The sequence below is a fragment of the Neolamprologus multifasciatus genome, chromosome 6, assembly GCF_963576455.1.
Source record: "Neolamprologus multifasciatus chromosome 6, fNeoMul1.2, whole genome shotgun sequence".
In the NCBI taxonomy this organism is placed as follows: domain Eukaryota; kingdom Metazoa; phylum Chordata; class Actinopteri; order Cichliformes; family Cichlidae; genus Neolamprologus; species Neolamprologus multifasciatus.
The window spans coordinates 20,732,643-20,804,731 of NC_140444.1; positions in this window are offsets into that span (position 1 = coordinate 20,732,643).

The window sequence follows — 72,089 nt, forward strand, 5'->3', positions numbered from 1 at the left end:
TCTTATCAAATGGATGCAGTGGCTTTCTCATCTCTCCTGGCACGCAGGCTAATTCTTCTTAAATGGAAGGATTCAGGTCCGCCAGTGTTTGTTCAGTGGGTGAGAGAGGTGATGAGGTGTTTGCAGATAGAGCATTTGAGATACAGTTTGAGAGGGTCTCAAAGTAAATACTACAAAACCTGGTCATCCTTTGTTGAATATGTGGAGAAGTTGTCATTTACTGAAGTATGATGTAATACTGCTTTTATCTGTGTTTGGGGTTTTTTTCTCTTTCTTTCTTTAAAGCCAACTACTATCTGTAGCAAGCCAAAAAGAACTGCGCACAATGCAGACCCCCCCCCCCCCCCCCCCTTTTATTTATGTATTTATTTTATTCTATTTTTGTTTGTTTTGTTTTCTTTGGTGGGTTTTGTTTTTTGTTTTTTTTCTATTTGTTTGTTTGTTTGTTTTGGTTTTTTTGCCTTGTTCACATGATAGTACTTTTTTTGTATGTGCCCATAGATTACACATTTTTCTGCATTTTCTGCGTGGCGTAACCAGTTTCACAATGGCAGTGTTTGTAATCGCAATTTGAGTTATATTTTTCTGTACTTTTGTCATATTGGAAAATTATAAATAAAGTTGTCAAAAAAAAAGAAAATTCTCCCTCATCATTTTAGGTATAGAAGAGGAAATAAAAAACCCCAGATATCTAAATCCAGTTTATGTCCACTTATAGGGCACTATTGAGTGGGAAAGAGCTCTGGCCAGGGAGTTGAGGGGTTGCAACTCGCTTTTTTGATAATTGAGCTTATATCCTGACAGTGTACCATATTGGTCCAGTATGTTAAAAGAGAATAAAGTCAACCCCTAAGCCAAAACTATCCATCACCTCATAGAGGAAGCTCCACTCGACGCGGTCGAAGGCTTTCTCCGCGTCAAGCGATACCACAACCTCTGGAATTGAGTTGCACGATGTGTGGATAATATTCAAGAGGCCTCTTGAATTGTTATATGAGTGCCTGCCAGCCATTAACACCCTGTCAGATCAGAAGCGATAATTTGTTGCAGAACACGTTGTAGCCTAAGTGCGAGAATTTTAGATAGTATTTTAAAATCAATATTTAAAAGAGAAATTGGTCTGTAACTGCTGCAGAACAGAGGATCCTTGTCTTTTTTCAAGATTAAACAAATAGTAGCTTCGGACAATATCTTGGGTAATTGACATTTTGAAAAGGCTTCATTATACATATGTTTCAACAATGGTGCCATAAGATCAGAATTGGCTTTATAGTATTCTGCAGAATAACCGCCAGGGCCCGGCGATTTACCTGTGTTTAAAGATTTAATGGCTTCTTGTACCTCTACTACAGTAATTGGTCCCCCTAATCCCTTCGTCAGAACTCTATCTATTCTTGGAAAATGTATATTTTGGAGAGTTTCTTCTGATAGAGGGGGAGAACTTGAAGTGTACAGATTGGAATAGAAACGAACAAATACTTCATTAATTCCCTCTGGGTCCGATATTATGTCACCAGCGGCAGACTTGACCTTTGGAATTAGTTTGGAGGTTGCTTCGGCACGGGCTTGATAGGCCAGAAGTTTCCCTGCCTTATCACCGGATTCAAAAAAGCGTTGCTTTGTCTCAATTAATTGAACCATAGCTGTTGCGGTGGTGGTTAATTGAGACTGGCTTGAACTTTCACACCTTCTGTATAGAGGTTAGGATCTGGGTTTGATGCATATCTGCCATCTAGATCTTTGATCTTATTCAATAAACTGGTCGTGTAAGATAGCTCTTCCTTCTTTAAATTTGACACAAAGCCTATAAGCTGGCCTCTCATGTAGGCTTTCGACGTTTCCCATAGTACACCTCTTGACACTTCAGTAGAGTCATTCAATTCAAGGAAAAGTGAGAACTGTGATCCCAAAAATGTTGTGTAGTAGGGCTGGGTATCGTCACTGATTTCTAGAATCGATTCAATTCCGGTTCACAAGGTCCCGAATCGATTCGATCCACGATTCGATTTAATTCGATTCGATTCGATTCACTTTGATTTGAATCTGGGAAATTTTGACAGTCAGAAATATTATAATTCAGATCAGTACATTTACATATTTTTGTATCTATAAAAAGGAAGCTGACACACGCAAGACTTTATCAAAGGTGTGAGCATCACAGCAGATGCCTTTGTGTCAAAGTAGCTGAGGATAAAACACAGAAAAACATGAAGGCGATTTTCCTGGCCTGGGATTTTATAAAAATATTCTGCAGTACATCAAAAATGAAAGAAAACCATTAATCAACATATGAACATTACCTCTGAAGTTACAGCAGTAAGCGTTTTGCATTTTGCATAATTTTAAAAAAGTTTAAATTTGTTCAGTATTGAACGGCAGAAATTAGGTTTTCTTTTCGGAAGTATATAAAACGGAAAAAAAAAACGTCGGCCGACAGCGCTGTAAACAACGGTAGTCTTGTGCGTAACAAGCAACCTAATAATGCAGAAAACAGTACAGAGAGAGAGAGAGAGAGAGAGAGAGCCGTGGTCAAAGCAAAACAGTAAAAGTCAGAGTGAATACATGACGATGTTTATGTGAAGCGTAGTTTGGATCTTCTTTTGCTGCTGGTTCGGTCAATATTGTTTGGAGAGACATCAAACTAACAGCTTCAGAATCAGCGCATAAAGGGCGTGAACACAAAGCGCTGAACCGCCGACAGATCAGAATCAGTGAGCTGTCGGCTTTCAGCCCCGACCGTGAGAAAGGCGACATCTCACTGATTCTGATCCGCGGGTCGCGCTGTGTGTTTAAGTCTTTGTGCAGAATCCATGTTCCTGCTCTCATTTACTGTCTTAGCTGTTTGGTGGTTGTTGAAATTTTGTGAGATTTCACCAGAGATTCTGGCATTTCGGGCAAAATAAATTTATATTAAAAAATCGATTCAGGATTTTAATGAATCGATTTTACGTTATCCAAGCCAGAATCGATTTTAATCGATAAATCGATTATAAAAACCCACCCCTATTGTGTAGTCATCCCTTATCAACAGGCTAGAGTTAAATCTCCAATGTTTAATGGGTCGAGATGGGGTCGCTAATACCACATCAAAAGAAACTGGTGAGTGATCTGAAATGGCGATAGCATGATACTCACAATGGCTAATTTTACAGAAACCTAATATCGATAAGAAAAAAGTCTATACGTGTATATGTATGGTGGGGATGAGAGAAAAAGGAAAATGCCTTAGTAGTAGGATTCGCATGTCGCCATGGAGCCACAATCCACAGCTGAGTTTTGAAAAATTCTAGGGTTTTAGCAGATTTACTCAAGGAACAGGCCTTAGTTGACAATCTATCCAGCAGAGTGTCCTGAACCAAGTTAAAGTCACCTCCAATAATAAGATGATAGTTTTCCAAATTTGGAAGTGAAGAGAAAAGTTTAGCTATAAAAGAGTCATCGTCCCAGTTTGGCCCGTACACGCTAGCCAGTATCACAAGTGAGCCCTGCAAGTTTCCTGACACAAATGTGAAACGGCCATCTGGATCAGCAATAACTTTATGTTGCTCAAACAGAATATTATTACGAATAAGTATGGCTGTCCCTCTAGCCTTGGCGTTAAATTTGGAATGATATATATTGCCGGTCCAGTTTCTCTTGAGTCGCCTCACTTCTTTGTTGCAGAAATGCGTCTCTTAAAGAAAAAGCACATCTCTTTTAAGCTGCTGTAAATGCGCCATAACTTTGTTAATTTTGGTTGCATTCCTCACACCTCTCACATTCCAGGAGACAATTCTAAGACCATTGATTGTGTTCGACATACCTTACTGTATTCAGACAGGTCTTTGATTTGACAAGTTGACAGTGGCCAGGGGAAGACTGGTGTCTGTACTTGAGGTAATAGACTGTGAACAGGAAAGGGGAAAAAAAAAACAAAAACAGAAAAAACATAAAACAGGACAATACATACATACACGTCGAACAACATAAATTGGACCTGGAAACTCCTGAAAACAAAACTTGCAAGTGTCCATTGCACAGCAGGGTATAAACATTCCCCTGCGAAGACTTCGCCATCACAACTCTATCAAATGGCTTCCCTTTGGTGACAAGGTCTCACTATGAAAATATACCTTGTCTATATTCTGCTAGAAAAATTGAGGAACTAGGATGTATCTTACTATACAAAAACGGACAGAAGAAAAGCACAAAAAATGGCAGGTTGAGGTATTGTTGTCCTCCATTTGTACATGGCAGGAATCAAACTGTAGGAGAGGTAATAATAATAAAAGAATATGTGTTTATATAAAGTAAAACAGTATATACATATATGTGTACGTAGCAGACTAGTGAGCATGCCAACAGTGGCATTAGAACAATAGTATAAACAGGGGTATTGTAAACAAAAATGAGAGAAGAACAGTGAAAAACAATGAGGTTAGAATTACTCATACCATGCTGTCTTCTAGATACCAAACATCAAACTAAAATGTCATGAGCCCTTCTACGGAAGTGGCAGGATCCAACCATGACAATGTTTTCAGATCAGGTCTCCAGAATGTTAGAACTCAGGGGACGGTGTGAGGCGATGTAGCTCCGAGCGTCGCCTGGTGACGCCAGTCGCTTCCGGTTCCCTTCGTCAGTCATAATGAACAGTTTGGCCAGGTAGCAAAGCTGAGGCTTGAGTCCAAGATCATACAACTCCTTCATAACTCCGCGGTAAGCGGACCGTTGTTCCAGCACCTCAGGGCAATAGTCCTCAACAATATGGATGGGGGTGTCCTTATATTCTGGTCTTGCTACCAGCACCTGGTGGGCTCGATCCAACTCTGGGGCCGTTTTCAAAACGTCCACTCCAAATATGTCCACAAGCATCTGAGAAAAGAACACAGTTGGCCTGGGCCACTCAATATTTTCAGGGACCCCCAAGTTGTTGAATGTTGTTGCAGCAGCTTCTGCTTTCAACGTTGATTAGCCTAGCTCTCAGCTTATCGTTATCCTCTACCACTACCGCTAACTTAGCCAACACGTCCTGGAGCTCCGCATTTGTAGCTGTGGCCGTGGTTTCCGTTGGTCATGGCTGTTGAGAGTCGTTTGGATGCTGTCCAGCTTGTTTTCAAGTTGCTGAACGGATGTCTTGAATTCTGCCGAAAGCGAGGCTTTGTGCTCATCCAGCGTGGTCTTTAGCATAGCCATGATAGCCTCATTAGCCGCACCAAGCTCATCTCTTTTTTTGCTCCTGGTTCCTGGTGTTTCTACTGGTCATCTTGGCAGATTATGACACCAGACAAACAATACCACCAATATAAGTCCCCACTTTGTAGCGGGTAGTGAGAAAATTATTAAGTAGTTGTGATAAAAGTAGGAGCCCTGCGAAGAGCGACTATTCCGACATGCCGTCAACCGGAAGCCATCCTCTCATGATATTCTGACAACAATTTGAACCAAAAATGTTCAAATTTGGATTCTTCATTCCATCAGACCTGTTGCCACTTATTTTCAGTCCAGTTCTTGAGTAATTTGGAATAATCAGCCCTTTCTCACTGTTTCCCTTCCTTAAAAATGGCTTCTTGACAGCCACCCATTTCTGATGCAACTTCAGTGAGCAACACATGGATAAACTGAAGGGCTAGATGCAGCTCTCGGGTCCTGTATCGGAGCTTTCAGATACTGTTCATATCAAGCTTATGCGCAAGTTCAGTAAGGGAGCTCTGTAATCACTCATCTGCCTGCTTTCTTGAGTGCTAGTCTGCTTTTCTGTTCTCTACATCACTACCTCTTTCCCACGCTGTCAATCTCAATACTGTCAACATTACTCTAGTCCAGTCATCTTATTGCCTGCTTTCTTTGGGCCAATAAGCCTCCACATCATTCTCCCTTTCAGACTCCCCACCTCCTCTGCATCTCCACCTCAAAGACACCTCAGTCAGAGCTCCATCCAAACCTCAGTCTTCATCTTCACCACTACCAGTGTCTAGACTCAAGGGGGTCCTGCCCTAAATTCATTCACCTCTGGGATTCTGCCATCTAATCTCTAAATACATAAATTTGTCCACCTCAATAAATAATATTCAAATTCTTCCAAGTAATTTCTCCTCATTAAACTGCAGTAGAAAGCTTCCTTTCTCTTCCATTTTTCCAGTTTAATGCCATTTTTCTAAGCACATTCTGGACACCACACTAGTGTGTGCCAAGTTTTCAGAGCCTTGTTAATGAAAAAAAAAAACCTTTTTAGATTCAACTAAAGAACAAAGTGCCTAAAGATAAAACTGTTTATTTGCTGCGTTGTTTGTTATGTGTTGACACAACATTGGTTCATCCCTTGAGTTATCTGCCTTTTTTATGCTTGAATGATTCATAAATCAGTGGCTTTACAAACAAACACAAAAGTTTCCTCTGTAAATGCTCAAGTACAGTAGAAAGAGTGAAAAAGCAGCCAGTGCCCAAAGAAATCTCCAAAAATCCTGGAGAAGTATTGCTTAAGATCATTTTAAACATTTACAAGACTATCTGATAGCTCAGAAATAAAACATGACGCATGGCTCAAGACTTTTTGCAGTACTTTAGATTCAAATAATAAAAACAAAAATGGAGCACAAACCTATTGTTTCATTTATGATTACAATTAACCTCAATGCGAGCCATATTTTTCATCAGATAATTTCATTAAACTGCACAAACTTCCAAAACTAAGTCAAGAGTTCTGCTTCACTGACTTGAATTAGTTGAGGTGCCCAGATAACCACTGACCTAGTTCACCTGGCAACCACACACTGATGCAGATGTTAAGTCTTGAAATCTAAATAATTTAGATCTAAAAAGTTTAAACCTCTGTACAGTTGTTGCAAAGGAAACCATTTGCCACAGAGACCCAAACAAATTTTGTCCCGGCTTGATAAGCTGTTCATTTCTGCTCTGCATGGGGTTTCTGTGGGGACTTGGTCGCTTTTAGAGCCAGCCTCAAGTGGCCACTTGAGGAACTGCAGTTTTTGAAACTTGCTCATTAGCTCAATTTTTCAGCCCCAAGGATTTCCACTTGATTTAGCCAGATGCATGTTTGAATTTAGCCTTTTTAATGGTCTACATGATTACTGTAATCTTGCACGGTGGTCATGCAGTTCTCTTGGCAAAATCCATCCAGACAATGACAGATAGATACATTTGTGCCAAACTACTCAAAACTGCCTTTGCTGCAGTTCTAACTATAGTAGATTTGTGCAACACATTTTTCCACAGTGACACAGACAGACAGATTCACAAGGTAAAAACATTACCAGCTATGCAATCAGTGCTGGTTTCCACCAATTGCAGTCATGACTGCTCTTGTTCCACCCATTACCTCATCCCTTTTCCTATTCCTCTCACAAAAATTAGTGAGCTTTGGACTTATTTTTACCCTCTCATTTTATGTTAAAGTGACCCTCTGCAGGGTGTTTGACGATGCTGTTTTTTTTTTTTTTTTTTTATGGAGCTGTGATAGATAGATATAGAGTTCAGGGGATGAGTTTGACTAGAAGCTAGAGGCAAAGGAGACAGTAATACATGTTAATGACTCGCAAAAATGAGACCCCAGAGGTGCACAAAGAGTTTAGGCGACAGGAAAAAATGTCTAGAGCAGGCATGTTTCAAGGAAGGACAAAGAACAAAAGGGGATTATTTTTAAGCGTTTAGGCCTTAGCCAAGTTTGCTGGCTTGGCCTGCTTTGTCCTTCACGTGGGTCAAGAGGACAGGGATGCAGGGGGTGGGGTGAACAGATAGGATCTTTCTCCTCAAGGGATGAAGGGAGGCAGCAGGACTAGAGAGGTAAGGGCTGTGAGGAAATAGATGGAAGGATGTCTGATAGGAGTGAGAGAACAAGAACAGGTATAGACTGGAAGAGGCTAGGGTGGAGGGCAAATAGAATTAAGGAGGAGTGAATGGATGAAACAGGAAAGTAAAGACTTGTTTATCCAGCATTTCTCATTAGATTTACATTTAAATTTTCATCTAGATAGAAGTAATAAGTAACACACAAGGTGGATAAATATCTCCCAAATTTGTGATTCACCTGCTCCACTGTATGAATACCTGGGTTTATATGGTGGGCACAGATAAAAAGAGTTAAGGCTGTAAAGAGATTAGCCAGAATCTATTACTGAAAGCAAGGGCTTTGAGTAACATAAGGTACAATGGAAGAATCTGGAATCGGTACAGGGTTGAAAGTGTGTGTTTGTGTGTGTGCGTGTGGAGAAAGCGCGTGAAGAAAGAGAGTGTATGCACGTCTCAAAATGATGAGGTTGAGTCCCAAGCCACCAGCTAATGGTTTCCATAGATTTATTGGCAGCGCTGGGGGTACTTTGTTTTAGACTCATGAGACAAGTTGCAATATATCACTTACTCAACCAGGCTACAGACATCAGACTTAACACCACATCTCTCTGAGTGGTTGTCAGGATGTACATGGGAATGCGTACATAAAGGGAATAAAAATGAAACAGACACATCAATAAAAGACTAAAAAAAGTGCTCGCTAATGTTAGCGACAAAGAGACATTAACCACTAGTTCAGCGGAGGCACAATTGGTGCTTAGTGGTCAATTCCACCCGTGGATATAGGATATGCCTTGCTATGTCCACCTGTGAAATCACAGCACAGAGCATCTGAAGCCTTTAGGCAAAGTACTTGTCTCTCCAACAATAGTGTTTTCATAACCAGCCAACTGGGAGGAGATCTAAAGAGAGAGGCAGGAGCACTAATCAATAGGAGAAGGCGGACCGGTGTCAAACGGCAAATAAACAAACAAGCCATTATCCTGTCGCATATACACAACACATACACATTGGAGTATGTCCAAAGGAATAGCTAGAGACAGACAGAGGTGCATTTTTTTGTTTGCTTTTTGATAAACGTGTATAAAAAAAATGGATGTTAAGGGAAACATAAAACAAAATGACTCATTTTCATAGTGGCTCCCTCCACTGCCTCCGGATGTGAAGCATTCATGTGCAAATGGGCCAACTAAGCATGTGTGAGCCTTAGACATGTATGATAAATGTTTATGTGTGTGTGTTTAGGATGGGGAAAAGATGGGGAAACAAAAAAGAAACCAGAAGATAGTGTGTGGCGGGTTTAAACACTATTATTATTAATATTATCTGGTGGCAGTTGGCTGGCCCACAGGCATGACTGTGTGTGAGCATGTTAATGTGATCTGTGCATCATCTGCAGTGTACGCATGTGTGTGTGTGCCTTATCTGTGTCTGTCAACAATTTGCAAGTATATGCGTGTTGAAGTTTGTTCTGGGCAGCTCTGGTGACAGAGAGCGAGAGAGAAGCAGAAGAGCTATCGATTTTTAGCCGAGGCATAGCTACAGAAAAGATCTGTTTGGGTGGAACTGTGATTACCTCCCTTTTCTCACCCCCTTCCTCTGTCCCCCTGTCCCCCATTTGCTTAGAATATACACGGTATCTGTCTATCCATCTATCTATCCTTCCACTGCCTCACCCGTCTCAATCGTTAGGCCTAAACAAAGCGTGTGATGTGCTCTCGCTGTCATCTATTTCTGGATGCCAGCACATCTCGGAAGAATACGTTTCAAAGTTTGTGCGGCTCAGAAAACGTGTGTTTATATTCTAAGTGTACCGCACACTTTGTATGTGTGTGTGTGTGTCAGTGTGCATCCACACGTGTGTGTGTGTGTTTGTGTGTGTGCACTTTCTAAAACAACGACAATGGTGTCTGAGGTTTTAAAAGATTTAGAAGTGAATCAGTTGCCTGGTTACCAGAGTCTGTTTGTTTGTCAGGTTGCAGTTTTCTTGGTTACAGTTGCAGACACACCCATACATGTAAGGATGTACATGTGTTTTGTTTTTTTTAATTAAAAAAAAACACATAATGTAAAATGCGCCCCTTGTCCTCAACCAAACTTAATCCTGTATGACTGGACTCACTGATTGGTGCGCTTCCATCTTTCTGCACATCTGTCTGTCTCTCTGCTCGCCAGCCTGTCAGTGCTGCTCTCGGCCTGTTAGAACGAACAGACGGCTACACAAAGCAATCTGTGTTTCTCAGTGTGCGTAGTCAGATAAACAGATAAATGATTAGATGCAACAGAGGAGAGGGAGTCTCGGTATCGTCGTTATGCGGGAAAAAGGGATCGGGATTAAAAGAGCAGCATTGTGTCTAACAGATTATTGACTCTGCGCGTGCGTGTGTATGCCTGCTGCATGTGTGGTTGGCTGGTTTTCTCATTACAGGATTAAAGAGCATCTGGTTCAATGTTCCTACTCAACCCTGCCATTCAAAATCATGAGGGAAATGATACGCTGATGTCTCATGTAGGTGCGCTTGTCCCTGCGCATCCATCTGTGTCCTTGAGCGCGTGTGCGAACACATGCCACATATAGGAAAGCACATGCAAGTCAACTGGGGGAACAAATGTGGATTAAATGGAACTGGACATGAGCAGAAAGGAAATTGCTGTTTCTTGAGGCTGTGTCACAGTGAGTGGAGAAGCTCGGTTTGTGGGCTCTCTGAGTGAAAAACTCTTGACTCAAATCTATTTCTGGTTATATAATGAAAGGTGGACTGAGACAGGCTTAGCTGGATCTGCTGTTGAGTATATGGGCAAGAAAGAGATGGGGAAAGTCGAGAGAAGAAAGATAGAAAGATAGATAGATAGATAGATAGATAGATAGATAGATAGATAGATAGATAGATAGATAGATAGATAGAAAGATAGAAAGATAGAAAGATAGATAGATAGATAGATAGATAGATAGATAGATCACTGATAATGCCAATCGAATAATACCAAATTATTTGTACTACAGTTTGATAAAAATCCCCACTTTTCAGTGCTTTTCCTTTAGGTTAGCAAGTATTGTATCAGTCACAGCACATGGCCTGCTTATGTCAACATAACTCATAACCTGATGTAGAATATTTGTAATTATTTATAAGTGACTTTTTTTTAAATGCACGCACTGTACACAACGGTGTCCCAGATGGAAAAATCTGAATAGGTAAGCGTGTAACAGATGACCTGATTTCCAAAAGGCAAAATGTTAAAGATGACACATTGCTTTAATATTTTAAGCAAGACTCCTTTTTTTAAAAAAATGCACATCTTTTACAGTTTCAAAATAATAATAAAAAAAAGACAGAAAAGTGCTCTCAGCAAAAAAAAAGTCAGCGCTGCATTTGACAGCTATCACAGCTTGTAAACATTTTTTGTAGCCATCTAAGAGTCTTTGAGTTCTCGTTTGGGTGATTTTCACCAATTTTTCCACCTGCAGAAGGTTTCTAGTTCTCTGAGATTCTCGGGCTGTCTTGCATGCGCTGCTCTTTTGAAGTCTATCCACAGATTTTCAATGAAGTTTAGGTCAGAAGACAGTTACGGCTACGGGCAAGCCTTTTAGCTCCCACCTATTGAAGTAGTCCATTGTTGATTTTGAGGCGTGTTTTGGATCTTTATCCTGCTGAAGAAGCCTCTCCGCTTCTTCTTCTTTTATTTTATTTTTATCTTTGACATGATGTTTGCTTGAAAAATCTGGTGCTATTTAACTGAATTAAATATTTCCTCCACCACTGCGATGTTCTCTGAGCCGTTGGCTGCAAAGCAAGTCCGAGCCACGGTCGATCCACCCCCATGCTTAACAGATGGACAAGTGTTCTTTTATTAAAATGTGCACCCTTTTTTTTAAACTCCAAACCTACTGTGCCTTTGCTAAATGTGACCAAAAAACCAAAAGTTTGTTTTTCTTTTACTTTAGTTTTCTTTTAATCCATTCACAGAGCTTGTTTCTGTGTTGCATTGGGTGATTTTAGATGTTCATTTGCTCTAAGGCTGAATTTTGTGTTGAGGACACAGGGAAGTTTTCTTCTAATGATTCTCCCCTGAAGGTTATGCTTGTGCAAGTGCTGCAGCACAGAAGAACAGCACGCCGTCTCTTCAGAGTCTGATATATCTTCCTGAAGGTCTTTTGCAGTCAATCAGGGGTTTTGAGTTTCTTTTCAAGCAATCCTGTGGGTTGTAAACAACCTTAAAATTGCTGTCTCATACAGTTCCATCACATAGTGTTACACACCTGGTCATTCATTTACTTTTATTTACTTATTTGTTATAAAAAAAAAGGGCTCATGATAGTATATCGACTGCAACAGTAAGACACGAGCTCAATAAAAGTAAAAAATGTTTAAAAAAAATCACAAAAAGCATCTACATGCCACTTATAAATTGTATTTATTTAATGCTCCAGGAAAGATGAATGTAATTATTAAAGAAATTAAAAAATGAATAAAATGCCTTAAAAAATTACAGTAAATTCACTTTTCTTCTCACTCAACCAAAACGCGACTGCAGGGATAAAAAGGTAGTAATGATAATAATGAGCGCATACCTATATTGTACACACAGTATTTTAGTTTGTCACAGAACAATAATACATCATCGTGATTGTAATGTTGATGGCATCGCTGAGCTAATAAGACTTTATGTCAGTATTTCCAAGTGTTTGTTTGTGTGTGCGTTTATAGACTGTGGCCCTATTAATCAGAACCTATCACTTGTGGCTAATGGAGATAGATTAACAAGCGGAGGGACGTGACTGTCCCTAGAGAAAGCCTGCTTCCTCTGTGTGTGTGTGTGCGCGCACGTAACTATGACACCCCAGTAACGGCGTGATTTTCTGCTTGACTACTAGAGCCACCATCATTTGTGTTGCCTACCCTCGACGAGGAGGCTGAGGATGTGTTCCCAGAGATGCAGAGGTTAAGCACACTCATTTATTATTTTCTTTACGCGTACACACTCGTATGCGTTTGTGTAAACTGTGTGAATACAATTAGATAAAACCACGCTTTCGAGCATTCGCCACGTTTATTCCCCAAACGCACAAGACGTTGCCGGCACCTGCACAGTCGTCTTCCTCTCGCCCTGAGGTAGAAAAGAGTTTGCCACCAGCTGTAGCAGAAGGTTCTAATCCCTCAGAGATACCTACATTATCCTCGCCGCTCAGGGTGAAATATCAGCTACATACTAATAATATTTCTGTGCTGCTTCCTTGAGATGCGTCCTTGAGAGACTCCCCAGGATACCTCTTTGCCTTTTTGTATCTTGGAAGCATTAAAGGTGTGTTCAGCCCAGCAAAATTACCACATCAAAACACTACAAACTGCAAACCCCATTAATTCGACGGGAACATACACTGTTTAGGGTTTAGTGACAGCAGCTGATCCCCGCATGTACATAATCCCATACAGAGACACTTTCATGGGAAAACACACACTTGTGTAAACCCATTTTACTTCCATTAAGTATCACTCAGAATGGATGAGAGCTCTCATTTCACGGAGCGCTGCCAGACTTGATATGAATGCCTCTTTAACATGGAGAGTAGCACACACGTGCACAAACACTCAGGGTATTTCTCAGGCTGACAGTAGCGTCGGTGGAGAGAGATACATCTTCTTCAGGACAAATAGATTTAAATGTTCTTCAGAAGTCAGCACAGCTGCAGGACTCGGGATAAAATCTTAGATCAGACGACGGGAAGCGGGAGATAATGCCAAATGCAATTTTTACAAGATTTTGACTTTATCGGGGGGGGGGGGGGGGGGGGGGGGTGCAAAACTGTAGAAACCAAAGCAAAAAATGATGATTCCCGTGCTGATAGTTTATACTTTTAATGTCATTGTGACAATCCTTTCATGCTTGCACCAAAAGATGAAAAAAAGTGTAATGAAATGTCCTCCAATCCAATTTTACTTGTACTGTCGATGCCATTTGAAGGTCAGCTGAAACCACCAAGTTTTCTCGTCTCTAAGGGAACAAAATACTCCAAAAAAGGGGAAAAAAATTCAAATAACAGCCTTCTTGCTTATTGCTTCATTGTCTTTTTTTCTTTTATTGATTGTCAGCTGTCTTCTGGGTAGTCAGACTTGCTGATGACCTTTAAAATCTGTGTTTGTGTGTACCTGCGCCTGTTTGTGTGTCCATGTAAGTGTTTGTGTGTGTGTGTGTGTGTGTGTGTGTGTGTGTGTGTGTGTGTGTGTGTGTATTTCATTACCTCTGTGTCCAGCCTCAGTATGTGCTCTCTTTGTGTTCTGTCATGTTATCATATTTTCTCCTGTTCTCCTCATCGATTTCCTGTCATCGGCCTGAAAAGTGGACTTTTGTTTCACCAAGTTAGCAAATAGCGTGTGCTAGCTCTCTCTCCCTCTGCCTCCCATCCCTCTGTCTTTCATTTGCTCTCCCTATTTTGCTTAGTTAACCGATTTCAAAAATACAAGACTCTGCTGTCATGCCAATCTTCGCTGGGCGTGTCTTTATCTTTTTTGACTTTTACACTTTACTTTGTGAAATATTCAACAGTTGTGGTTCCTCTTTGCCTCCCTTCAGCCGTGATGTTGTCAGACAAGGCTGTGTAACTTATTAAATACATTCATGTATCTGTTTCTTTTTTCAGTGCCATATAGTGCTTCATGTCCAAGAGAGAGAAATCAAGTCAGACCCGTCGTCGCGCATCTGTCATGCTTGGCTACCTTTGTTTCCTGTGTGTCTTTTATGCATATGCCAGTGCGCTTCCACAGTGTGCATGTGTGTTCACCTTGCCTGTGTGTTTGTAATGTTGCTGATATGCATGGCTGAGCTTGGCATGAGTTTTCTTGCTGGGATGCTAAAAAGCAGAAGAAGCTAAGGTTAAGTGCGAAGGTCGACAGAGTGGAGCTGGGGGAGATATCCATCACAAAACCAATGCATTTACGTGGACATGGTGGCTATTTATTTTTATTTCTATGGAAAAGAAGACAGTTTCTGCAGGTAAGCTGGCAGCCTGCCCGGGGCTTTCTTGACACATCCTCTGCAGACATTTTGCAAGAGAACAGAAAGCCCAAAGTAAACAAACTGACTAGGCAAATCAGCTTGAAAAGTTGTCTGCTGGGTTTGGGGATGAAGTTTTTTCATTTAAAAAAATTGGGTTAAAACTTAAAGCTCTGTGGCAATAAATTCACTGTTTTTTAAAAAATCTAAATCATTAAAAAAAATACTACTAGCTTTACTAGCTACCAAGCATGCATGCCATTTTTTTCTTTCTTGCATTTAAAAGAAACCTTGAAAGAAGATGTGTTAGGTTATGTTCTACATGCCCAGGTGTTCCTTCATTTTGACTTAGGTGCGTGGCAGCGGTAACATAACTTAGGATTAGGGCACCCATGCTAGTTTTAGCTAACTCCAGTCTTAATTAGCAGAACATATCTATAAACTGCCACCAAACCAGAACATCTGAATCCAGCACTGGTCTGAAGCATCAGCAGCTACACTGTCTGTCTATCTCTGTAGATTATAGTGGGCAGCTAATTTTCCCTGGGGGCCACAAGCTTATAAAGAGGAAAAATTAATATAGAGCAGAATTGAGTTCAACTTACTGCTGCGGTCCTCCACAACAGTCCCAGTTTCTCATGTGGCCCCGTTGGGAAAATGAATTACCCACCCCTGCTCTAGATAGATGGGTCCATAGATTCAGTCCAATCTCTGCAGGTACTCCGCTATCATTATAAATGAGAAACAAACCAACAAATAAATATAAACCCTTTCCAAATATGCATGCATGTGCATGATCTGTTTATTAATTTATTTTATTTTAAGTACCAATTATCTATCACTTTTCAAGCCGTACAAAAATATATTATATACCATAATTCTCTCCTGCTCAGTGCTGTCTGTTCTTCAGTTCATTTTCCCGCTCAGAGCCAAACGAGTTCTTCTCCGAGTTTCTTGACTTTATCTTTTAACGTGTTCCTCCCACATGCTCTGTCACAACCCTTATGCGTTTTTTATACCTCTCCTGTATTCGCCTCTCTTCTACACCTGCCGTCTCTTCCAGCTCTAACACCTCTTATCATTAATAATAACCGCCGCTATGACAAGCCATGGCTTGATCTATTTCTATCCCCTCGTGAACATGTGTTACATATACACCAGTTGAACATGTGTGTGGAAAAAAAAAAGATATTTGTGCAGATGTGCTCAACAGCTGGTTAGTCTAAACTTGACCAACAGTGTTCAAATTAACATAGCCCAACATTTCACATTACACTGTTAAGTGGCTTGAGCTGACTGTTAGGAATTGCTAGTTTCTATAAAATTTACTGAAATTTTAGATTTCGTTTAATTTTAGATTTTTGATACGAAGATGAAGCCACAAGATAAAAACAATGCATACAACTGACACATCTGACACCATCAGATGTCAATTAGGAAAAAACCCTACTTAATAACTATTTAAGATTATTTAAGACTATGATTATATAACCCATCGATACTCAGAAGGCTTGTGTTTTTTCCCTAGAGTTTAGCTCCAGAGTAGCCCATCGTGTTTATCCATACTGGCCTTCAGTGTGGGCAAGAGAGGGGTCAGCAATTGCAGCTCCTCTCCAATATTCATGAGTCCTGCAGATAAAGTTCCTCAGGTATTTTTGCGACCTGTTGTTAATGAGAACTATACTTAGTTGGAGGAAGACTGACCTATGGCTTTAACAAGTATCCATCTGAGCTGCTGGAAGCGCATCGTGTCTGCATGTATTCCCCAGCCTGCTACTTTTGTTTTCTTACCAGCGAGTCTGTAAGTATATTTTATTATAGCAAAAGCAACCATTACTCTCTTATTATCAAATGAGCAATTTCCAAGACTTATATTATACAGCCCCGCTGCTTTAGAGATGCTTTAATCTTTATTGTAATGTACCAAGTGACTGTGTTCAGTATATTGTAAAAGGTTATCGTGAAAAAACGAAAATTATCACAGAAGTTTGTATTTTTTTTTTTTTAATTGTTATTTAAGACTGATTGCTCTTACATCCGATGTTCCCTATTACCAGTATGTTTCATGTTTGGTATATAGAACTGAAATTAGAATATATTGTTTTCCATGAGTAAATATTATACAGATAAATGTTTTTGTGGACTGAAATCTGCATGTCCATTAACCCTGTATAATTTTTCAGATCAAGCATTTTTTTTGTTTGTTTTTGTTTAGATCAGATCGACCAATCATACTGCTGCATTTATCTACCAGTGTGGTCGTAGCTCAAAACATTCACCGGCTCCAGGTCAATCAACTGTCTGAAAATGTTTCTCTGCCTCCTCAGATGTTTTGCCAAGAGGAACTCATACTGCTCCACTGACCTCCTGAAATATGTATGAAAGTAGTCATGATACAGCTTCAAGTCCTGGATCAAACCATGAAATTCTCTCTGCTGCTGCTTTTTCTCTGTTTGTTCCTTTTCTTGTTTAGAAACATCAGCACTAGCTCATTGTCACTTGATGCCAACTTGAGTGCTTTCACTGTGTGTTTCTTGAGGACGAAGCAACGCGCTTGGTGTGTAAAGGCCTTTAGTCTAACGGTCACACACTGATGGATGCAACTCAGTGTTCTTAGCCAAGGATACTTTAACATGCAGGTTGGAGGAGCCAGGGATGGAATCAGACATCTTCTAATTAATAGATGACCTACTCTCTCTCTCTCTTTGTCTTGCTCTCTCTATAGGTATTTGTATGCTAATGTTGCCAAATAATTTTAGGACCAAATGTTCTACATATTGCACTTTCCCTCTGAGGACGTTTGATCACATTATCACACTGTAAGAGAGTTAATTCGCTAATTGCCAACTCTAACGATGTTAGATCCAATTTCAGTAACACCAGCAAACAGCAGCTAACACCTTAGTTCAGGATATTCTCAACAACTCACCTGAAGTGAGCTTCACTGACTCATAGGGATGGGTATTGATAAGATTTTCACGATTCCGATTCCATTTTCGATTCTGTTTAACGATTCGATTCTTTATCGATTCTCTTATCGATTCTTTTTAAAAAAGGAGAACACTAAGGTCTAATAGCTTAGAACTTTGTTTTATATCTTCTCTTTGAACAAGATAGAAATTTAGGAGTAACATGGCCTTACAAACCCAACAGTCAGATCTTAAGAGATCCACAGCCTACGGCTCTTCAATGGGGTGTCACAGGGTCCCCAGGAAAAAAAAATTGTAAATGTAAAATAATAAAATAAATATTCTTCTGTAGCAATAACAAAGTATAACATCAATTATTCTGTAGCAATTACACAAGAATATCCAGTAATGTCCCTGCCTACAATTAAACACATTTACTTACCGAAAATCATCTGCTGTGGCAAATGGGTGCAAACCTTTGACCACAAACTGCTCTGCTGCTCGGTGACATTCGTCTATCCTGGCCTGAAAGGAGACGCTAACGGTAGACTGCAGTGAGAACTGCCAGCATCTGAGCCAGACTCTGTCTGTCTCTCTCATCATGGTCATCTAAATGCACAGTAATGGCGGGTTTTGTAATAAGGCAGATCGCGCTAACATAATATGCACTGTTAGTTGATTATTTACCTGCCGCATTAACGGGAGAGGATGTGCAAACTTTACCGCTGCTGCTGGGTTGAGATTCACGAGTCCGGAGCGGAATTAAAAACACGACATTCATTTAAGGTCATCGTGTGTTTTGTGAGCAAATGCTTTTGTATATTTGTAGTGTTTCCTCCCTTAAATTAAATATCTACTTTGCAAGTATTGCAAGTTGCCCTGTTGTCATCCATTCTCGTAAAGCAAAACCAAACTTTTGAGCGTTTGAGCCGCTTAGGCGCCGTGTTTCCTGCCAGGTAAACGACGCTCCGCAACGTGGTGACGTCATTCGGGGCGACTGGAATCGATAAGGGAATCGTTTGCAAAAATGGCAAACAATTCCAAGGAATTGAAACACTGGGAACCGGTTCTCAACAAGAACCGGTTTTCGATACCCATCCCTACTGACTCATCAAGCCACATTGAACTCCTTTCACACAACAGCTGAGGTAAAAAAGGCAAAATATCTTAAAATATTTAATTGACACGTCCTTATTCGTCATTTCTTGCCACGTGTTGATATGATTCAAATTCATCAAAATATAGGGATGTTTTGTTTTTTTCATTAACAATAGTAGAAACTTCCCAGTCGTCCACGGCAATTACGTGTCAATTATGCATAATTAATGCTACTTTGGTTGTGTCTGTGTGCAGAGGCCTATGGGGAGGCATTTTCAACCACTGCAAACATGCTCCCAGGCAGTCCTCCAAAATCCCAACTGCATAGGGCTGAACATCAATGATACCATCAGTCAAATGATGATTGGTTGCCAAGTGTGCCGGAACAGGAAAGAAAGCAACAGCGGAGTTCACCAGGAATGGGTGAGGAAAAAAAGCTCAATCAAACATCAGAACTACAGCATGAGAAGCACAACAATAGTACCAGCAAGAGTAGCCAACAGGCCGGATGCAGCACATATTTTTGACACTGCCCCCATCTGACAACAGATGATCTCTGCAGAAAGATGAGTGGTCCAAAGCTGCCCATGGACTGCCTACACACTACCCCTGCTTAACTATAATTTCCCATTTAAACTGTCCACTAGTGACAGTGAGAAAAATTTTGTCCACAGAATTTACATTACAATGCATCAACTGGGAAATCTCTCCAGAGTTCAAGATGAGTTTAAAGAAGTAAAACAGGTTGTCAGATCTTAGGTGTCGTTGTCCATGTCCACAATGACGTATATAGTCAAGGCATTGTGGGGAAATCCAGAGCATCCAGCCACAGCTGTTATGGATGTGAACAGGGTTACATGAAGGATTAAACTAAAACATGATAACAAAATGTCAGAAGAAAAGATGGCGCCGGTGAGGTCGGCTGCCGTCACGACTGCTCCGACCACCTTTTCTTTGTTTTTGCTTTTTAAGTTAGTTTTCAGCGTTTCTAAATCGGCAAAATCATCACCATTGGGTACATTAGGTATGACAGTGACACTCTTGTTTCTATTGGTATACAATGTACTCACAATTCGAAGTTTTTAACTCCGGATCCGAGCTGGCCGAGTGAGATCTTGAGGGGGAACAAAGGACGCGAAGCGGCGGCCTCGAGGGAAACGAGCCGGCGTCAGGAACAGGCTGAGAGCTCGTGCACACCGCCCACCTCTGCCTAGCATCCTGCTCGCCAACGTCCAGTCACTGGAGAACAAGCTTGATGACCTCAGGGCCAGGATAAAGTTCCAGAGAGACATTCGGGACTGCAATCTCCTCTGCTTCACCGAGACATGGCTGGACCCAGCGGTGCCGGACCACGCCATCCAGCCGGCCGAGTTCTTCTCGGTTCACCGCATGGACAGGACACGGGACTCGGGGAAGTCAAGGGGAGGCGGTGTGTGTTTAATGGTGAGCAACAATTGGTGCAACAGTGCGAACGTTGTTCCTCTCACACGCTCCTGCACACCAAATCTGGAACTACTGTCCATCATGTATCGTCCTTTTTATCTACCTCGAGAGTTTACATCGGTCATTATAAGTGCCGTTTATATTCCACCACAAGCGGACACGGTCACCGCCTTATGCGAGCTGCATGAGGCACTCACACAGCACCAGACACAACACCGGGACGCTGCGCTTATTGTAACGGGGGACTTTAATAGTGCCAACCTCAAACGCGTAGCGCCGAACTTTTATCAACATATCACCTGCCCCACCAGAGGTGAAAGAACACTGGACCACTGCTACACTACGGTCAAGGACGGCTACAAGGCACAATCCCGCCCTCCGTTTGGCAAATCCGATCACGCCGCGATCTTCCTCATGCCAAAAATACAAACAAAGGCTGAAACAGGAAGCTCCGGTTCAGAGGAAGTTCGCGCCCTGGACGGATCAATCGGTGGCCGCGTTACAGGACGCACTCGACGACGCAGACTGGGACATGTTCAGAAACAGCTCCGACGATGATGTCAACGTGTTTACGGAAGCGGTTGTGGGATTCATCGGGAAACTAGCGGATGATACCGTGGAGACAAAGACTATCACAACGTTTCCCAACCAGAAGACGTGGGTGGATAAAACCATCCGCGACGCTCTGAGATCCCGCACCGCTGCCTACAACACGGGACTCACGACGGGGGACATGGACCCGTACAAAGCCGCGTCATATAACGTGCGGAAGGTGGTGAAAGAGGCGAAGCAGCGCTACGGGAGGAAACTAGAGTCACAACTCCAACAGAGTGACTCTAGGAGCCTGTGGCGGGGACTAAGGACAATAACGGATTATAAAGCACCAACAACCGGTATGACGAACACGGCCGTGACTCTGGCAGACGAGCTGAACACTTTCTATGCTCGCTTCGAGGCTGCAGCTAAGGACTCCAACGATGCTAGTGCTAGCGGCGCTAACGGCTGCAGACAGGAAGATACTGCCAGCACCGGAAACGTGCTCGTCATCTCCGAGCATGAAGTAAGGAGAGCCTTCAAGAGAGTGAACACCAGGAAAGCAGCAGGACCAGACGGCATCCCAGGTCGTATCCTCAGAGACTGCGCATACCAGCTAGCTCCTGTGTTCACTGAGATATTCAACATCTCTTTATCTCAGTCGGTGATCCCCACATGCTTCAAAGAGTCCATCATTGTTCCTGTCCCAAAGAAACTCCACCCTGCTTCTCTCAATGACTATCGCCCTGTAGCCCTCACCTCAGTAGTGATGAAGTGCTTTGAACGCCTGGTCAGAGACTTCATCATTTCTTCACTACCAGACACACTGGACCCACTACAGTTCGCTTACCGTCCAAATCGTTCCACAGACGATGCCATCTCTCATCTCCTCCACACATCACTCACTCACTTGGACACTAGAAGGGGGAATTATGTTAAAATGCTCTTCATAGACTACAGCTCTGCATTTAATACCATAATTCCCTCCACACTCACCACCAAGCTGGAGCATCTGGGACTCAGCTCATCTATGTGTCAGTGGATCTCCAACTTCCTAACTGGCAGACCACAGGCAGTAAGGATGGGCGGACATGTCTCAGCCTCCACCACTCTCAGCACTGGAGCCCCCCAGGGGTGTGTTCTGAGCCCTCTGCTGTACTCCTTGTACACATATGACTGTGTGGCCACTACCAGCTCCACCACCATCATCAAGTTTGCTGACGACACCGTCGTAGTGGGTCTGATCTCTGACAACAACGAGACGCCCTACCTGAAGGAGATTACAAATCTGGAGAACTGGTGCCAGAGGAACAACCTCCTTCTAAACGTCAGTAAGACAAAGGAGATGATAGTGGACTTCAGCACTAAGCAGGAGAGGAACTACCAGACCCCTGTCATCAACGAGTGCCCAGTGGAGAGAGTGGACAGCTTCAAATACCTCGGAGTTCACATCACGCAGGACCTGTCATGGTCCTGTCACATCAACACCGTGGTGAAAAAGGCCCGTCAGCGTCTCTACCACCTCAGACGCTTGAGAGACTTCCGACTGCCCCCCAAGGTGCTCAGGAACTTTTACTCCTGCACCATAGAGAGCATCCTGACGGGAAACATCTTAACCTGGTTCGGGAACAGCACCATGCAGGACAGACGAGCTCTACAGAGGGTTGTGCGATCAGCTGAGCGCACCATCCGCTCAGAGCTCCCTGACCTGCACTCAATCTACAGCAGGCGGTGCTGGACCAAGGCCAGGAAGATCGTGAAGGACCTCAGCCATCCCAACAACGGACTGTTCTCTCTGCTGAGGTCAGGAAAGCGATTCCGCTCCCTGAAGACCAACACAGAGAGACTGAGGAGGAGCTTCTTCCCGCAGGCGATACAGTCTCTCAATCACACCACCAAACAGTACTGACCCACACATATAGTTCTTACACACACACTGGACATTCTGGACATTGTTTTCACTTCATCACTTAAACCACTTTAAGCATATTTGCACTGCACAAGACACTAAATAATGTGGATTGCACAACACTGGACATTATATTCCTCATTTCCAGTTAATTCTTGTACAGCTGCTGTTATTGTGTGTATATATATATTTATATTTATATTTCTTCATACATTCTTATATATTTCTATACTGTGTATTTTGTTGTACAGTTATTTTATTTTCAACTTTAATTTATATATTTTATCTTATTCTTTCCCAGTTAAATTTACCCTTCATTCTAATTTGTGTTGTACAGTTATCTCATTCTTAACTTAATTTTTATATTTTATTTTATTCCTTCCTGGTTAAATTTACCCTTTTTAATTTTCATATTTATTTCCTATCTTATTCATAGCCTTTTCTTTTTTTTCTTTAGGTCAAGAGCAGTTGTCTAAGCATTTCACTGCATATCGTACTGTGTATGACTGTATGTGACAAATAAAAAAAATTTGAATTTGAATTTGAATTTGAAAATGTACACGTCTGGCCATTTATGTGATCCCCAATTCCTAACATGACCATAAAGCTAACTTTAACACCACTGTTGCTGCTTCTGAGAGAAAAAAAAAGCAAAATCCTAGAAAGTGTAAGTGACCAAAATAAAACCAAACAAAAAAACATATACTGGGTCGCAGGTCCTGTATCTTTCTTTAGTGTCTCTGATACAGAACGGTGCTCAGTGATCTTCATAAGTCCTGGCTAGTTACTTTTTTCTGGTAGCATGTTGAGGTCAACAGGTTTGGTGTGTCTGTGGAGGGCTACTCTTATGTCTTTCCAATACTCTCTTTGGGGTCACCAAATGTCACAGTAATCTTCCTGGACATTTGAAGTGTTTAATGTGTGTGTAAGAAAGTGTGTGCATTAATGCAGAGCCCCTGTGTGGCCTAGCCAAAAGATAACATGCCTCCTTTTTGACCTCTCTTGTACCCTTGCCTCAGGGCTAACGATCCAATCAGAGGATAAGCCTATTTCCAGACCCTCCCCCTGGGAGCAAGAAAGATCCAATTGGATAAAGGTTCATCTTAGATTAGAATCAACAGGGGTGTGGATAAGGGACTGTGCTCACAGCCAACCATCAAAAGCAAGATGGAGAAGAAATAGACAAAAAAACAAGAACACAAAAAATGTGTGCACAAGGACTGCGACAAAAACCAAACAAAAAACAAAGCTGATGTTGCTTGTCGTATGGTAAGTAAATAATTCGTTTGACTTTTTCTAAAATACACTCAACGTGAGGGGGCTTACCCTGTGTATGACATTTCAGATAAGGACAAAATGAGCCCTCGTGTGTGTGCATCTGACTAAGCAGTCCCCCCTCTGTGATAATTCTCTACAAGTGGGACAGCAAACCCACCAAAATGCCTGAAATGAGAAATGCTCACCCCGATAAAAACAAACAAGAATGAAATGAACCAGTTTTTGCTGGAACAGGCCAAAGCCGAGATGAGGGTAAATATTTTGGGACTGGTGTTTTAATACTCCCACTGCTTTTGATATCTATTTCTTTGCATGCTCTTGAGTGGCATTTAACATTTACCTTTCCTTTAATACTCAGTCCCACATTTCCTTTGCGTTTTAGACATTTCCTCCCCGCCTATGAAAAACTCTTATTACATGCGCCAGGTTACACGTACAGTTTTTGTGTGGGCTGTGAGATAGTGTATTTGTGTGCCCCGTGGTGCAATTGTCACCAATGTCACTTTCATCTGGGCGTGCAGCTTTTCATGCCGCCTAATGCTTTGAAGCTACAGACTTTAATTCCTTCTTTTTGCTCACAGTGACACCCAAATATGTACACAAATGTCGTCCCAATGCCGGAAAGCTTCATTTGCATCCATTTTTGAGCCCTACAGGAAAAACTGTGATCTATGAAGCGTTTCCTTCTGTCTAATCGTTGCGTTGGCTCGAGGATGTAATAATGCATGCTACAACATGCCTAAGTGGTTATCTTTGTGCATGTAAATATTTGTGGGGATGGGTGTATTTGTACTGTGTATTTGCCCGTCTAAGAAGAGAGAAACGCTATTGTAGTCCACAAAGTCAAGTCTGAGAAAAAAATGTTGCTTTTGGGGGGGTTTTACTTCATTGTCCAAACTGTAGCTGCTGCCTGTCATGGAGCTATGTGTCCACTGAAATTATATACCACGGAGACGTGGGCGAGGTAGAAACTGTCTTTTTGTTACTATTCACATATTTTTGTATTACTCTACTTTTTCTAAAAACTGGCTGCCATAAATTTAGCCATGAATGTGTATTTGCATGTCTGTGTGTGTTTTTTCTGCATTGCTAAGGGCAACAAATGTCCTTTATCGCTGTCAAAATGCCAAATAAGTTATCAACACCTCCCCGCCTGCTGCTGTGACATCGGTGCCCACACATATACAGACACACATACACAAACAAAAAAAGTCAGCAGGCACACTGCATTACTCACACTAAACCAGCTTAAGTAACACTGTGTACATTTTACTAAGGTGAAAGCAAGAATTTGCCGGTCAAATTTAATGCATCATTTTAATATAAAACGTGTTTTGTTGTGTGCGCGCTTAAACTTGCTCTCTGTTTATACGTGTGTACTGTCAGCGTTAATGCTTTTGGCATTTCTTCACCATCACTTAAAAACTGTTCTCTGGTATAAATGTAGATTTTCACCTCGGTGACACACAAACACTCGCTCAGCTGTATTGACTGGTGTCTTACTTGGAAAGCCTGAGGCAGTTGAGTGGGTTGTATTTCAGGAAATTCTCTCTGGCAATTTATAATGTCTACTTTGGACAGTGATACGATGAATTAATTAACAGTGGCAAATGAAAGGGAACTGTCCTGAGATTAGACAGAAAAAAAAAGAAAGAAAAAAAACAGGAAAAAAAGTGTTCTCGAAGACAAGGAGAACCACCACAGGCATACGAAACGATATGAATACAACAGGCTGAAGTGATAGCATTCACTTTACAGTTGAGCTTTTAATACAGAACCACTGCAGCACAAAAACATTTGCGACCTCTAATACACTTGGGAATAAAGGCGCATAAACTTTCAAATAAACTGTCATACTGTATTTGTGACTATCCAAGTAACAGGCAGGCATCTGAATGAAACCTGTGCCTTTGCAGTGGTCTAATTAGTCTTAGACTACACTAGCACGGAGTCTTAAAAGGTGTGGCATGCATGAGGATATCCAGGAAAGCAAAGAGGGTTTTTTTGTCCTCACACATCAAATACCTTTAGGCACTCTACACAAAACAGAGTGTGTATTTTTTTTTTTTTGGCTTATTTAATACAAGAATCAAGTGCAAAAAATATAAGCAGGTATATTTCTTTATACCACCCTCACACATGAACATGCACAAACTGCAAACGTCTAGTGTAATGCATAATAGAGGGTCTTCACTGCAGGGGATAGTAAGAATAATGAAATATTTAACCCCTCCCATCTTGCTCTCAAAAGCACATTTTCTTCCCCTTTCTTTAAAAAGCACCCACTAAACATCTAAGTCCGCTCTAAGCCACTTTTCTGTTTTAATGTAATAAGCTGCACAGCTATTACTTCATAAATTCCACTGGTCCCAGTTGTGAGCTCATTAAAGTGAAGAAAATGCAATAATCCAAGTAATTTTGTAACGGAATATCAAAGTGATACCTCACCTTTATACACACACACACACACACACATACATATATACATATATATATATATATATATATATACATATACATATATATATATATATATATATATATATATATATACATATACATACATACATACATATATATATATATATATATATATATATATATATATATACACACACACATAATTTACTTTAATTTTTATATATTTTTAAGACATAACACACTGAGAAATAAATACTGACAATAGGATCACCATCCCAGCATGAGCTGCCAGACAGCAACAAAAAAAGACGAAAAGAAGAGAGCATTTGCATGTCGATTAAATGTCGTTGTGCTTCCACTCAGACATGCTATGACCACATTATAAGCTAAATTGCATCATAAGCTCTGTTACCTTTACATTTCCAAGAGTAAAGCCGGTGAAGGCATTCCTATAAAGTAATACATCTATACACTACATATTCACTCTTTAACAACATACTGTACTTTAAAACATCGTAATTTGCATAATTACAACCACACACCCAAAGTATGTTCACCAAAAAATGTATCCACACTTATAAAGGTGTAAAAATATGTGTCTTAGATTGTGGCGTGTACAAAGCATTAGAGACAAGTGGATCGACAAACTCGCCACACTAGGACAGTGGGGTCATTGACTGTTAGTGAAGAATATCTTCAACACATTTCCATTCGTGCACCAGCTCACGAATGACACAAGGGGTATTTCCTAAAGTCTACCTTGCATAAGCTCAAGTATTCCAAAATCAGTGTCCTTCTCAGTCGTGCTTGTTACTGTGATTGCTGCTATGCACGAAGCTGCCGGTAACTGAATAGTTAACTTGGACCTCCAAGGGCGTCGCGAACTGACAAGTATCAGTTGATCTAAAACTAAAAAGAGATGTGATGTCATGCAGAGTGGCATCCCTCATCAACTGATCTGAGTATGTTAACCCTGTCTGTGTCATGTATGACACATTAATTTATGGGACTTGTACATCATCGCTGTGATCTTCCCTGAAAGAATGTAGGCACAGAAAATAATAGATGCAGTCAGAAGGGCCCTTTAAGTGTCAGATGTAGCATATTTGATATAAATTAAAAGACACATATATCTAATATATTTATTTTTAATTTGTAAGAAGGTTCAATAAACACTATATTTAAAAAAATATTATTTTTCATGTTCCAGGCTTTACAGGGTTAAACCTTTTCAGTATTTTATCTTCATTTCATCTTTTTTGTGCTACTTTAGTCATAGCATTGCAAATTGTTTTCAGATGCCAGCTAGCTAGGTTACTAATCGTCTTTGACTTCGGTGCCTGGATGCTGCACTTCATTGTAACCTTACAATGAAGTAACATTAACCATGCTCTGGTTTGCATACTTGTTTTCCCCCCCAAGAACTTAAGGAGGATTTGGCTTATAATGTCAAACTTAATTAGGTGACACTCCATTGATCTATCGTCTGATGACTTAGCCTCTAGGGTCAGTGACCAAAGTTTTAAGGCTTTCATTTCACTACACAAGAATACTGGGTTTCCTGACACTGTACAGGGCTAACAATGCAATGGTTACCTGCAACAAGAACTCGGTCCAGCAATGGGAAACGACACTGGAAGCCAATTTCAAGGTCTCCACACTAGTTACCATCAAGTGCAGCAAATGCCAAGGTGATGGACTGTGCCACTACTTTTCTGCACAGGCCATCTGAAAGTTGTTCAGACTTGATAAGTCTGGCCGTATGTTGACATAGATCGTAAGACAGGTGCTGAGAAGCCAGAGGTAGGAATAAGTACTAAACCATCAAAATGGTTAACCTGACAGTGCTCATACTGGTGGTTTAGGAGTAGATAGATGGCATTAAAGGTTTGACCCAAAGTCTAGCATCCTGTAACTCTATGAGCAACAGAAACATCCAGGAAACAAGGAGGATCCATGAATACATCAGTGAAATGGACACCAGGGATCAACTGTTTTGTGCCTTAGGCCGTTTTAAACAGATGGTGTAGAGAAGGAAGTATTGTGGAAGACCAAGCCCCTCTATAGGATGTGTCATCAGCTGGCAGAGGAGATATCAAGTATTCCTCCCCCTGAAGAACAGCACAGAGGTTCTGATCATGGTGGCACAAAGCAGCTAAGATTCATAAAGTCAGAAGTCTACCACAGAAGACAGGATCCAAGGTACAGGCTGTACAAAGGTGCCCCTGAGACAGTCCACTGCATGGTACATAGATATAAGAAGTTGGGGCGCTATACACTGAAAGGAATACAGGAACTGTACTATGTATGGATTAGAAGTCCTGATGGTAGATCACTGAAAATTGTTGAGAACAAACAGGATAGAACACTGTGGGACTTGAAGATGCGCACAGACAGACGGCTTCTGGCTAACCTATCAGACACAATGCTGGTTGACAAGGAGCAGAAGATGACAGTTGCAATAGACGTGGCAATCAGAGCTGACAGTGAAATCAGACAGAAGGAGCAAAAGAAGACTGACAAATACCAGCAGCTGGCAACCAGAACAGATGTGGACTGGGTATTAATAGAAGCTAATCCAAGACCTCTCTCCAGATGAGTGCAGTCCTGGGACCAGCTAAGATACCGCTCACAAGCCTCTGCAGAGAAGCCAAGCTTAAAGAAGGTATCTGTACCAACCAACCAATGAGACTTTTTTTTTTTTTAAAGAAAAGTAAAAAGCAAAAAAGAAACAGCCTAAACAAATTTATTTAAACAGCTGTCAGAAAACCAAGAAACAGAAATATTAAAATGAAAACTGAATTCTGCGACTAAAACTATTTCTTCGGTTCAGAAATGCAAGTCAGTGACTACTACTCACAAAATAATAAGGTGCTTTACTGTTTTTTCTACTTCTTGTAAAACAGTACAATGCATGGATAATAACAATAATTATATATAGTGTATGTATGTGAGAGTGAATAAATAGTGGTATTGTAAAGCGCTTTGAGGGGTCCTGAAAAGTGCTATATAAATGCAATCCATTATTATAAGCATTAAAATTATACTTGAAATGAAACAACTTGCATACTGGTGTGTTAACCATTACAGAAACATTAAAAAAAGATTTTGGTAATTACCAGTATTGTTAATTTAGGGCAGCTGTCGCATAAACTTTGCACTGGGTAGCAGTCTAATAAATATGTTACAAGTACGTACTGCATGTAAATAAAAAATAGATAAAATACATAATCAGTAGACCATATGAGCTCACCAAGCCTGATAAGACAACATAAACTGACTTCTGCAGATCAAATGCATGTCCAACTTTAAGATATCAAATGTCCACAAGGCATATCTTATTACATCAGAAATGGGCCAACAAGCTATTTCAGTTTCACCTCATTAATCCCTGTTGACTACGCTTACACGGCCACATTTTGTGTTCTTTTTCCCTGTGACTTTACTCCCTTCCATAATCCTCTTTAAGAATCAGGCAGAGTGTTCCTCCTCTGCTTCTACAAAAACAAGGCAAGGAGCCAGGAATGAATTTTGCATGGTTATTGATTAATAAATTAAGTTCTTCTGACATTTTGTAGAGGGCCCTTCTGACTTTAAAACTATTGCTTCATTATGCCATTGTATTATTGAAACATTTCCATCACGTTTTTAATACATTTTTTCACCATAAATCTGTGTGTTTGATGTAGCTTAATTAATTAGAATTTACTTCTATATTCAAGTGATGCAAAATCAATGTAATACTAGTCTGAATATTGAGCAGGAATGTGAGCTGTGAAGATTTAAAAACCGCCCTCTCAAATACCCATTTTCCATTTCCCTCTCTCCTACACTCACAGTTGCTGTCAGGGTCTCCATACATAACTTTAAGGACACAGAGGTCGCTGCGATTGAATCTGGTCTTCGCAGTTGTGTACATTTTTAGAATGCAAACTTAAACTGTAACAAGTCTAGCACATCAAGGATTATATTTTTAGTTTTTTAAATTCCCTGGAAAGTGTTCTTAGTTAGCTGCTGAACAAATGGGGGGGAAAAAACTATTTGTCCCATGCAGGGGTGTAAAAGCAAAACAAGACAGATTCATTAAAATGGCTGATAGTAGAAGTACATCAATGATTTAAATATATAGGTCAGATCGGGGCTCATTAGTGGTTCATTCCAAGTGCCTTAACTCTGCAGGGAATAGTAATAATAGAGTGCATGTTTATGGATGAGGTTTTCTGCATGTGCTGTATGCTCTGTGTAGCTGCAGCATGGCATGGACTGGTGTCCAGCTGCTCACATAAATATGACTCTGGTAAATTAATGACAAAGTGATGGAGCTGGGGTGGCAGTGGTAAATAAATTAGGCCTTATGAGCAAGCTTCCTTAGAGATTTCTCACTTCAGAAGGAAGGGAAGAATAAAGGGACCGAAGAGGGAGGCGTGAGGGCGGCGAGGAGTGGAATACACTGAGACTGATGAGCAGAAAGACTTGCGCGATTTTTCCTCCTCGCTCTTCATATTTCGGTCTTCATTTCATTTCATTTTCACTTCCACCCCCCTCTAGTTGTTTCCCTACATTCCATCTTAACTTCTTTGACTCGTCCACCATAACGCTAAATGCTTTACCGTCTGCTCTAGCTCGTCTGTTGAGTCTGTTTTTGGGGAAACCAAAAGGTGAAAAGGGGGGAAGGAGACAAAGAGGGAAGAGATGGAAGATGATGGCTTTCAGAATGTAGATACAATTTCAATATTAAGATGAGATATGATTTCAATAATACAGCTCAACCCCAGCTTGCTTCTTCTCTTCCTTCCTCTCGGGGAGCCGTGCTGTCAGGTTGTGTTTTCGTCGGGATGGGCTAAACTGGGGGCTAATCCATCTTACTCCTCTGAGGACACACACAAACAACATAATCTGCCATTGTGTAGCTTCTAAAACACTTGGAAATTCAGATGAAGACAACTTTGAAAACTCTATAAAAGCTGTTGCTTATCTTTGTCCACTTGCGTTCAAGGTGACTTACACCACCTAAAACAGGCTAAACACATGGTGAACTCGCTCCATCGCTGTATGACATAGCGCTTCTTTTCATGCATGTTTCAACCCTGTTTCCAGTTCTGTTCAGTAGTCTCTATTTTCCATGGGCCAGATGTGTTACACAACTCATCTGCAGGGACACCCTGACACTAATATAACAGAAAGCTGAGACCACTTTAAAGTGTGTAGTTGAGAAAGTGACAAACCAAAATAGATGGCACATCGGCTTAAAACTTGAAAAACCAAGTACAGCTTTACTGCTTCCATAGGAATTGAGCACCAGCCAGCCAATGATAGTCGAATGCACTTTATTAATTAATCACGAGTAAGTGTAAACACCTCTGTAAAAGCAGAGGTTTTGGCAGATTGTTGGTCTGGAGCATTCAGGTGTGTCTTAACAGAATGCCAAAGTTTTCCCAGGAGTGTACGTCCCGGTAAATTCATGCTAAGGTCAGAGCGTGCAATGCTCAGAGAAACTGCAAAAAACACAAGAGCTGCATCTCACACTCCACAAGCTGCAGTTAGTATATTAAATGTTAAAGTTCATGATAATATAATTAGAAAAAAGAACAAACACATCTGGCTTGTTTGGAAGGGTTTCCAGGAAAAAGCCTCTTCTCTCTACAAGGAATATGACAGCACAGCTTAAGTTTCAGCTACAGCCTCTGATGCAACAGAATAATGATCCCAAGCAGCAAGGTGCTGCAGTGGCCCAGACCTCAACCTGATTGAAAGAAGAGTGGGACAAAATTGTTTAACACTGATAGAGAATATTTTGATATATAGAGGAGACCATAGCCAACTTAATGACACCCAATAATGACAGTTACCTCAAGTTATTTCTGCTAAACGGGACTCCACATCGTGGAGTGGTTTGGGGGTTTTTTTTGCATGAAGGTAACTGTGGCGTGGGTGTGGTCTTTGGCCAGCTGCAGAGGAGGGGTGACGCAGTGAGCTCCCGGGGCGTCGCAGGGGCGGGGTGAACAGGTGTGCTGGGATCTGACAGTGATTGTGTCTCTTTATATGTTGGCAGTGACAGTCGGAGGGGGAGCAGACGTGACAGCAGAGGGAGAGCGGGAGTGTCTGTGTCCCAGTCAAGAAACCACAGTATTAAATAAACGTTCTGCTGTCAACATATTCGCCCCAGCGTATGTTTCTTGGGTCCAACGCTACAGTAACTTCAGGTCTTTTTTCAGTTAAATTAGTTAATAATTTTTGACATCCTATTCATGGTTAAGGAAATAACTATGCATGTATTTATCACACACAGGCAAATAAAATCCAACTGTCCAAACATTTGTAGCATGAGCCTTCTTATCCATCAGGTTTAAATTTGAAGTTGAACTTGAAGACGGATTGTCAGTGGATACGGTGACAGCTGATTATACGTTTTAATCAGGATTTTGTAATGTGATGTATACCGAACAACCAAGACTGCCAATGTTTGCATGTTTGTGTCTTTAGAATACGCGGTCAATATAAAAATAAATATAGCATATTTTGCTGGTAAATAACCTCAGCGAGGAGGATATGCTTTCTCAGCCAGTCCAGGGTAACTCACCAGTTCAACATGAAATGCTCTTTCGTTGCTTTTGCCATATGTATATTAATGTTTTGCTGAATGGGGAAATATTGATTGTTTCTTTTATCAGTGAAATTATCAGTAAATGCCACTGCTCAGTCTTTAGTCGTTTCGTCATAACAGAACTGTTATTTTGACAAATGTGGTGGTATGTGGTTTGTTTTCTCCCCACTCTATCATTTTGATAGAAGTTGACTGTTTTCATCACGCCTAGAATTTTGTTCCATAAGTTTCAGTATGCCCCATAATTCGGTCGCTTGTAGAACCATTTTTGTCGGCGATAACGTGAAGTAACTGTTTGCTGTACAACTTTATCAGTCTGTCAAAACATTGTGGAGGAATTTTAGCCTGCTGTTCTTTACAAAGGTACTTCAGTTCATGGTTCATGCACAGCACTCTCTTAAGTCCTGCCACAACACTTCAAACAGGCTGAATTCTGGACTGAGCCATTGCAGCACCTTCCTTCTTTCTTTTTTCAGCTATTCTGTTATAGATTCGCTTCTGTGCTTGAGATCATTGTTCAGCTGAATGACCCGTTTTTTGATCATAGTTTGACAGCTGGTGTGGCGTGTTTATGGTGAAGTTTTGTGTTTCATTTCCCTGTTTTCTCATCTGTCAAGTCCTGAAGTCTTTCTGAAGTCTTGTGGTTTGTTTCGATGCAACAGTGCAAACTTAAGACAAGCTGCGATGGTTTTTTTTAGAGAGGAGAGGCCTGTAGATTCTGAGATATAGCTTTTGTGGGGTCTGATCTTTGGGTGAATTTACTAGCATGTTCATTCCTGGGCAGATTGTAACATCGTTTTAACACACACCTGCTTTATAGAGGTGCTCAAACTTGCTGATGATCAGTTAATCAGGTTCATTTGATGAGCAGAACCTGGATGCTACATACCATCATAATTCCTATAGAAGCAGTAACAGTGTCCTTAACTTTTCAGTCATGACTGTATCCTGATGTAATCTTGACTGCAGGTTTTCTCCATCTACTCATATTTTATATTGCATTTATATCTTGAATAGTTATTTTTTCAAATGACTTTTTTGGTCCTTTGGATTTGTTTACTTTGCACTAACAGTTTTATATTCGCCCTTAAGTTCTTTCACTACTGATGTAAAAATACTAAATCGGACAGCTGATACTTTCATCAAGCACTTTGAGTCTTAAAAGCAGATTAAATGCCTGTTATTCGTTATCACGCCAACATTTGAGCCAATCAAACAGATTCTACCTACTATTTGGATCCATTTAAATCTTTGGTAGCTAGATACTACATTTTTACAGGTTGTCTCTTGCTTTAATTGGAAGTGAAATGTCCAATGGTGCATGTAATAGATTCGCTGGTCCACTAGGATACCTAGTCAGATCATGCAAAAATTGGCACTACGTCTGAAAAAATTTAAACCTGAGCAATGACTGGTTCTTATACCTAACCAAAAAATAACTAAAAAAAAAAAAAATCTCAAATTTAAGTGGCTGGTCCCTGAGAGGAGATGAAACCAGGTCTCCCTGGGTTAAAGACAGAACAGCCAATGACTACTGACACCACTACCCACACCACGTCCATATCTGGATTTTAATATAAGATATGGCAACAGGCTACCAAACCTAAATGGAGGTGAAGGATAGCACCTGCTTGCCATATGTAATCAATTTCATGGGCAGTTCACTTTGAAAGCAGGTGAAATCTCCTATTGTGATTGAAAATGAATGTTTTAAAACAGTCTGAACACCAAAAAATGTACAATGTTATAAATTACTGCTGTTCTGTAATGTATGTACATTTGGTCCTCGTTTAAAATGACTCAATCAGCTGGAGGCACATTCTGCTGTGAGTCATGTCTGACTGGCCTGAATAGCTAAAGAAGGAAGATTGAGGGAGAACAGGTTAATTAAAAGAAGGTAAATACTGTACTTGCTGCTTTACACCAAAATTGAAATTTTGGAAAATATATAAATAATTTAAACTTCAAACATTCTTTTTGTAGATTTGTTTGATATGGACAAGAAACTTTTTCTGCTTTTTTGAGACAATCTGGAGGCAGGAGCCGCTGTTGAAATTTATTTAGACTTTCTTTTAAATAAACTTGACCTTGACCTTTTCGCAGCAAATTATTTTACCCACCCCACCCCCACCCACAGCATTTAGCTTTGGGCCACCCATTTAAATTCCCACAGTGTTACCAGTTGTTTCACAATATTAAAAACAATTCACTTATTTTCAGTTGTTTTACTGTTTTTTTTTTTAAAAAAATCTCCTATTTACACCATTAAGCTATCATCTTGTCCTCTTTCGTCCTTTCATCCCACTTGTCCATTGACTCCCAAAGCAGGAGCAAAAAATTTGCCTTTAACTGGAGCAGAAAATTCTGACTGTCTGCCTTATAGCCCTCATCCCCCTGCAACCTCACACTCTCAAACCTGAACACACTCGTCTTTTGCCCTTGCCCTTTAAGCTGAAAATAGTGTGGGAAAATATATATATGTATGAGTGTGTGTGTGCATACGGTGTGTGATATGAGTATGTATTTGAAAGTGAAAGTGTGTGTGTGCGTGCTTGAGTGTGTGTGTGTAGAAAGCCTCGGAAAATTGGGACATATGGCTGTGTATTCCCTGAGATCCCACCTAAAACACTGCAGTATTCAAGGCATAAATCACCCAGATTGCTGAAACACACAGGATATCTCTGCACTTGTGTTTATGCATCCATGAGTGCGTTTGCATGCACATGCACCTCCGCACATACACTCACATACACACACACGCACACACTTTTGCACGAGTTTGTATTTTCCTACTAGCACATTTTGGCCACTATGAGGATCACACACGTTCATTTGCATTCACATGCCCGCACAGTTTATGCAGCCTGTGTGTTCACATGCACTCCTGTGTGTGTGTGTCTCCTTGTTGTGTGATTTGCATACTAGTGTACCATAATGGGGCTACTCTACAAATCCTCGCCTCAAGCTCTGGTCCACCCTGCCCCCTCTTTCTCCCTCACTCTCTCCTTTTCAGGTTCAATGCAGGTTCTCTAATGCTATCACTCTTACCATATGGTGGGAGCATCAGTTAAATTGCTGCTGTTTCAGCACTGCATGGCCTGCGTACAGATCAAACACTCTCACACACACACACACACACACACACATGCATTCACACGTGCATTTTCTGGCTGCCTGTGTACAGATCCAAACAAAGCCATATGGGCCTCCTCTTTCTTCATTTACTCCATGTAACCCTGGTGCAGATGAGAGACCAGAGGAACCAGCAACACCTATCTCTGCAGGCTGTGAAACTGAAGAACAGAGAGGTGCTGACAGAGCCACCTTTGCTCTACCACTGACTGTAGAAATAGACACGATTAAATTATGAGATGAAATAAAATTTTGAATCTTATCAGTGCTACACTGAGCTGCAGATGCATTTTTTAATAGACTCATCCTGTCCGGCATCCTTTTTCCAATGTAAAAAAGGTCATAGCTGTGGCCTCAAAGGCCTGAGTTTATCCAACAGAGGACAGGACAACAACATTTCTAACTGCCTTATCAAATGCCTGAGTAAGTGTGTGTGTATGCTTGTGTACGTGAATCCATATGTGTCTGTTTTGTGGGTACATGACTGGGAATGTTTCCTCTCCTCCTAGCCATTAGAAGGGGCTCATATAACCAGCCTCTGGGCTTCAGAGAGACACACTCTCTATAAATACACACCACTTAAGGGCCTGTGGGGGACTCGGTACACACATACAGTTCTCGGGCACACACAAAGACGGGCACCCCACAAGCAGCAGTTTCACATCTCTCTATTAAGCCTTCAGTGGATGTTTATGCTTTTGCTTAACAGGAACAGACTTCAAAATTCTGCAGAATTGAAAAAAAACAAACAAAAGTTTGTGCTGAGCAGAAATACATTTCACCTTCCTAACACGTTTCATATTTCTTACCTTAACTACTTCATACTGTATTCATGTGAGACTCTGATTAACAAAATGAGTGAAATCTGTCATTCAAAGTAGGCTTTGGGGAGTGGGGTGTGACATTTTTTTCGAGTTCAACATTATTTTGCAATGATTTCACTGTCTTCATGCATCACTGTCTGCTTTTATAACATTCTCTGCTAGAAAGGAGATAGAACCGTTGACCAGATGTCCCGGTTGTCCTTCTGTCCTGTGTGTGTGTGTGTGCGTGCCTGCACGCATAAGCATTTGTGTGCTTGCTGTGTTTGTGCCGTGCGAGTGGAGTGTGTGCGAGTTTACGAACCCTTTGCCATTTGTATCTTTAGTCTTTTAGCACCTTGTTTTGGCAGCATGTTCGCTACTTTTATCTAGTACCTCAGTAATGGCCAGGGCGGGGTATTAAATACACACATTCACAAACGCACACACACACATCTGCATACACGCTTTAAAGCTGAGTCCTTCCTCATGTTGATGGTCTACAGAGATACAGCGTCCTCTCTTTGCCTGGCCGCAGACATCCCAGCCCCATTTCTGTATCAGAATGTCAAGCCTGTTCATTTTTTTGTCCGTCCATTTATTGCGTCCCAGTAGAGTTCCTGTCTGTTGGTATGTCCGTCCGCTAGTCTGATAGCCTGTTTGTCCATCTCATCAAAGCCCGCTTTTCCTAATAGAATCACCATCTGTCTGTCTGTTCAAACTGTCTGTCCATCTGTCTGTCTGCCCATGCCAGTCTCTCTTTGTCCTCTTTCCTGTTCGTTTTCCTGTCTTTCTCTTCCTAGCCATAAATCTTCCTTTTAATTTACCAGATAGTCCATCCGCCTGATTGTCTGCCATCAATCTGTTCATCTGCTTGTGTGTCTGTGGGCACGAGCGGTACCGAAATGTGTTTTTTGCAACCCCGTATAAGAAAGCATCATAATTTGCAGAACGTCAATAAAGCATTTTTACTTTGTCAGTAGTTGCTGTGCAGAAAGCAGGTCATTACTTGCTGAATGCCTAATATGGTTGGATGTATGGGTGCCTAAAAAATCTATAAAATATTATATTCGTTTTATTTATCTAAAAATTAGATGAAACAGGACAACTCAGGAATTTTAGTTTTTTGCATTCACAGAATATGGACACGTTATATATTCTTAATAAAAAGATATATATTGACAACAAACAGCCGAGTGTACATAAATGCAGTTTGTAGTTCGTTTGTGGTTCAAGATGTAAGAGCAGCATTTTTAAAACATGCATCACTGGCTCTCTGTTAGATTTTTTAAGTAGATGCCCTGTTGTGATTCATTAACAGTTAACATCATGAAACAGAAAGAAGCGCTTTATTGAAAGTATCGAGATTCATGTTACTAAACTGTTAACATTATATAAAGATATGCAATTTAGACAAAATGTATTAGTAATGTAAATTTGTGTCCCTGACATTGCTGATTACAAAGTTGATTTAAACAACAGAGTGGCTAAAAGCTTAAAAAGCAGAGGAAAATCCAGGTTTGGGAGTTCTGCTTTAGCCAGCGAGTGGTACACCGAGTGACCGCGAAAAGTAAACATATTTTCCACATACAGCCACGGGTACTGTGCAATCTCTTACCAGTCTCCGTCTGGCTGCTATCCGGTTGATTGTTGTTGCTGTTCTCTCCCACTCAGCAAACGCAGCTGTCAGCCTGCAGCCACAGTGGGGGGAAACGGATTCACCAGCCTGTAGAAGTAACTCTACTCAAGGAAGTTTAGCTGATGTCTTTCCAAAAGTCAACAAGTTTAACATTTGCAAAATAAAGTTGCTGAAGTGACTAACTCCAACACCGCAGCTGCTAAGTTGGTGACATTTCTGATGTATTGTGAAAGATGCCCTTCATGTTCATCATGAAATAGTTGGACATTTTAAAAATGCATCACCTTTCATAACTGTTATGTTCCTCTTAAAGGCCAGTGGGGGGTGTAATGAAGTAACAAAAAGTGTCTGGGTTGGAAAAAAATGTGACAAGGAGACAAAACTGTCAGTAAAGAAAAGGGTTGTGTTAATAATTAAAACTGAAAGAGACTGACAAGGAAACACAACAAAACCCAGAAGCTGGTCGCTAAACAAGAGAGTAACCTGGAAAGGTTAAATCACCACCAACACCGTTCTGCCCACAAAGCAGGAGTAAGCAGCCACAATGCACACACACACACACACACACACACACACACACACACACACACACACACACAAAGACTATAACACTGGACCTCTCCACTCTGGACTTAAGCACTCTGATCTTATAGCTGACTACAGGTAGCTGTACAGAAGGGAGTTTCCTAAGGCTGGAGAGAGTGCTAGACACACCTGCACCAACATTTATCACACATTTCTGTACTCTTCATGACAGAAAAAAAATATTCCATTATTTTTATGTACTTGATTCATCACAAAATATTAATTTATGTATTTATTTCCACCCATGGCTTTAAAAAAAAAAACACTGGTTGATTTAAGCTGTATACAAGAAGATGAGCAGACTGTGTGTCCTAAGCGGGCTGAGAGCCTTCAATCAACATGTGCAGCAAAATGATGGAGATTTTATAGCTCAGTTGTGACAAGCTCCGTGTCCTTTGTCTGCTGGGGAAGCATTGGAGCTGGTGACACCAACAGATTGAATAAACTGATTAGGAAGGCTAGCTCTGTGATTGGCTGCAAACTGGACACTTTTGAAATTGGGGTGGAGAGGAGGTCACCGAACAAACTGTTATCCATCATGGATGACCACGCTGACCACCAGGGAATCTATCCCAGCTGTCACAGGGCGAGAAGCAGGGTACACCCTGAACAGGTTTCAAATCTACTAGTGTAGGACTAACATTTAGAGACAGACAACTATTCACACTCACAGTAAATTTTACAGTCACTGATTAAACTAACTCCATGCTCATCTTTTGACTGTTGGAAAAGTTCCACTCAGACATGAGGAGAAGATGCAAACTCCACACAGAAACACTCTCATGCCCTAACAGCCCCTCATAGCTAACTACTGTACCACCATGATAAGGCACTCCTATCCTAAATTAGAAAATGTGGAAACTGACAGTTTATTAAATTCCAAAGTTGAATTGAAAATAAGATGCAAAACCTGTACAGAGTCATGCAGCCTGCAGACGAACAAATAGATTTAAGTGCACACACATAGAATTCACTTTTATATATAGCACCAATTTACACAACAGTTGTCCAAAGACACTTGCTGTTGTAAAGACCATACAATACTAAAATAGTCCCCTGACCTCCTACGAGCAAACACTTGGCAACAGTGGAGAGAAAGAACTCTGCAGGTGGTTTTATCCTGTTAAAAGGACGTTTTTCCTTTCCGCTGTCCAAGTGCGTACTCATAGGGTGTTGTTTTGATTGTTTGTTTGTTTTTCTGTATAATCGTGTGCATTGAGGTCGGCTGCTGTTGAGATTTGACAATATGTAAATAAAACTGAGTTGAATTTAACTGAAAGTCCAGTTAGTGAGTGTGTGTGAGCATACAGTGGCTTTGTTGAGGGAAAGACCACTGGTTTGTTTTTCCACAGGTGAGGAGGTGAGCAGGCAGGTGGGTAGGCTAGGTGAATGTTCAGGCGAAGCACACAAGCTTGACGGAGTCAGGTAAACGGTTTGGGTAAGCACTTCATGCTTCGGGACTGTTACACTTCCCAATTTCCTTGATAGCAATATTAAGGAACCCGATTAGAGAAAAAAAGACCAACAAGCTCCAGTATTCACTGAGAGAAACTGAGCTTACATTTAAATGTGGAAACAAAAAATATGTCCCGAGCTCATGGTGTTGTTTGTAAAGTTACATGTTATGTATGTGGGTCAAAAATATTTGAGTACTGCAGCACAGCACAGAAACAATAATAACTCAGAGCAGCTCATTGAGAAGGTGCAGTATCAAAATAAGGGAGAATTAATTCATTTTTCATACCCACTTACTCATTATCAGGGTCACTGGGGTGTTTGAGCTGCTCTAAGGAAGTCAGGAAAACATCTTGGACAGGTTGCTTGTGCTCTGCAGGCTAATGCATAAACATAACAAAAATAAATAAAGAAGTACTCATATTCAAACCTAAGGCCAATTTTGTATCTTCAGTTCACAAACACAAGAAGAAGGTGAAACCTCATTAAAGAAAGCAAGACTAAGATTCAAACCTTGTTCACAGCCAATTAACCATGAAGACATTGTGCCAGGGTACACATAATCCCTTCTTTAAAGACAACTTATATTACATCAGCACAGCAAGAGGCTACATGTCTGCACTGACTGGTACTCTTCAGGGTGTACATCGGGTGTCTGACACCATTGTTCAAGGTGCTCTCAGACTAATTTAGATAAATAAACATATCTTAAGAAAACATAAATTGTGAAACACCTTCAAGACAGTTAACCCAGTAAAGCTTTACCTATACAATAATCCTGTTTTAAGATGAACCAGGAGGCTGAACCCTGTAGAGCAACCACTAAGACAACAATGCAAAGAACTAAAAATCCTATAATCTGGATGACTCCTCAAGCAGAACTCAGCCTATAGGTAAGGACAGCTCTGCTTGAGGCTAGCCAACAACAACATAGACGTCAAACAGAACACAGCTCCAACTGAAATAACTTTTAACACACAGTTTATGCACTCGCATGCACCAGCGAGCACTCATGGGTGCATGTGTTAGTGTATTTAATTCTCTAGCTTATCCATCCAATTCAACAGATGCTGGAATATGAAATCCAGCCTGCAATCATTAGGAGTAATTTGCCTCATAAGTGCAACGTGATTACTCACAAACACTCCTGTGAGCAGAGTTTGAGAGGCACAAATGAGTCCAGGCCTGTAGGCTGGAGACTGAATATGTGTGTTGTTGTTTTTTTTTAAATTAATTAACCCTTTCTAATTTTGCTGTGTGCAAGAATATATCTGTGTGTGCGTAACACGTGTACTTTAACATATGTGTGAATGCACATGCAATATTTTTCTTCCTAGTGGTGATCCATTACTCTGTCAGCTCTTTCCCATGATGCTTAACAGCCACTGGAACATTGTCTCGGGAGAAAAATGCTTCATCCGGAAGACAACTCTAGCTCATTCCTTTAACTCTGTCACACTGCCTCTCTCTCCTTTGATCTCTTACTCTTATCGGCTGTATAGATCACCTGTATCTCCATCAGTGCCTGCCTCCGTACCTTCCTGGATCACTTTTGCTCTTTTCTGTCTGTGATTTATTTTTTTCTTCTCATGCACTTGTTCTTTACCCTTTGCCTGTCACACAGTCTGCTTTAAAGACTTATGCTTTTTTGTCTCACATGATCCTGAGCTTTGTCTCATGGATGAGGGCAGATTGAGCGATCTTCCTGGTTTTATTTAGCTGTAAGGATGCAATACACACAATGATGCACATGCTACCATTTATACTAAAAGCTTATTCTTAGTAATGTTATACATGGTGTTACTGTGAGTTGTTGTCTTTCTGGATAACCCTCTGTATGCAAGATGTCCGTAAGCTTCAGATGCCCGTGAATTGCAGATTTGTTTGATTTCAATCCAGTTAAGCTTTACAAATCATTACAGTTGCCTCAAGGTGCTTTAAATTGGAAGGTAACAACTCTACAATAATAGAGAGAAAAGGCCAACAATCAGATGACCTCCTATGAACAAGCACTTGGTGACAGTGGGAAGAAAGAACTCCCTTATAGCAGGAAGAAACTTTGGCAGAGCCAGGAGACCAGCCATCTGTCGTGGCTGGTTTTAGAGAGCAGTGTCTGTACTCCCATGTGGACTTGGAGTTTATCACATGGAGTTTATTACTTCCAATATTACAGCACACTTTGCGCTTGGAGTGGTCTTGAATAGCTTCCATGGATGGATGGATGGCATCCAATATCTTTGGGTGGATTATGATTCTGAAACTTCTACCCTGATAGTTGTTCATTGTGTCCATACAGTGTAGTATTTACCTATTTAGTATAAATAATAATCTAAGAAAAAAAGTAAAGCAGTTGTGAACTTAAAACACCTAATATGATGTAATCTAAAAATGGTTTTGATCTGTGCTAACTGCAGTAACCCTGCTTTTGTATTTTGCTAGCATCCTCAGGTCTACATTTCAACCAAATATGGACACATCCAGCATAAAAAAAACAGTAGAAAAAAAGAAGAAGATGTAGCTACCACAATCCCAAACTTGAGATTTCAAAATTGGCTAAGCACATATTTTTATATACAAGTTTGTTTTAATTGCTTTTCATTGTTTTTGGTTCAATTTTTTAGCCCAGACACTGTTGGTCCTGTTTTTTCATGCGAGAATCAGTGCAGCCTTTTGGGGCCATTTTGACTTAATTCACAAATAAATACCTTGCTTTGCGATACCTCATTTACATGCAAGTCATTGCTTTGCATCTTGCTGCGTTCACTCCCACCTTTGTGCCATGCCAGGCATTCATGGCACAAAAATAGGCAAGTGCATATCAAATTGATGTAAATGCCAACGTGTCACTTGACAGTCAAAAATGATGGACTGAAGCCCAAGAGGAACTGCCACCAGTTGCCTTGGGAGATATGAATTATAAAATGGCTTGTGACTTGTAATTACTTTTTTCCCATAGAATGAACCACGTTTTATAGTGGAAATCATGGATGGATTATAGCTGTCACCTAAAAGATTGTATGATAAAAAATGCATCCGTAAGGCATATAAAGTAAGGTTTGTTCTTATTTCATATGTAAGCTTTGAGACTAATTGGACTCAAGCCTCATCTGTTTCAGGAATATTTCTTTATATTGCAGGCTTCTGCTACACAAAACAAGAAAGAGCAGCTTGTTTTGCAGGGAATGAGTTGTATTAACACCTGTTCATGGTCCATATTAATCTTGTGAAATTACACATTTTGCTGTGGGATTTGATTGTGGTCGTACATGTGTGTGTTGGTTTATATGTATGCACGCTCATGTGCAACAGTCCCTTCACTCGACAGTATTTTTCCACACAATGACAGCCCATTCAAATCCAATTAAAGCAACACAGAGGGCTTTACAGCGTCATTCATTCATCTGTCTCTTATTCTCTCCCGCTGTCTCTCCCTCTCTCCTTCTCTCATCTTTTTCTCTGCTGGTTGTAAATGATATGGGTGGTAACTGTGTGGGTGAGCTCTAACTATCTCTTCTGCATTTTCAGTCTCGTGTTGTTTTTTTTATTTCTCCCGTGAGCTGACATTTAAAATTAAATATATTTTAATACTGATTGAATGACGTTATGGTTTATTTTTTTAATAGAAGCAGCTATTAGTGCATGAGATTCTGTGCATATGTAGCTTGAATTTAAGAGCTGACTAAGTTTAAATGCCTTTGTAAGTTTTACTCATTTATTTAATAGGAACACTGCATATTAATGGAAATAACGAGGAAAAAAATGATGCAAACATCCCAGATTGTTGCAAAACTACTCATTTGCATTCTTAGTCCTTTGGCAAGGTAAGTCAGAAAATGACTCAAAAAAAATATATGAAAGACCTTTATAAAGTCTCCACAACACGTCTTTGAGGCTCCTGCCAATAATCTACCTACTTTTGCTAACTGAGAACCAACGTTTCACTTTTAGTCTTTTACCATCAAGTGGTCTCTTATAGCACAGGCAGGCCCATTAATGCAAAATCAAAGCTGTGGTATTAGATATTTATTTTAAATAAACACAAAATTCTGCACAAAATGCTTCTGATAAACACTAGTTCTAGAAAATATTTTAAATGAACTATAAATTACAAATATAACTCAACCTGATATACACTCACTGGCCTCTTCATTAGGTACACCTGTTCAACTGAGCATTAATGCAAATATCTTATCAGCCGATCATATGGTAGTGATCTGTTGCAGACAAGTTCACAATCGCAAGAGCGTTGCTGATTGGCTGAGGAAGAATAAAGTAGTCACGGTAAACCAATCACATGAGCAATTTAAGATGACATAACAACAAGATGCTATGTCAACCCAAGACAAGGGTGAAGTTTTAGGAGAAAGAGGGAAGGAACGAGAGAGAGAGAGAATTTTGAGATAAAACAAACAAAAAAAGAAATGCAAATCAAAAGAAGAAAATTTGGAGCAACATCTTGTAATGTACAGTTAAGAAAAATAATAACTGTGGCAGCTCTGATGGAAATTCTACATTTCATTTACTAAAATAAAACAAAAAGATGTAAATAACTTTTTTACTTTTTTCTTCTGCCATATTTATCTCTGTGGGAGGTGCGCGCCTGACAGGCTGATTTATCCGGATTTAACACTGCACTTGATAAACTGTTGATTTCACTTTTCTGACATCACAGTTTGTCGAACTGAGGTGCACCTAGTATCAACACCAACAGCAAATTATTACATTTCAAATAAACCTTCTTATTTTATTTAATGAAAGTTGATCATTGAACACAAAATCTTTCACTACAGCTTTCAAACACCGGAGTTTTAGAACATGCCTTCAGCAAGCAAGGTCAAAACAGACTCATGCACTCAAGTTTCTATTAACACCAATAAATCCAGTGACTTTGATACGCATGAACAGGTCCTAACTATTTTCTCCATAAATTTAAAATAATACATTTTTTTAAACAATAAATAAAAAAAGATTTTTACAGGTATAAAATTAAGGAGTTAGTAGCCAAACAGATGTGCAGCTGCACTGTTGATGGTTAATTTAAATCCCTCTGCATCTCATGCCAGAGACCCAGCTGCAAAACCAGGAACTACGTGCTAAACAACAATTCTCAAAACAGTGACAGGGTGTTCCTTTTAGGCAGAGTAGGCACTTGGTCCTTTCCAGGATTGGTACACTATCTCCACCGAACAGGAGGATGCCCCGCTGCCAAATGCCATCCTCCAGCTCAAATCCCATGGAATAACAAACCTCTTCGAGGACCATCACCACACTATAGTCCTCTGAGGCTGCTATTTTATGAGGATGTTACAATGATTGCCCCTTAAGGGGAAATTATTTAGACAGCAACAGTACTGATAAAGTGATGAAACTGAAGCCAACTCCCATAGAAGCAGTCGTCCAGTCAGGCTTGTATCGTTGTGTCCCTCATTTCTTTTTTGTCTACGTGTTTCTTTAATAGAATTGCAGTGGCCACAAAAAAAATTTCTGTGATGTCCTCTCTGGGCTGGTATTTAGTGTTGCTGTTGGCTTTGTATTAAAATGCAAACACCAAAGGAAGGCTCTTGTGTGTCCTCATTAGGATAGGGATTTGTCTCTCGGTGTAAGGTTTGTATTGTTAACTGGTAATTATGTGACAGTGGATCTCAGGCCACTGCTCAGGGACACATCAAAAACTAAGAGAAAAAAAAATTCCAGTTAATTATTCACTGCATGCACGGCTAAATATCTGTTTATCTTTTTAAAGCGAGTATTTTTTGTTACATCAATATGTGCAATACTTTTTTCGTTATCACAGACAACAAATGCAGACCTGAAATATACCGCGGAGTCCATACATGCTTCCATTTCACACAGACTTCACCACCGCTGTATTCAGTTAAATGCTGACAAATAAATACCTGGTCATTTTTGTCATTAAGATCCATTTACGATGAGAGGATTAAAAGCAGTAGTTACCGGTACTTATATTTACTCACGTAAGCATTCAGTGTGCTGAAATCATGTTTCAAATGAGGATCAAATGATTTGAGTGTGCAGGCATCTGAGTGCTCGGTAAGCATTTATTTCATGGATTGCGTTTCAACAGTTGGGTTGATATAAGTGTGTGTGTGTACGTGCGCACACCAGGGAAGCACTGCAGGGTTTACTGTTTCCATTAATGTCTGTACTAAGATGCAACTCAGCTTTCTGAATTATGTAAATGAGGTGCTGTAAATTCATGACAGAATCAATGGCTTTCATTTTTTATCAAATCAATCAGGCCTCCATCAGTCCACAAGCTCCACAGTACCGCAGGACACACATACACTGCACAGCCTTATATTAATCCTGCCAAGACAGGTCTTAGAATAATGAGTTTTGGAATGATGTGTATACAGTCATAAATATAATTTTTGCTTTTAACCATCAGCTGATTCATGATTGTGTGTGTGTGTGTGTGTGTGTGTGTGTGTGTGTGTGTGTGTGTGTGTGTGTGTGTGTGTGAGAGAGAGAGAGAGAGAGAGAGAGAGAGAGAGAGAGAGAGAGAGAGAGAGAGAGAGAGAGAGAAAGTGAGCGAGCGAGCAAAATAGAGAGAGAGAGAGCTACTTTATGATGACTCAACTATTGGGAAGTTACCAAATGGATTTCAGCCTGATACACTTTAGGTCATGAAAAATGAAGAGGCTTGGCATTTTACTACAGCACTGCATATAAACTTACTCTTATAGTCTTTTTCAAATACACACACATACACACGAGCACCTAAATATAATAAAATGAAGGCACACTCTGTTTGAGAGCCTAACAGCCTATAATTCCATAACTCCTGTGAACTGTTTAACAAGAAAACAAATTCAGAGGAAGCGTTTTAACGTGGAAGAAAACATGTTTACCATCAGACATCCTGAACTGTGGATGAACTTTTCTACCAAGTGATTCTGGGATTACTTCTGGGGACAGACAGGCTCAGGCAGGCTGTTTGATCCCTCCCTGTCAGAGTGTCCTTGAATTAGAACCACATGGACTCATATGAAAAAGAAAGTTTCTGCAGGACTCCAAGTACACTCTTCCTGCTTCTATAGGAATTAAGAGGGTAAGCAGCAGCTAGATTTTGCTCATCAAATGAACTTGATTAACTGATTATCAGCAAATATGAGTACCTCTATGAAAGGAGAAAAATTGGCATCCCAGCAAATTCACCCCAAGGTAAAACTGTGCAATGCTCAGAAAAACTGTAAAAAAAAAACAAAAAAAAAAACAAACAAACGCTACATCTTAGACTCTACAGGCCTCAGTTGGCATTTTAAATGTTAAAGTTCATAACAACACAATTAGAAACAGACTGAACAAGTATGGCTTGTTTGGAAGGGCTTCCAGGAGAAAGCCTCTTCTCTAAAAAGAACAGGCAGCCTGGCCAAGGTTTGCAGAAATGCATCTGAACACGGCCGCATTTAGCATAAACCAAACACAGCATATCAGCACACCTCATGCCAACTGTCGGTGATGATGTGACTTGTTTTACATCCACAGCACCTTGGAACCTTTTGGCCATTAAGCCTTCAATAAAATCTGTATACCGAAGGATATGTGAGGCCTGTCCGACAGCTAAAGCTTGGCTGTAATTGTAATTGGCTTTTGCAAAAGAACAAAGCACAGCAACAGATCTACAGCAGAATGGCTGAAAAAGAAAAATTCATCATGGTGTTGCAATAGCCCAGTCAAAGTCAAGACCTCGACCTGGCTGAAATGCTGTGGCGGGACCTTAAGACAGCTGTGCATAAACAAATGGCTGCAAACCTCAATGAACTGAAGAAATGTCATAAATAAAGTCATAAAGTCATACAGAAAATAATTATTCAAGTTATTGCTGTTCAAGGTAGTTCTTAAAGCTACTGAATCATGGGCTATGCTTGGTTTTTCACAGGACTGCATAGAGTCTTATGAAAACTTAAGGACCTGTCATTCCTCAGATTATATATATTTAAAAATTAAACACCTTACTTACAATTAGAGATGAAAACTTGATAAAATAGAAATACAGCAAAAAAGAAGATCTGAAACTATAACATATGCACCACCTTCACTGTTACAGCTGCAATTAAAGCGTTTTCTTTTTTCTCTTTACAGCTGCGTTTTTCTTCTATATCTTAAAAGTTTTCTTTTTATGTTCAAAGCTGATACCACCTGTAAATTAAAATGGTTGTTACCTCACACCATCCTCCATAGAATATGTTAAGCTAATATACAAATGCAGTTTGGTATGTACCACTTTTCCCTTCCTTCCTCTGTACACATCTGAGAACGGGGCAATGGCAATGTTACTTTGAGTATTTAAATTGCTAAACGTCTGACATAATTCTTACTCTAATTCAGACCTTCCCAAAGTGTGCCCCCTAGGGGTGGTGCAGAGCCATTGCGGGGGGGGGGTGAAAAGGGGGGGGGGGGACAAAATGCTTGGACACTGCTAGCACAGGGCAAAAATACGGGGAAGCATATCTTCCCTTTGGTTTTACCTGCACAAGTGCCGAGGTAGGTCTCCCTTGCAGAATTGGTTTTCCCTGTGTTGGGAGCACGCTGGGCTCTTCAAATCACGGACAAACAGTATCCCACAGTTGTTTATGTTTTTAAACCCATTTTGCACAGAGAAGCATTTTTTGAAAAATGTATTGATAGCAATGTTGAATATTATTACACGTGAAAAAAAAACAACTACACGTAAAATAATTACACTGTGACACCTCTGCCTTTCTAAATCGAGGGACAGTGTAAAACGTGCAGATAGTCAGATTAACAGTATTTTGTCTCTATCTGCCATTCTGCAATTCAACTCATGTAAACAATAACGTGGCGCACAGCGTGACGTGAAAAAAGGCACATACCTTTGACATTGCGTGACGAACTCTGTATTCCTACGGTGGCCCCTAGAGACAAAGCACGTACAAACTCCAAAACACTTGCAAACTCCAAAACACATGCAAACTCCAAAACACTTGCAAACTCCAAAACACATGCAAACTCCAAAACACTTGCAAACCCCAAAGCACACGCAAATTCCAAAACACAACGGAAGTGCTCCAGGACGCTAGGGGCAGTGTTGAGCTCGATTTGCAAAATAAACGGCAAGTTTTTTTTGTTTGTTTTTTTTGGGGGGGGGTTTTAATACGTTTTATTGACAAAGCACAAAATACAGATATACAGATACAAAATAGCAAACACAATGTCAGGGGGTTCATATAAAAAAACAAAATAGACACAGCCTATTAAAGAATCACATGATATTGAACAGGGAACATAAGTTTATGGTTTTGACAGCTTTTTGATTTTGAGAATGTTGTATGGTTTTAACATATTGTTTGGTTTCATTTAAAAAGCACCGAAAGGATGGTTTTGCGTTAGAAAATTTCGACTTATGTATATGAAATTTAGCCAATAATATCAATAAATTAATCAAATAAAATTTGTTTGCCCTGTGCATGGGAAACGGCAAGTTTGTCTGTGTGGGACAGTCTAGTCTCCGTCGCGCTTCCCAGCTTGCCTAGCAACCATGATACTAACCGCTGGAAACGTGTCATACAACTTTTTTGACAGAAATGAAGGAAAACATTGTTCATTTGTTTGTTTGTTTCTACAAGAGCTTTGTGTGATTTGATAAGTATCTGAGGCTGAGACCACAGGACAGTAAAACATGATTTTTGGGCTTCATTTCTGTACTGAACAGTCATTTAAGATTAGTTAGTAAATAACAATTAGCTAATATTGTTCATGAGACTAAAGTCATATCACTTTGGTAATGTAAATATAATATGGCCAATATATAGTTATTATATTAATCATTATTAGCTATTACAGCAGTGAACATGAACTCTGTGTCAAATACTGAGCCTCAGTACAGATTCAAGTTGCAGTTATTTATATGTCTTATCACCTTAAATCTTCACTCAAAGACAAGTATCTTTGACAGTGCATATATAGGTGTATCATATATAAGAGAGAAATGTTGTTCCTTCAGTATGTTGGCATTACTAAATTTGGCTCATTGCTTACATACATGTGTAAAAAGAAATTGTATGAGCTGTGATAACTGTTTCTGATAGAATAAAGAGTAGACTGATATATTGAATATTCCTTTATTGGGTGAGAAAATCATACCATGTCATAACTGCTTTAAGTCATACAGAATAGATATCAGAGCCTTAAACAGGCTGACTTCTGCTAAATGGGTCAAACTGGGCAAAAAGTCTACAAACACATAACATCATTATAGAATATGATGTAACACTATAGATCAACTTACCTCAGAATATATAAAGCATATAAACAATTACAGCAATATGATGCAACAAATACAGCAGTGCTACTAATCCAAAATACTCAAAGCTTCACAGAACTGAAACAAACATTTATTTTTAGGTCCATTCAGCTGCTGATACATACTTTAGGTTTCTGAATATTAAACTTGTTTCTGCCTTTCATTGTTTTTAACCTAAAGGCCCTGAGTACTTTCTCCCACACTGAAAACACTGGAATGATCAAATTATTTGAACATTACCTAATAAGACTGATTCAGGACAGACAATTAGTTATGTTAAACTTTCCTAGCAGTCCTTCACAAACAGGGAACAGTCTGTCTATTCTCTCCATCTGTCAGCTGCTGCTGGCTCCTCCTCTTCCTCACACACTGCTGGGTTTGTCCTGGTGGATCATCAGGGGTGCAAAGCCTCACAGATGATGTGCAGCAGTGGGTCCCTCAGTCTGTCCTCACTCTGGACACTTGCAGTTGTCACACATGGAAATCAAATGTGTGATAAGCTGCAGGATTCAAACACAAGTGTAACTTATAAATACATGTTCATACTTTTATTACACAATCAGAGAGAAAGAAAAAGAGAGAGAGTGCAGGACAGACAGACAAGTGACAGTCTCAGGTGTATACACTGCTACAAAACAGCACAAAAGAAGGAGGATTGTGTTATTACGAAACAAGAAGAGTTCCCAGATGGTACAGTGGACACATGTGTGACTGCTGTGATTAAAGCATCTTTCTTTCAGCTTAACGAGTGAACCGTCAGCTCGTTCAAACGCACGTTAAAGTCCGTTTGGCTCGACACCACCGAACAGAGGCAGCAATATAACATAGCTAACATTAACAGTGCAGTGAATCCTGCTTGTGCCGTGATATTCAGGACTGCAAACCGAGCAGCATCACTGATGCTGTGTTGTGTTTGTGGATATATGACTGACTTTAATTATCCATAAAATCATCACATTCTCTGTAAGATTAAAGTCAACTATTGAACGGCGTATATTTTGAAGTAAAGGCTTTAAAACCAAGTTAGTACAAACATCGCTAATGTCACATAACTTTCCTGACATGTGGCCAACAGTAATGTTTTAATGTTCTTCATTATAAAAACATTTGCGCATAAATAAGTGACATAATATTCATTACTTACTTCTGAAAGTTTACTCTTCGGCGGCTCCGCTTCCGCCGTTTTTTTTGGGCAAAATTATCCACACCGCCGCTGCGTCGTGTCGCTGTGATGTAATTGGCCTTAAAATGCGGCCTTTAAGGCTGCAGACCGGTCTGCAAATCCGGTCACTGGTACTTCCTGGCTTGTGTAGTTACTAGGTAACAAAAGCTCAACACTGCCCCTAGCGTCCTGGAGCACTTCCGTTGTGTTTTGGAATTTGCATGTGCTTTGGGGTTTGCAAGTGTTTTGGAGTTTGCAAGTGTTTTGGAGTTTGCAAGTGTTTTGGGGTTTGCAAGTGTTTTGGAGTTTGCATGTGTTTGGAGTTTGCAAGTGTTTTGGGGTTTGCATGTGTTTTGTCTCTAGGGGCCACCGTAGGGTATTCCTTTAAAAAATCTCCGTTTTCGGTGATTCGAAACGCCGTTTACGTGTGGACAAAACAGCTGCGTTTTCAAAAGTACCCGTGTAGCTGCGGACGTAGCGTAAAAGAGTTAGTAGTTTATTTTATTACTACCTGTCATTTATTGCAGATTACTTGTATTTGCTTAATTGTTTACTAAATGTTGAAGGTGTGAAATAAACCGCAATGGAGCAAAATATGGGTGTGTGTGGTTGGAGGATGTGTTTGTGTGTGTGCGTGCGTGAGAAGGGAGCGGGTGGCGTGAACATTTTTCTTGTAAAACAAAGGGGGGCCTAGCAAAAAAAAAGTGTTTGGGAACCACTGCTCTAATTGATGTTTGTTCTCTCTCCACCTCTGTTTTCCTTTTGATTTTTAATGCCCAGTTAGAACTCCCTTTGTTCAAATCCTACTTCTTCACAGTAACCAGGAAAACAATAGACTTATGATTGCACTCAGTTTCTAATCTGATCCTCAAAGCTTTTTACACAAACTACAAAAATCTATGCTGAATCATTCCTTTTTTTTTTTTAACTACACTTGTTCTTTTCTATTTAAAGAAAAACAATGACAATAGTTTCCAGCTCCATATTTTTATGCTTGGAGTAGAGTAGCTTTGTATGATTCAAAGTAATCCTTTTAAAATATATATATTGTGTCTTGATGAAGGCCCTAGGTTCATCCTTATGTTTGCCTCTTGAACAACAGGTGGGCGGGGCTTCTGTGCACACATAGATGATCATATCAAAGATCTGCTGTACATATATGACAGAAAACATGATAAAGGTGCACTTCATTTTGCTTGCCTATTTTTATCCAAAGTCAAGTCAGTATCAAGTTTCCACTTCTTCCTGTATCAAATATAGTCCAGTCTGTGTTTTTTCATGGCCTTCATCTGCCATTGAAGGCCAGTTTCACTTGTCTGCATCATCATGTTACACAAGCAATGTGTTTTCTCTCACTTTACTCCACACCCTTCTCACACCTGTCAATCAGTTAATTGCAGCACCAGTCTTTATGTCAGAGATATCTATCTAGGATTTGAGATTCTGCTATGTTACTTGAAGCATTAACATTTATTTAACCTGAAAACATCAATTGAAGCAGAGCAGGTGGTAATGAAGGGGGTAGGGGGACAGCTACTCTTACTTTTGCTTGATCTATAAATACACTGGATACAAAATATAAGTTTACATTCCTGGTTGATTTTCTTTTTTTCTGCTAAGCCTGTAAATGCAGCCCTTTAAAGCCTGAACCATGAAATAATTCCCAGAATTCATTTTTTTAATTAAATTGATTGTTTCTTGAACCTTCTGATGAAATAATACTAATAACAAAGATAATATTAATTTGTATCATATTTACTATATCTTTGCACTTTTTTGTGTTGTTTAAAAAATAATCCATGCACATCCTCCTCATATGGGGCAGGTGCAGAGCTGGAAAAAATGGGATAAAGAAAAAGAAACAACAGTCTGCACACTGCAGAACTTCAGATTCCTTATTTATTGCATCTGGTGATGCTTCAAGCGCACCTGCTCTTCATACATCTTAAAAATGTATTGTGCAATTTATTTTGGTTTTCTGGGAGAAAAAAAATCAGCCTGATGATGTAGAAGTCTTAAAAACTTGCAAAACCTCATCTATCAAATATGATACACTCAGGTCCACAGGCTTGAAATGAAAACTAAATTTCCTTGATTCTGTTTCATTACCCGGAGCAAGGACGTCATATTTTGGTACCATTTGCACATCTGTCTGCAAATACACAGATGTGCACGATAGCGCGAAAAGTTTTAAATGAATTCTGATAAAACTGTCAGACTGTAGAGTGGTGTCACGTTAATATTTGCCTTACATCCAGTTTTCCAATAAATCAACTCAATGATTTATTGGAAAACTTACAAAAAAAACCCTGTAACCGGAAATGATGATTATGACAAGTGTGGTGTGTATTGTTAACATATAGAAAGCACTGTACAAAGATGTAAAATATTATGTTACATTTGACCTCTGACCTCTCCTTTAAGGTCAACTGAGGTCAAACTTTCATAAAATTTCTTGTCCTTTAAATTCTATTTCCTTTTTTGTGTTGGCAGCATTTAAGAAATGATCCTGTTCTATTGGGATTCTAAATATTAGAATTAGAATGTCATTATAGTTTGTGTCACGTTTGACCTTTGAAATCACTTTTACATTTCACATCTGCCAGTTATGTCAAGCATGTTAAAATGTGTTTCAACAAGGCAAATAACAAAATTCTGCACTTCGCACTTGTTTGTACTGCACTACAAACTTCTTAAAGTACTGAAAAAATCATAGAAAACAAAATGAATAAATAGAAAATATAATACTATTCCCATAAAAGTAAATACGCCCCTCTGAGTGCTTCTTGTTGTCTTACCGTTGCACTCATGATCCCTCCATCCTCCAAGCGCAGACCTACCGTCTCTCTTTACTCTTTTTTTGCTCTGTCTTTCTCTCTCTCTATCCCGTGTATGTGAGCACGTGTGGGCATTAACTCTGCTTACCTCCTCCCAGAGTAGGCATGGCTTCCTCATGCTCCGGCTGATGCACCTGTGTCACATTAGCGCTCACCTGCAGTATTTAACTCTGGCTCACCTTGTTATCTTGCTCTGTACGTAGAGTTCCTCAGCCCACCATTTCAGACTGCGTACCTTGCTTTGCTTCCTTGATTATAGGAAGCCAGCCAGCATGCTTCAAAAGTCCTTCCCCACCTTTCTCCTTCCTCCTGCAGAGGAACACGCCTGGCAAAGGGAAAGCATGGGTGGAAAAACATACCTGTTTTTGAATCTGTTGAAAAACTGGACTTAAATTACCCCAAAACAAAACAAATAGAACTCCATTGGCTAATTCATTCTTTAAAGTTATTTGTCTCATTAAAACCCACTGTACACATCTGAGAACAGGGCCATTAAAACCTTTCTCAGTGCATCTTATAAGTGAGTCCTCTAAGCCTTTCCATAACACCTTTCACTGTTTCAATGTGGGGTGTTTTAGTGAAGGGGTGTGGTTGTAGCCAGTTGTAATTCACACTATCGATATGGCTTCTTGGTCTAAGGGTGTAATTCTTTCTTTGGGTTCTGGATTCAATTTCTGCAGGTTGAGGTTGAATTCAATTTTTAGAGAATGTGAGCTGTAATGTTGAAGCTTTGGGGAAGTAGCGATGGAAAAATGCAACTTGAAGTACGTTTAAGTGTTGGGCAACCATTGCCAACCTACACCATCCCTTCAAAAGGCACTTCCTCATTTATCATTTGGTGTTTAGTGCTGATGGTGGTAGCGCTCTGCCTAAAATCCTACACACCTGTCCAGTTGTCCTAGGATTTGTTACTTGTGCAGTCCATAGCTTATATTTTCCACTATTTTTCATAGTAATGAAACCACTCAGGGACCCCTCATTGAGCCATAGGGACTATTGAGGGGCTATTGTCACCCTGGAAGAGACCCCCTGGATCAATATATTTCATGATAGGATGAAGACGATGCCTCAAAAATACTTTGAGCTGAACTGCAGTCATCCTTTCCCCTAAGAAGAAAAGTGGATCCTCCTCCTGTATGGGTCAAGGGTTTAGCCTTTTCCTTCGGTTTGTCACCTGTTTGTATCTAAATGGGACTGCTTTGACTTGGCATGTACATAAAGTTATTGGCTTCATCTGTCCCTGTGACAATACGATACAAAGTCTTTGTTTTCATGCTTTTTATTTATGCTTTTTATTCACAAGCGTTCACAAATGTTTAGCCTGCACAGCCATTTTTTCCCCACTTTTTTCCTATTTTTTTCTCAGGTACCATGTACACAAAAGCACTAATTTTCTTAGAGAAAAGGTGCACTGTTCCAGATTTAGCTGCTAGCTATTTGGCTGCCATTTTGTTCCCATTCCTTTAAAGTTCACTGCTCTACCTTTCTCGATATATTCCGCTGACTTTCGCATAACCGAACTGTGCAGACATTACCACAGCCTTTCAACCCAGAGGAACAATACCAAACATTGCAAACATGATATTTGTGTAGTCCAAGTTTGAAAGGAAGAATATAAAATTTTAAAACTGTCAAAAATTATGTGACTGTTAAGTATTTGTTTTACACCAAAATATGGAGAACATGCAGCTAGGAATGATCAGACGAATGCATATAAGACAACCGTGATGTGTGTAAACTAACACTAACTATGGTATGGTTTCCTTTTTTCAGGTGTGTGTGTGTGTGTGTGTGTGTGTGTGTGTGTGTGTGTGTGTGTGTGTGTGTGTGTGTGTGTGTGTGTGTGAAAGTGCTGTTGGGGTGCAATCATTTCCTGCCTCCTGGTTTAGAAAACATGTTGGCATGACAACATGACACTTGGGAAGGATGGTAGGGTAGACATAGAGGGAAAGGAGGGAAAACAGTGTTCTCTCTCACTCTAACTCCCATAAATAGACAACTAAAGGCTTCATGCAGTCTTTGAGTAGGAACTTCACGCTTGGCTTTGTTATTGAAGGTGCTTAAGATCTCCTGCTTAGCCAAAAATATTAATAAACTGCAGAAAAACACTGAGAGTCAGACCATAAAAAAATAATTTAAAAAACATTCTTTCTAAGGTTATCTTCTCATGCATCTCTGGACTGCCTTTGCTGTTGTTATGACTTTAATGTCACTCTGTGAGGGGTTTAACTGTAACGTAGATATCTAATCAGCCAATTGAGAAGATAAAAGGTGGCAAAAGTACCCCCCTTTATGAGGCAAAAAGTTAATGAAGCAAAAGTAGCTCGCCGCTCGTTACAACCACTGTATGAAGAAAAGCATCTCTGAACACAGATCACATCAAATCTTGAAGCAGATGAGCTGCAGGAGCAGAAGATCAGACCAGGTGCCACTCTAGTCAGCTAACAGAGAGCTGAGGCTGCAACTACACAGGTTCAACAAGTTTGGACAATAGAAGAAAAAAGTTGGCTGGCCTCAAGATTCTTGTTTTTATTTTGGTGCAAAAAGCCTATCTGAGAATTTCTGCTGACCACACCCATTCTTTTATGCGGTTGTAAAGAGATGAACATGTGTACCCATGGCTGCTTCCAGCAGGATTACACACAATATCACAAAGCTCATATTTTCTCAAACCGTTACTCAAATCCCCCCCCCCCACACACACACACACACACAGTCTCCAGATCACTGTCTAATAGTGCACCTTTGGGATGTGGTGGAACAGGAGATTGGCATCACATATGTGTGGCTGACATATCTGCAGCAGCTGATGCTGTCAAGTCAGTATGGACCAAAATCTCAGAGGAATGTTTCCAGCACCTTGTTGAATCTGTGCTGCAAAGAAGAAGACTCAACCCAGTACTAGCAACTCGTAGCTAATGAAGAGGCCAGTGAGTGTATAACCCTGGGGCCTCTGAGGGAGAACATTAATCGGAGATAACCTACGTGCTCGCACAAAGCACATTAAAGATGCAGGAGTTCATCGGTCACACCAACACATCTTCACTCAACACCTGCCCTATCATAAGATTTGCCTTTATGCCACTTCCAGAAATTATAATCACGTTATTCGACACACTGGAGGAGATCCATGTGTAGCAAACAGGGAACACTGCAGGGGGAGTTATCTTTAAAAAAAAACAAAAAACAATCACATGAGAAGATGACCTCGAAAGGTCATAAATGAGTGCCATATTTCGAAATGTAATAATTATTAGCTGGAGAATGTATATATGAGGTTCTATTGATTGAAGTTTCCAAATGTCATGCATTTACTTGTTCATTAAGGGAAAAGCTCAGCTCAAGCAGACATTATGACACGGTGAAGCTATTTAACACAGCAGGCATATCGATCCTGTTCATGGGTGATTCACTCATATAATATTAATGTGGAGGTAGAGTTTGTCATTCCCCGAAAACCACAGATACCAGAACTGATACATTCAAACACTTCAGTACAAATACTTTGTTACTGTACTTAAGTAGAATTTCCAGGTGACGTTTTTCTTTTACTCCCTAAATTATTAAACACATATCTGTACTTTCTGCTCTTTATATTTTCAAAACAGAATCCTTACTTTCGGTTTAACGCATTTAAGTTATTATTTCACGTCACTGCCGGCCTTAAACATGAAACCAGTTTGGGCCTAAACAGTAACACATGTAAGGAAATCCTGTTAATGTATTAATCACCAGAGGTTAAAAAGAGATGAAAGAGGCAAAACTGTTTACCATCGTCAGAGGTTACATTGGGCCTGTTGTTTTTTGTTTTTCTTGGCACAACACCTGAACGACTGCAGACATCCATAAGTTGCTGTACTGTGAAAATCCTACTTTAACCCCTGACTTTACTCATTTTCTGTTTAGAAGCAAAGTAACCTACAAAACAGAGATATTTTTTTTATTTCATTTCTTTTTCTCTGCTAATGTTCTGATCTGAAGCAAATTAAAACTTTATTTTAGTCTAAATAAAATAATAAAGTCTGTATTTCCATCTACTAATATTATTTTATTATTAAATTAATATAGCAGTTTCAGTTACCTTTGCATAAAAGTACATTTCAGAGCCATTCCTTTTTTTTTTTTACTTTTACTTGAGTAAAGAAGATGAATCAGTACTTCAAATTTTACTGGATTATTTTTTAAGCACACGTCTGAACTTATTACTCAAGTACAGAATGTTTGTACCTTTGTGGCCTCTATATAAAATAGGATAATGTCTGAAAAGCAATACACGCTGCAAAAGATAGGCAGAGAAATAAACTGCAGACGTTATCGCCTGAATTATTAATCAAGATAATTCATCTTCCAGTGATTAGAATCCATCTCTGCGCCTCACTGTACACACACAGTCACACATCCACAAAGACACCAACCGTATACACACAAGAACATTTGTTCTGGCATTTGCACGAGACATTTTTATCTTGCCTACTCAACGGTTATCTCCTTAAAATGGGTCAAGACAAAATGAAAATCGAGAAAATTCTCACTGCATGAAATAGATAGACAAGGAGAGACGGATACACAAGGGGAAGGAAAAGAGATAGATTGGTGAGGGAGTTGGGGGTAGGGAAGTGGGGGATATTGGGGTTGTTTGATAAGAAAAGTTCCCTTCAGTATTTGCAGGACTGCAAAGGGAAGTTGTCTCTTATTTGGAGAGACTGTATAAAGTTCCATATTTTTTAATTTTTTCAGTTTTTGCCGTTCTTTCTTTGCACTGTACACAGTTGTAATGAAGCTTTCCTAAAATACACAATTTAAAAGTGCCATTCACTGGTGTAGCTGTTGTTTACTGCTTTGACTTGTTTTTCCATCTCTGTTACCAGGACAACAGGCTATAAAACTAATGTTTCGTTCACTTCAAATTTGCCCTCAACTTCTTCTTTCCTATAAGTTGAAAAGTCAGAGAGCATTTGATGCAATATTAGGAGAGGATTGTGTTCCAAACGTGGCAGAGAAAACATATTTTGATGAACGTGTGGTCTAAAAAAGGACACACCTGCTTCATCTGCATATAATGCTATCTTCTAATTAGTATGTTTACCCTGTTATTAAACAATCATTCAAAATTCTTTAATAACTACAAGCTGCTTTGAATCTATTGGCTAAAGTATGGCCTGCATTGTGATTTGCTGCTGTGCATGCTCCTTGGGAGTGCCTCATCCCCCCACTTTGCCGTTGGCTTTATAATAATTATATTTAGGGTTTGTTCTTTTTTTTAGATATGGAATTTGGTTCAAATAACTGCATCACAATGAGAACTGACAAAGCATGGCACTTTATCAAAATTTGACCGTATTGAATTTTAAAAGGCAAACTGCTGTGCAGATTTCGTCTAAGCACATTTTTAATCAAATTGTAGGGCTTTTACTGGCATAAGGAGATACCATATGAAGGTCATCTTGGACCAAAAGCATGCCGTTTAAGCTTTGAAAGCTGTGCTTCTCATACCTTGAGTCTTCAGTGCATGGCTTCCCTAAATAAGGCTCTTTTTTTTTTATCACTGTCTGGAATGTGTCAGGAGTGTCCTATGATGGTGCATAAGTCCTACGGTGCTCCTATATCCTCGTCAATCTGTCAGCCCTGACTTCTAGCTGAAGGATAACAGGAGAAGTGATAGAGGAGAGCACAAACTTTGATTGCCTTTTATCGATTTAAACTCGTACAGCAGGATGTCTATATAGTTCACACTTAATTAAATGCAACATTTCATAACTATAAATCAACAAAGTTCAAAGAACATATTTCTTTCTTTCTTTCTTTTATTAACATCAGCATCAGCCTCAGCTGTTCTTCCTTAGGTTGCATAATTAGTGCTGCTTTGCCGAAGTTGCTGGCGTGAGACATTTAGACTCAAGGCATCCTTTGGGGTCTGTGCTCAGATTTAGGATTATGTCATTAGTTAAAGGGATATGACTCATCAGAGTTACTGTTTTGAAGAACTGTTTTTAACTGTATATAAAACATGGACACAGTCCTGGTGACAGTAGTCATGCTGCATTTTTAAGCAGCAACATTAGGGCGCCGTCATGTTGGGGTTTCTTTTATCTGGGGTGCCAGTTTAGCTCACCTGGTTATGTAAATCTGTAAAAAATGACCGACAAAATAATGTTTAAAACAAAAATTATTCATCAAATGCTAACAAGCTTCATTAGTCATTTTTTGTGTACCTGCAATCCACAGTCACACGTATCTGGTGATAAGTAAAAGAATAACAAAATGCTAGAATTTCACTCACCAAAAACTGAGGCACAAACTGTAGCAGAGAAATCCTCAGAGTCTATTAATATGCTCCAGTGGAAAAGTCCTGTTTAACTACTCGAATTACAGATGATTAGCAGACTTTGAATGGCTGAAAACCAAAGTGGCCACACCTTTATATTTAGGCCTTATCATATATAATACTAGAATAAGTTTTAAAAAGAAAAAAATGCATGAAAGAGGGCACCACCCCAAGAAGCCAAAACATGAGCGTCTATCGGGACTGACTTGCTTTTGGAGCCACTCTCAAATAGAAATGCAGTTTTGGCACTTCGGTGCTGGCGTCATTTTTAGCCCTGAAGTTTCCTGCTTGGTTTTAACCCAAATCACAATCTTTTTCTGACACACATCAAAGTAGTTTTCGGTGCCTAAACCTAACCAGTGAGTAAAAGCAAAAGAATTAACCAAATGAAAAAAAAAAAATCTGCCACCAGATGCAGCTTAAATAATTCAGTATCTAGTGACACTATTTTCTACTTCAGTCTACTTGTATCTTTCTACTTGTAACCTTCTGAAATGAAGGGACAATGGAGGTTGAGGGTACTGAGAAATGTGCATGATCACAATATTTGTTACTTGCGAATGCCTTTCAAGAGAGACTGTCTGAAGTTGCAAAGCCATCGTCCATGTTTATTATCCCTATTTTTGAATGGTTTCTCCCTTTACATCCATCCATTCACTTCGGCTTATCCTTATCAGGGTCGCGGGGGGCGCTGGAGCCTATCCCAGCTGTCATAGGGCGAGAGGCGGGGTACACCCTGGACAGGTCGCCAGTCTGTCGCAGTGCCAACACACAGGGACAGACAACCATTCGAGCGCTTTACATCAGTGCAATATTTTATGCTTTATCTACAAGCTGCTCCACACTTTATACCATATACCAAGAATTTCTGATAAGTGATTCTTGGTGATGCAAGTCTTTTTTTGTTTTTCTTTTCAAATACATCTCATGTGTGATAAATAGTTTCTCTGTAGTGGCTGTATTTAAAATTGCTCAGTACAGATTCCACCACATATCTGCCACTTTGTTGGCTTCCAATATGATTTTGGAAATAAAAAAGAAATCATAAAATAAAATAAAACATTTATGCAGTCACACTGTAGAAGCCTCATTAAATGTTAGCTGGTTAAAACCTGATTAATAGTGTAAGGTTCAAGCTACAGTTAGGACAATAGGCTAATGTTAGACTACGTCAAACACATGCAAGTCAACTTAACGTAATCTAAAGTGACAGAAACACAAGAGTGTGTGAACAGTGATATGGGTGTTTTTCTGGAGGTAATGTGAATGTGGGGGGTGTGGGCTCCAAGTCTATTATTATTTATTTAATGTCAGTTCCAATCATATGAAAATGATTGGAACTGACAAATCAAAGAAAGAGTTAAACACTGAAACTTAGAACAAGTGTCCTACAGGAAAATGCTCACTATCACAGAGGCAGACTATACAGTTCGTACATTTTACGATCGCTCTGCAAGCGTGTGCCACGAGTCGCTGATTGTTAGCTGTGAATACATAATTATATTCATGCATGATTTACTGTTTTTCAGGAAACAATATAATAACAGTATATTCAGTGGGTATTAGTATTAGTTCTGTACAGGCTTTGAATTAGCTAAAATATCTCCCTAATGAAGGCAGTCATGTTCCTTTCTTCCTTGCCTTTTGGTGTTTCCTTCATATGTGCTTACATCGTTTCAAATTCATTATTTTTAGCCCGTCACCCATAGTAATCCTGCAGCATGGATTTGCAGGATAAAACAGAATGGACCATGTGGAAATGTTTAATAAGAAATCCAGTGGGATTCCTGCACACTATGTAAATGAATGGAAATTGTCTGTCATGCATCATAAGCTGTGCTGTTGAATTCTCTGAAGATATTTCATGTAATTATGTTGAAATCATAAATATTATAGAATGTTTAAGGAATCTAAAAAATATCATGTGGAAATATCTTGTAGCATCTTGTCTTCAAATCTCTTTCTTTAGAAGAAATAAACCAGTAAATCTGGGCTACTTTTCCTAATTTACATGCAGAATTCAATGACATTTTAGTATCATTATGCAGCAAAACTATGCATTTTATATTTAGTCGTATTAGTTGCAATAAAAGGGTTTCTGAGGTCTTCTGCATAACTTAAAGTTAGTAACTCTGTTTTAAAATTTATTTATAATAAAACATTTAAAATTCAAATGAAGGACGTGGAATCCGAGATAGGCTTCTACTCAACACCCATTATTACTTGAGCTATCCTTACTATTCATTAATGTAATGACTCTAAGCATAAAAGCCTGAAATCACCAAATAACTGGAAGCTTCCTTTATGTTAGGGAAGAAAATTACCTAATAAAGGATTGTTGTCAAAAAAGTTATGCCATCACATATTAAAACATTAAATATGATGAGCCTAAGGTTATTATGCATAACTTTAAAGGTTGGAATCAGCATGGTAAACTATTAACCCAATGTATACAGTTTCCATCGTTTTAAGGGAATATAACATGGAAGCTGGTTATATTCCCTTAAAATACCAGTATATAAAAAACACAGTGGAACAGTACCAGTCTGAGATTGTCCTCCCCACAGCCTGAATCTCAACATTTTAAAAGCAGTGTGGAATCATCTTGACAAAGAATGGAACAAAAGGCAGAACGCATCCATGGAAGCCTGAAGAGCTGTTCCTGACGCCTAGTTAAAGAAGAAATAACAAGAAAGCGTGAGAGAGTTCAGGTTGTGTTGAAGAATAAAGGTGGTCATAACAAGCTTCAAGCTTGTTAGAAATGTATATAATCAAATCACAACAACAGCTGCCTCGAGGCAAAGGTAAAGACCCTAGAATAACACAGAGAAAACACAAGACAGTAGGAAGGAAAAAAACCCTTTTAACAGGAAGAAACCTCCAGCAGAACCAGGCTAAGGGACAGTTGGTCATCTTCTGGAACTGGTTGGGGTGAGGGAAGGAAGACTACACTAAAACCTCTGTTTTTGTGTCGTGTACTGTATTTTTTGTTTTTGTTTTCACATGTTTCAGTGAATCGCTGCAACCATTTCCAATTTTGCTTCATAACAATATGAAGGGTGGCACAGTATTCTAGTGAAGAACAAAAGCGAGGAGACTAACCAATATATACAGATTTCCAATCTGTTGCAACAAAGTATACTATGAACCAGCTTGTGTTTTACAAGTGAGGAATTAAAACTCATCATAGTAATCGTCTTTACATTTAAAGTGTCTCTTCTTATTTTATGATGCTAATGCACAAAACGAGTAACCTTTAAACGCTTTAAGAAAAGCTGTGATTCTTGGTGACAGCACTTCCAATTTTGTCCTTTTTTCTTCTCGTGGATGTGGTTTGACACTTTCACTGGTGTCTATAAACATGACTAAATAATGAATCATAGTGCATAAAGGAAGGTTTGTGCCTTTTTCTCTGCAGTCAAGCACACAATTTAATGATGTATATTGTCACACCCCCAAATGCCAATTACTATGAGAAGGTAATTAGTTTACAGTTTAGTTCACAGGCTGTAATCTGGCATGCTGACTCAAAAAAAGTAGTGAGGGGGAATGGCACCCTTCCAAATAATTATTATGCCATCAACACATATCATAATTTGATTTTCTCCAAAAAGCCCACATTAAACAAATAATTTTGCTTCCACCTAATTACCTTCCAACAAAAAATGTGTTTTGTGTCTCTTCAGCTTCTCTGTTTTCGGGTGAAAGGCAGAGTCGACTCCGGACAGGTCGCCAGTCTGTTGCACGGCTCTTGCTAAGTCAAAAGGTGATTTTTAAAAACAAAAGAAAACACGTTCTATATACGCTACCTTTTTAGACTGTGCCTTTTTTGAGTCTTCACACAAAAATGAACTTTATTTCTTAGTCATGTCAAAGCTTTGAACCAGAAAATATATTCACATCTCCCAAGTGCTTTCAGAGAGTCTGCAGTTGTTTCTCTTCCTTCAAGCTTCAGGAGAAATATATTTACCCCTCTGAGCAATACTTAAGCACATGTGGTGCATTCATATCATTGACTAGTTCCCTTAAGATCAGCGCCTCTGCTTATGAGCGATGATGACATATGCATATGTGTGATTTGCATATTTGCATATTTGTGTATTTTATGTTTTAAGTTGATCACTGGTTGCAAGGGAAAATGCTGAATCCACACTATTAAAGTCTACTATGCTGTTCTTGATAGTTTCTTGCTTTCTTGCTTCACTGCTTCTCTACTCTGACTTCTAATGGACTCCTTACCCATAAGGAAAAGAAAAAAAAAATCCTCATATTTCAAATGTTTATGTTTTCACATGTAAGTCTTATAAGACTGTTTGTCCCTGCTATGAGTTACTTTAAGGCATTCATCATATGAACTCACATCGATACATAATTGTTTCATAATATGTGGCGAAAATGTCAAACTGGACACATTTTGGGTTAAACCATATTACAAGGCTGATGGGGTCGTGTAAACACGCGTGAACCATTAATTTGATTATGCTTTACTGCTTACTATTGTGCTTTTGTAATAGATTGTTTATGATTGTATATACTTTAGGTGACACCTCAAGTGTCACGAATAAAAGGCCACAGCTGAGCATACGTGTTTCTCTAGTCTTGCTTGTCACAACTTCTGACTAGCTCAGAGAAACGTCGCCCTCAAATTTGCACACACCAAGAAAAAAGAACTAAAGAAAAAACCAAATAACACAAACATAAATACTAAGGCAGTGCCCACAGTCAAACACAGACTGCTTATATCAAACACTTCATTTGCGCTCTGACAGCTAAGTACATGTCTTGGATGAAAAAAACTGACAGTTCAAGGTAACTCCAGTCAATCCAGTGTATTGCTGTGTGATGTGAGCTTTGAGCACTGGATGTGTGTGCGTTTATGTGTGAGAGAGAGAGCAAGAGGAAGAGCGTGAGCCCACATGCGTACGTGTCTCGTCTTTTGCGTGTGGTCTAGGTAGGGGGTAGCTGACAGGTGTCCCTTCTTCTTAGCCATGCAATTTATCAACCCTCTGGAGGTAGGAACCTTTGCCCGAGTGCAAACGTCCAAAACTCTCACGCTTCCCTCTCTTTCTAAACAATTAAACAACAAAAATAGATCAAACATTTCAAACCAAAAACCTTAGGAAGATAATAATGTCAATCTATAATAATACGACCTGTTTTTTTCTGCCCTGTCTCTCTCTTATTATCCATATGCTGACAATGGCAGCGAATATATTCTAACAAGAAAAAAAGAGGAGAAAAAAAAAGAAAGAAAGTCACGGCATGCTGAGCAGCCACAGAGATTTTAAATCTTTTGTTCTTTCTGGCTTAATAATAAAAAGTGTTTCAGGGCTCGCTATGAGCCAGCTGTCAGAAATAAACCACGACTATCAATATCACTCCCCAGATATCATTATTTTAGTTCTTTTCAATTAATTATGAGAGCGTGGTAAGACGGCACTTTAGATCTCATTTCAGGGCCTAAATTGGTTTGCGAGCATAAAAACCTTTATTGTGTGTGCCCCGCGGCACACGCACTGGCGCACAAAACAGTGTGAAGAGTTTAGTTATGGAAGTTAAATGTGGAATTTTGCAGCTGCAGATCACAACTTTTTGCCGGATATCAATCAGTTTATCATCGAAAGTTTTTTTTTAGGTAAAGCTCTTAATAGTTTGTTTCACTGGATGATTTTTTTTTTCTTTTCATTGAAATGCACATTCCTTCACTTTCTCCTTGGTAACAGTAGCTTTCTCTGTGGGGAGCTCCTTGCCACCACCCCCGCCACCCTCCCACGCTGTTCCCCTACCCCTCCAGTGCTATTCATTCAGTGCTGCTGTACCAAATCAGCCAGGGCTGAGGGCTTTGTGGGGAATGGGAGTGGGCTAAAGGGTTATGAGGGAAGCATGAACCATAGAGAATAATACAAGAATAATGGCAGGCTTTAAAGTTAAGATAAAGATCCTATTTTTTTTTCTTCCTTTTTTTTTTTTTTAGCCTCTCTTGTGTTTTTGTTGCTCTGGCTTTGCTGTCTTCATCTGCTTCATCTCTCTCTCTCTCGCTCTCCTCTCCCTCTCCTTGGCAGTGGACGGAAGGAGTCAGGGTGATAAATAGGTAGTGTCCGATGTGCTTCTCCTCTCCTGTCGTTCTTCCTCTCCTTCTTTTCCTCTCCTCCTCTCCGGATTCGGCTCACCGCACTCCCCAGGCTTACAGCGTGTTCATTCCTGTCAGCAAAAAGCGAATCACAGGAACAACCAGATCTACTGTGCACATGTGCACACACACACACACACACACACACGTCGGCACACACACAGGAATAAATGAAGAGTCACACACAAACATAGGCCACAGAAGGCCTGATGAAATAGGCCAATGGTGGTATGCTAATGTGTAAAATGTACTCTGATGCATAGAAACCCACAGTACTTAGCAGCTCTTGTAGAAATACACTCACAGCCACAGTCTATTAGTGTTCACAATGCACATAGTCTGGATGAATTAGCATCACCAGTGGCCAGCATTGACACTGCAGATAACAATTTATCTCAGGCATTTTCATGCACACAGGACAGAGGTGTTTGGGTTATTTTGAAAGAAATTTGGAGAGAAAGATAGAAATTAGGAAAAGTTGATCCGTAGTTAGAACCCTGAAGCTAGAGCTCATGTTAGCTTCATTCCTCCTAACACCTACAGACATGTTTCCTTCTACCAGCACCACATATTTAAACCTTGAAGATGGATCAGTCAAGAAGAGGCCCCTTGAATCTTCCACCTGTGCAACTCCTATCAGGACATCTCAGAAAAGACCAACATACCATACTCTGTTTTTGAGTTTGCACTAACACAGCTTGCAGTGTCAACGTACCCTCTCAGAACATTCCCATTGTGGTGCACTTCCCCTGACCTCATGTATCAGTGGAGTTTTATTGAAGAACAATTGGTGTAAGCATCCCCTCAATGGTGCCATGCATCACTTGTTGTATAATTGAAGAGGCTGGGCGCCTTTTAATGATCCCCTGGCTGACCCTGGGCCTGTATTTGCATTGTTTTTAGCTTAGCACATGGCTAATAGCTAGCCTAAAGGTAAGCCGGCCTTACTAAGGATCGAACACCAATTTCCTCCACGCCAAGGGCGAGCTCACCACATCATTTGAAACATAAGAGAAAAGGTGCACGCTCACTCACAAACGTAGCCACCCATTCTCTGCACTGCACAACAGACTTCCGCAGACATGTGCACAAACACACCGTATTACTGCACCTAGCATGTGGCCTCAGGGTGTGTTAAATAGGAACAGTGAAAGGTGCTATTTATTTAGATGATAAGCGTGAACCTGCTAATAGAAGGACTATGGGAAGTAGAACTGTGTTTTTCTCTTCCCCTTAACCTAGGTATACTCCTTTAAAGAGGTCACAGACAGTGAAGTGCAAAGACAGAACATGGCAAAATAAAATTGAGTACAAATAAAACAGGCTAACACATCGACATGCCACACCCGCTGCCATGCCTTTCTTTCCCCACCCTGAACATGTCTTTAAATTGGGTTATAAAAATGTGTATCTATTGGCCTTATATGAGAATCCAATCTTCCACAAGGAGGGGGCGAGCAACAGAGCAAAGTGATAAAAAACAAATAAATCAATTTAGTTGCCAGATTTATTTTCCGATCAGAGGGAGCAGTGAGTGATAAAAACTGTATTACACCCAATGCTAAGCTTCGCTTGCATTTTTTATTTATGCGAACAGAATCTGTGTGTGTGAGTGTGTGAAATATGTGTATGAATATATTTGTGCGAGATCGTTGCCTTTGTCGGCGGTGAGAGAAATGTTTTTGTGTGTGCGCTTAAGGTAAGTCACCTAGCAGATGTACAATGTCATAACCAATACACTGTAAAAGCCCACCGGGTTCCATTTAACAACAAAGAAATATCTACTATGGTATGTGCACAGATATAAACAATGTTACAGCTCCATCCCTGGCCCACTGCTGCCCTTATGCTGTGTCTATACTTCACTCTCTTTATGGTACTTATTATTGGAAAGTCAACAGGCATAAAAGGATAGGGAAGCCCAGCCAATGTTTTGGAGTGTCATTTGGCAGGTGTAGTGAGGAGGATATTGGGAGATGGGCAACAAAAAAATCGCCTCGATTCACAAAACTACATGGGAAATAATTCACTTGGACTGTATGTCTCTAGGCACTCAGCATTTAGAATGGGCTCTGCCACTTTAATTGAAAGGGAAGGGGGAGACAGGGAAAGAGAGGAAAAAGCTGTTACAAACAAGAGCATGATTTATGAAATCCATCCTTCTGTTCGTCCGAGCGAGCTCATTATGTATGCGCAACGGAGAGAGTGTGAGAAGACGGATGAGTCGTCCCCGTGGCGGAGGAAGAGGAATGGCAGCGCTAAACTCCGCCGGTAATCAACTGGTGAAATTAAACATCAAAAAAACAGGAATGATTGTGTGCGGCAAAGCGATTTGTCTGCAATTAGCGACCAGTCGCATAACTCACGCACAGGCACATATAAACACATTCAGTCTTAATGGAACAAGACATGTCACTGGGTGTGTCTTTGCGTGTGTGTGTGTGCAGAAATACGGTGCAGGGTAACCATAAAAATAGTAAGTTAATAAACTCGAGAGACATTAACAGGATCTGGGGCAATTGGTGAACAGCTACTTCATTTGTCAGCAGCTTTTATTGAACGCTTTCTGAAAGGCAACTGTATTTATGACCTTTTGGCTGTCATTTGTTTACACTAGTTTAGAAGAACTCAGAAAGGGCGTCAAAACATAGCTATATGAAAACAGCTTATATGAAAATGGTAGATATAGTGAAGTTATTTCATGAGGCGTAATATCCGTAATGACAGGGTCAGGGTCGCCTTTTCTCACAGCTTAGGAGTTCTCTTTATTCCTTGATTGCTCTCAGCAGCTTTGTGATTAGCTGTTAAGTAGAAACTCTTAGTAACGCTAAGTGCCATTTAGGAGGACTAAGATAAGATGCTTTGTGAATGCCACCATTTTTGTGAAAGTGTTTTATGAATGTATCCTGCATCAGTATTTATAGAATATCCAAATTACCAACACTCACATATTACCGTAGCAGAGCGTGTTATTTAGTTGTAACTAGATTTCCTTTTAAGGGCATTTTGCAAGTTGTGTAGTTTTTAGCAAACAGGTTGCCAGCTCTCAGATCTTTAGCTTTTTAACTCGAGTGTCCTGCTCATGAGGTCTCGGATCTCTTATTTGTGAATCAAAAACAGTTAGACAAAGTTGCTGGAGGTCCTAGGCCCTGTTTGCACGTATGAGCCAATAATGAATATAGCCTAATGTGTTTGTGTTGTTTTCATAAACAAGACTTTAAAAGCGTTATCCACAGGATCTGTGTGTGAGTCAGAAAATCAGAAGACTCGCACAAATTAAAGCACAGTAGCAATAATTTCCTTAATTACTTTTAAATCTTCATTATTCTCAAAACACAGACATGATTGGTCAGAACCCAACGCTAAATCAAAATCTGTGCTTTTCAACACCTCAGAGCCGACACGCTGGTTCTACGTTTTTTATTTATTTATTTTTATTTTATTCTTTTACACAGTGTCCATTTCTAACATTGAGTCCTAAACTCCATTAAAGTAGTTTTAGTACTGCTGCTAAAAACCTGATCATTTCTCAGTTTTCTGCCTTTATTCAAAATATAATTTGCAGTAGAGATTATGCCACATTAACAAAAAAAATTACAGACGTTCGCCTTTAATTCACAAATATCATTGCATTAACGTTGTTTAGGAACTACAGCCATTTTTATGCATTTTATACCCCATTTTAGGGGCTCAAAATTTAATTGGACAATTGACTGACAGGCAGTTTTATGACCAGGTGAGCCCTGTTCACTTGTTATTTCATTCCTTTCTCTTAATATCCAGTCGTGATACTTACACAGTACTTGTGGATTGTTTATATTTTCCATTTTGTCTTCTGTGTGATCCTTGTTCTGTCATTTGAGTTTGATATTATAAGTTTAGAAGTCTTGATTATTTTCTAATACTCTGTTTGGTTTCTTTATTGTTTAATCTCTATTGTATACGGTGAGTCTTTGGTTCTTTGGTTAGTTTTAGTTGCTGACGACTTTGTGGAGTTTGTTTTTAATTAGCTCCTTCTCTCATTTTTTGTTTCTCCATCCATCTCATCTTCATTTATCTTTGTCTCCCACTGTTTCCTCATCTCATTCTTCATGTGTGGCAACTCTTATGTTCATATTCAGTATATTTCTTACAGGTTATTTCTTTCTTGTTAAGTTTCTGTTTTGATTTCTCTGTCTGCTTCCTTTAGTTACTTCCTGTTTTTACTTTGAAGACTGTGCTCTTCTGTCATATCATGTGTATTTTTACTTCATGCCTCTGTCCTCTCTGATTCTCAGCTGTTCTTGTTACTGACCTGTTTTCTGTTAGCCCAAATGGCACTAGTCTTCATCTTTTTTTTTTTGTAGTACTCTATTGTGTTTTCTCTGACTCTGTAATCAGAGTATTTCTTCCTAGCACAGCCGGTGCTTCTGGGTTTCCTTATTCTCCTTTTTCTGAACTCTCTGCATTTGGGTCGAACATCAGCTAACTCCAGAACATGACCATACAAAGAGTTTACAACAAAGAACAGGGAAGATTAGACTTTGTCTACCTAACTACCTAAAGATGTTTGGACAGTTCTAAAACCAAATCTTGACGGATGAAATAAAGATTAAGAGAAAGGTTTGGAGAAGGAGAGAAACAATCAGGATTCAAAGCATTAACACATTTTCTGTCAAACATGGTGGAGACAGTGTTGTGACATGGGCCTGTATGACTTCCATTGGATCTGGGCCATTGGTTTTTATTAATGATCTGACTGCTGATAGAAGTAGCAGTA